The 71,258-nt window shown below is 45.2% G+C and overlaps 1 protein-coding gene and 1 long non-coding RNA gene across 4 annotated transcripts; one reads left to right on the top strand and one right to left on the bottom strand.

The window, feature by feature from the left end:
* Positions 1 to 46,838: 46,838 nt before the first annotated feature.
* Positions 46,839 to 49,985, bottom strand: IRX5 (iroquois homeobox 5). The gene is made up of 3 exons (XM_067302909.1): positions 49,677 to 49,985; positions 48,306 to 48,711; positions 46,839 to 48,088 (listed from the first exon to the last, which is right to left on the bottom strand). Exons 1-3 carry the CDS (start codon positions 49,923 to 49,925, stop codon positions 47,334 to 47,336), a joined length of 1,410 nt encoding a protein of 469 aa, XP_067159010.1. The 5' UTR covers positions 49,926 to 49,985; the 3' UTR covers positions 46,839 to 47,333.
* LOC106483362 (uncharacterized) lies at positions 49,108 to 66,133 on the top strand. 3 transcript variants are annotated; one of them, XR_010885329.1, is made up of 6 exons: positions 49,108 to 49,118; positions 52,975 to 53,029; positions 58,169 to 58,335; positions 58,579 to 58,711; positions 60,797 to 60,906; positions 65,766 to 66,133. It is a non-coding gene; the product is annotated as an uncharacterized lncRNA (long non-coding RNA). The 3 variants fall into 3 exon arrangements; XR_010885327.1 differs by lacking the exon at positions 49,108 to 49,118 and adding an exon at positions 51,605 to 51,664 and having other exon boundaries at positions 58,166 to 58,335; XR_010885328.1 differs by lacking the exon at positions 49,108 to 49,118 and adding an exon at positions 52,489 to 52,880.
* Positions 66,134 to 71,258: the final 5,125 nt, after the last annotated feature.

The following is a 71,258-nucleotide window of genomic DNA, read 5'->3' as shown; positions in this document are numbered from 1 at the left end:
ACGTTTTGTTCACTTAAATTTGCTTCTCATCCTCAGGAATGAAATCTGGGTTCTCTCAGGTGGAGAAATGGCTAGTTGGGAGTCTAGATCCACTTCTTCCTTTTCTTTAAACCCTTCTTTCTCCATACTGGTAAGATGATATCGCTTATAAGTGTGCTTTCTGTTTGTTTTTAATGCCATTTCTGTGCTGGGCAAAACCTTGTTAGGCAAAAGTCTAATTGTAGTTGTATCCATGTATAGCTTGCTTAATTAGAAGGATCATCGTATGCTCTGCAGAAAACATATTTTGGGGATTTGAAAATTGCTAGAACCAATTTTGCTGGAACAGTTACAGTAGTGGAGCCTTTTTGATACAGAGCCCGGTCTTGTCCGGACCTAGCAGCTGACCACCAGCCAGGGAAGTGTAGCGCCTCAGTGGGAACAAGCCCTACAGTGCCCTGCCTCTGCCTCTCCGTGGGGCATCGCTCTTGAGTCTGTGGGTTAAAGCTGCTGAGAAGTTTGGAGAAAAGCACCTGGAAGCCCTTTGGAAGTGAAGCTGAAGCTACTCGGAGACGCTCTGCATTTCATTGCCTCTCCCACTCAAGCTCAGTTCTGCCCTCATTCATCATTTAACAAGACCACGTGCTCCACATTTACATCTCTGTGGTCCCCGCCCCCCCCCCGAAACAATGCAAGACTCTTTGACCTACTATTCTTAACCTTTACTGACAAAAAGATTGTAGTATAAATAGGACATTTATAACCAGCATTGGAAATCTCTTCTGTTGTGTGATTATCTACAAAGTGTTATTACCCCCTTTTTGCACAGGAAAATATGCCTAGATTTTCATTGATCCATCTTGAATCAATGCTTTTAAAAATCTTAGACACATTTTACTTAAGAGCAAAAGCATGCATTTTATGTTTTGACATGGTATTATTGATTGGAAAGGAGAGAGCAGTGCTCTCCACCTGACTGTCTCCTCAGTTTCCTAGTCTGGCAGTGTCTGGTAGCACAACGTCATTAATGGCTTTGCTCCTGTTTTCTCTGCTTGTTGCCTCTCCTCTTTATCCTCCCGGCCCTCAGCACGGTGCCTTTCTCAGTTTTTTAAAGTAATCAATATTGCGCTCAAACCTCCTGCTGCTTGCTGTCACTCATATTTGGCACAGCTATAAATTATGCAGGGCTCTTTCTCAGCCCATATAACATTTCTATTGCGTTTGTCAATTGCTAATCGATAGCTCACTTCTCATATCCTCAAAGACACACATGTCCTGAACTTTTAATGCAGACATGTTTTCCCCTTACATGTAGATGAGGACAGCAGTAAGAATTCAGCTAGGAAGTTAGAAGCAGTGAAGGTTTGAATTTAGACCTGGTATAGTATCTGAGAAGACATTGACATAAATACTCTAGCTACAGTGCTTTGGTTTCTGCATTTTGCTGCGTAGCTACTTCCTGCATATGTATCCCAGGCAGTGTTTTATCGTGGCTTTGCTTACCTGTGACCCTTTCAACCTTCGCCGCACAAGATGCTCGCAGTGGTAGACTGTTTGAACTTCCAGAGCTAATGGCATCTGACATTTAAGTCAACCTTAAAGAAATCTCGGCAAACCCCGTCACTTAAACTAATATGGCAGTGTCTCTTTAAGGAGGCATATTGACATTCTTTGTAAAATGTCATGTTAAGTTGATGTCTCAATCAAGTACATAAGTCTCCCCTCCCTCTCCGTGAGTTTTTGCAAGCTTTGAAATCGGGCTGTAAAACCAAAAAAAGGAACAAACAATTCTTTTAAATAAAAGGTGCATTTTAAAAAAAGTTGGATTGCTGACTGCCTGAAATAAGTGATCAAGCCCTGTAGCATCAACTTCTGCAGCAACATCTTTAATACATATACAAGTGCTGTTAGCTGAGGCAAGGAGAAAGTACTGGTGGAGTGAGACTGCTTGAAACCATATTTTGCTTTAGGCAAAACAGTGTGCTAAAAGAGCTGAAAACAAGAGAAGCTGCCGACTGCTATCCCTGCAACATTAAACATCAAAACTCAAGCCATTTGCTACTGAAGGCTGGTGGCTCAAATAAATGCTCAAGATTTGAGAAACCACTGGTCGCAATGGGGAGAAGAGAGAGCTTATTCCTTCAGAAACATGATGCCTCTCATCACTCCGGAAGACCAGCAGATACCTAAGTAAGTGCTCAGCTAGGACCAATGGCTGCAGATCTTGGAGCTCACCGACGGCGGTGTTCAGCAGAGCGCTTCCATGTTGCGCCTGTGTGTCCTGCGCAGCTTTGTGGTCCTGAGTCCAACAGTGTTTGGCCTTCAGGGCATGCTGCAAAGGCCTCTTCGCTTTGGACCAGATGAGGCCACTTTTACTCATACTGGGTATGGGTACTGGCCACTTTTACTTGCCTGGAGAATGGGGAGATGTGAGCCAGATGTGTACAGCGATGAAAGACTGTTAAACAATAAAAAGCTTGTGCAAAGGAGATGAAAGGATGGGGCACCTGGCAGCTCATCTGTGCTACAGGGGCTGACACTGCTGATGACAGACTGGCAATTTAAATGGTAAAGAGACAGTACAGTATTATTAATGGAACAATAAATAGTAATTTCCTAGAAAGTGATTTCCTAGCATGGGTTAAACCTCTTCCTCTGGCCTGGGTTAACCCTCTTTCTCTGCGACAGTTTGAAGTTTTGGCAGGGACAGTTTGGGGTGCTCAAAAAGAGCAGTCGGGCTGACTGGACAGTGAATCAGCTACTCGTAGAGACCTAGAGAGTCTCCACTGGTTTCAGCTGTTGCAGAATTACACCTGAGGATTTCAGCTGTCGCAGGATTACTGAGCGTGTTATGGGGCACGTGGCTTCAGCCTGCCCGGAGGCCCTGCTGTGTTGGCCCTCTCTGAATGCAGCAAGAGCGAGTCCCTGACCAAAAAGGTACAGCCTGAACAACCAAGACAAAAGTGAGAGGACAGATGGCAGTGAGAAGAAGAGAAGGGACTTGTCCAGTGTTGTAAGATGTGGTAGTGGCAGAACCAGGTGCCAGGATCACCTTTGCTGCCTTCGTTTTGACGCTAACTGTCCATCAAGAATGCACCATTAAGGACCTCATAGATTCATTTGGGAAGGGCTCACTGCCCCCTGCGCTGTGCTGCGAATCGGTGCTACTTCCAGATCAGCAGCACATTTCTGTACACAGAAGCCCTGTGTCTGGGTGCTTCTCATCCTCACTTCTGGTGCAGTTTTAATCAGTCAGTTCTAGTGAAATATATTAGGTTTCTGGACTGACCTTACAGAAAGAAGAGAAAACATGGGGAAAAGATGAATTCTGAGGTTAAATGAAGCTTCTCTGCAATGAGAGAAACAGGTTGTGTATGTACCTCATAGCAAACACTCAGTTGCGAGTCACTGCTTGTCTTCAGCAGCATCTTCTCTGCCAGAGGCTGAGCTACGCATCAAGTCAGGCAGTTTAGGAAGACTACGGGCCTTCATTTCATAGTCATAGCAGAGTCTTTCAGTACATGAACCCTATGGGATAATGGCAATTAGCTAAGAATCTAGAAATGTTTTTTAATCTTATGACTTTTAACTCATCTTCTGATTCTGGAGGCCTGGTTATTTTTGAATGTGTGGTGCTGGACTGTAAGGGATGTTGGCCAGCAGCCCGCTCTTCTTTGTCTTCTCTTCTTTCTTAACTTGGCTCTGGCAAATGGGGACAGATTAGCCGAGGTTGAGTGGTGAGGTCACTGCCCTTAGCTAGCTGCATGGGGGTGTCCCCACTGCATGGTCAACTGAGCGCTTTGCGAATTAGCTGCTGAGCCACTGATTCCTACAGCACAGAATTTTAAAGTGGACTGAAATTGTTTATGGTTAACCTGCATGTTAGTTCAGAAGCTGAACCACAATGCCTACGTGGTTCAGATGCTTCAGGAGCATGGGTGGGACAGACAGTACGGGGCAGTAAGTTGTCCGTATCTATCAGAGCTGATGCTAGCTGGCTTTTTATTTGTGCAGTCTGAAGCAATGATTAAGGCCTTTGTATCATGTTGTAGTTTGTATTTGTCCCTACACAACTTATGTTCTTTCCCTCTCTGAGAGCTCTTGTAGCCATTTCATTTGGAGCATCCCTGGGATGCTTCTTTGTAAATATTGCTGCCATATAATTATTTTTAAAGACATTTGACAGATTGAAGACAGGTTATTTTCTCTGACTCACTGGTCAGCTTAGTGTCTGTCCACAGGCAGTATTCAGGGTGTGCTGTTTTGATGGACTTAACTGCCAATTGGATGTAGAACTGACAGGTACATCTTTCAGCCTTTATTGCTTACTTTTATAGGGCACCATTCGTTTGTTGAAGTGGAGAAGAAGGAAGAGCTAATCCACTACAAAATACATCACTCAGTGCAGCATTGCATAATTTACTTTTCTGGTTTGTGGTTTACCTAATGTCAAACACCTCCATTTTAGAGCAGATGATTAGGAAAGCTCGCAGGGAAAGCACGCTGCTATCAAATCCTCGTCCTGCTGAGGCCCACAGAATTGCCTGTTCGGACTCCCTTTCCCTGAGGTCTGTGCTAGCCGGGCCGCCCTCTCATGGTGTTGCAGAGGACAGAGCTCAGCGTCCAGCAACACGATTCCCAGGTAAACCCGACTGCAGCCTGTTGAGTGCTGCAAAACCTTTCCGGGAGTGGAAAGCCTCCACAGTCCTTCCAAGCCCTGCTGTGCCGCAGAGCAAGAGCCGAAGTCCTGTTTGCTTCCTAAGGGCCCTAATTCTCACAGCAGCAGTGGGAGACACTCATCCCTCTCTGGGGAGAGGATGGGGAAGAGGAGGCCAAGTTCCCTGCCAGAGTCGGCAGCCGTAATTCAGGGCAGGTGCTGCATTTGCAGCCATTGTAAATCCTTTGGAGCAAGAGCGCTATGTTAGTTGATCCCAGATGAGGATCAGATCACCTGCCTTGCAGGCCAGACCATCTCCCCATGACCACTGCACTGGCTCAGCTCCTCTTGGCTCTAATTCCACCCCTTGCTCTATTTTGGTACAGTAGGCTTTTTAATTAGTAATTCTGTTGAATTTATAACACATTGCAACTGCACATCCCCTAAGCATAAATAGTCAGAGCACAGAGAAGAAAAGAGGCAGTGATTTAAAGCCAGATCATTGTGGGCCCAATTCATAAAACTGTTATACTTTTTACGTAGGAAAAGGAGCATCCATGTAGTGTATTTGGAATTCATTGAATCTTCTTTCTTATGCATAAAAGTTGCCAACTGCTCATTACTCACCGAAGGGATTCATAACTCAAAAGAGGGCAGAGGCAGAAGAAAAATGAGCATGCCCTACTTAACGTGTAAAATTCAAATATTAAAAAAAAAAGAAAGAAAATCTGGCAAGGATACAGGGTAAGTAAATCATACCTCTAAAAAAGAAACCTCTTATAATTACCTAAGTACAAGATTCATGACTGATAACTAGTCACAGCAAAGATATGCGCATAGCCTTACTTTGGCTTTTAAACAGCACTCGTGATTATTGTTTTAAACAATGGCAAGTCTGTTTTCCTAACAAACTGTACACTTCAAACAGAACTTTAATATATTTATTGGAGGAACTAGATGCAGGAAATCAATTATTATGGGAGAAGATGTTCTTCCATTTACAGTGCTCCTAGAACAGAGAATACAGAGAAAACACATTAAGAATCACTTCACATTTTTCCTTTGCTGTAACCCAAGCCAGTCTTGCGCCCAGAAGAGACGGCCTCCTTTGATCATTCCAGATCCATATTGACATGTCCCATGCCATCCTTCACTCTCTAATCTCTCAACACTGAGCACATTGAACACATTGCCATATACACATTCATTAACTTACTGAACAAGAAACTACGCATACTGTACCAGAAACCACAACTAGACAAAAGTCATTGGTCAAAGATCATTTACATTCCTTTTTTGTTGCTCCTGCTTCCTCCAGAGAGACTCTGATTTGTCAGGAGATTTGAGTTGCAGTTCCTTGGCTGTGCTGGGCTTCCTTACGCTTGGGTGGGGACAGGAGAGCCAAGGCAAGAAGGAGCAGCTTTATTTTGTTGGATTTTTCTCTTTTCAATTGCCTGACTTGCTGGCTCTCTCTTTCTCACAGAGGATGAGAAATTTCTGCTGGCTCTTATCACCTGCCTTGGCACCCATCTTGGATGACAGAGACAGCGGAGGAGGCAGAGTGGCATAGAGCACATGTTGTAACTCAAAATGCCCTTAAAACAGACAGAGATCCAGTGATGTGTTAGGAAATGCAAAGCTGTTGTGTATCGAGTGACAAAGCAGTACAGGCTCAGTGCGGTGTAGTTCCACAACAAGGTGTGGTTTAGAAATTTGAACCCTTAGATGGGGAATAGTGCTGATTTCAAATGGTAGGTAAAAAATTAAAGGATGCTGAGAGTTTGTTTTAAAAGCACTAAGAATGTTAGGCAATGACTAACACCTCAGCGCGAGTCCTTTTTGTAAGGCAACATTTCAGCGTGAGACCAGCAGCTCTGTCACAGCTGCACCAGTTCCTCGTTCATGATGGTTAACCTGGTACCAGGCCCCTGTAACTGTTGTGAGCTTAATTGGTCTTGTAACTTCTTGCTCCTCTCCTAGGAGAGTGAGTGAACATGCACCTCGCCTTGTCATCTCCCATTTACTGGTAGCACCTTGGGGCACTCGGTGAAGCTCCATCTACTCTTGCAGACACCTCAACTCCCCCAAAATACATTAAGAAATCTGGTGAAACTGGCAGATAGAGCAATAGCTGAGCATCTTTTGACTCTCACATCTAACTAGTACATAGACATCCCGTGGAAAACTGTAGAAATGGTTGCCATCAGTTTCAGTGGGAGTAAAATATAGCCTTTAATGAGGTCAGCTACAAGGGCATGGGTTTGACATCAGAAGCAATTCCTGATGTGCTTGTTATCAGCTCCCAGAGGAACCTTGGCTTGCTTTCACAGCCTGCAACGTACCAAATCCAACAGCTTATTCTAGAGTCCTCTTTCTTTGTTTTTTTCCTAACAGGCAAGATTCTTGGGCCAGACTGAAAGACCTAATTACTGGAGACAGAGCCTAAGATATGACTCTGCACTTATTACATACTGGAGGTCTTAGGAGAACTACATGCAACTCTACCTGTATCTCAGATTTTTGCAGAAGACAACACTTTCACTTGGCAAAAGGCACTGAGTTCCAATTCCTTGTTACATGATGCATTTAGAAAGAATATAGCTATCAGATCCAGTACCCCATCCTAGTTCAAAGAGGGACGATTGCTTTCTCACCACCAATATTTCCTCCTGAATTTTCAAATGGATTTAGCATTCTCTTTCCCTGCTGTTGCCAGTTAATGTGTAGAGTTTCTACAACTGTTGAAGAGCTGCTGAGTAGCATCATAGAAATGACTGCATTTTAATAGTGCCCCAAGCAATTCCTGTCTATGTAAAGTTCATTAAGAAAAAATTGCCTAGGATAAGAAGAGCTGTGTGAACATAAGATACTTTATTTTATTGGGCATCTGATTTGTGTCTCACTTACGCAATTTTTTCACTGAATTGACCTCATTGCCCTCGTTGAAGTTTACTAACAATTTACACAGATCTGAATCAGTCCGTATAATTATGTGTCACAGTTATCAGCTGCTATAAATTGGTGTTGGTCCACTGAAGTCTAATTACACCACCTAAGGAGCTGACTCTTTTGTTATGACTCTGTTATACAATAGACTGAAACTAGTTATGCTGTATGTATATATATGCGTGTTGGCGTGTGTTTTCCGCCTCTCTTTATCCTCTTTCATTCCCCATTGCTTCTCCAGTGTTTCCAATTATATTAGTTATTTTGCTCCCCATGTTTCGGAGAGACACTTTGGGGAGCCTGGAATTAACCAGCATTCTGGAGGCTTAATTTTGTGGCTTCGTATTTGCTGTGATCTAGAGGTGTCAAATTGCCTACATTTTTACAAATCTAACCTTTCAACACATGTCAGAGTCAAATTTATAGCTGGATATGTGCTTGGAGTTGGTTCATTCTAGCATCCCAAGTAGAGATTTTTGATGATCCTGTGCTCCGAAACACCCAGAAATCAGTATTTTTTGTTAGAGCTGATGCAACAGTGAGAAGTGGAATCATTAGATAATGCTCTTCTCGAGAAAGGCAGGGTGAGGACTGACCATAGATCATAGCTATTAGTTTCTGTCATTCTTTGAATTAAAAAAAATCCTGCACATATAGTTTGTGCGTTCCCTTTCCGGAGCAAGCAGTGCTGTGCAGCACTTCAGCAGGATCTGGGAGAAAGGCCTACAGGCACAGCTCATCCCACAACATGTTTCAGACAGCTCTGAGACATGTTTTGCTACAGTGCCATATGATCCTAACTAACTTGTCTGATGACTGGTAGCAAGTTTCAACTGTTACTAAATCAACTGAGGAGGGCTACTAGAGATGATGTGTTGGGTATATGAGCTGCAAGTGTCCAGATAAAAAGAGCATGCGATAGGTATATCTAATGCTATCAGGAATTTCCAGGAAACAGCTGCCATGGGACATGTTGGAATTTCCAGAGGCTGAGAAATTTAAACATAGCATTTTTAAATATAAATAGCATTTTCCTTTGACTCAAAAGTTCTGCGATCAGATTGCCATTTTCTTTAACTTGTTCTGCATGTTAGCATATGCAGTCATTTTACTCACTGATTTGTTCTGTATTAATTGTAATGATGTGGCTTGCTGACTAACAGGGACGTGACCGTTCCAGTACTCTCATTGCTGTAGGGGTAATGCTGACCCGATAGGTTAGCAGAAATTGCACTGTTTAGCTTCTGCCTCCTCGCTGGGTGCTGCACCACTGTTTCTGCAACACAGGCTCATGCATGCTGCAACATTTTGCTCGCGTATTTGTGGAAAAGTTTGCTTTTCCATGGGTGGTGGCTGCTGAGTGTGGTGGTAGGACTGGATTGCAGGAATGATGGTGGTGAGTGGAGATGGAGCAGTGGCGTGACATCTCAGAGGGATGTATGAGCAGTGCCCAGGGAAGGCAGGGCAGCCAGATGGGAGCGGAGGTGGTTTGCTGGCCGCAGGGTTGGGGACAGCGCGGCTGGTGCAAGCACGATGAAATACATTAATGCAATGGATGCATAAACAGCGTTAAAAAGTAATCTTGTGTTTAAGTGAGCTCTGAGTGCAACGCTGCAGCGTGCTGTGTTTTTACTTAGCATCGGTGGTGAACCCTGTGTCTGTTGTGGTCACCTTTTCTGTCCTAGCAATCCAGGCAAATGTCACACAACATTGATTATGGTCTAGAGAGGTAAGGGACAGGAACACTAACTTTAATCAAACTTACTGCATCGTAATAGCTGTAGAACACAAGAGTGCTTTCACAACTACTTCCACATTTTCTCCTGCGTATGGTGTTACCTCTCAAAGGCAAAGACCAGAAGAAAGAAACGCTCTCATCTCATGCCATAGCTGCTCCTCTCATCCGTTTTCCATAAACTTGGTGAAAAGCCCAGGAAGGTGAAAAACATCAAACTCCCCGAAAGAAAGATTAACTTTGCAACTTTGGTTTTTCTTGGTCTGTGTAACATCTTTCAGGTAGATCACCTCTCTGCTCAGGATTAGAACATCTCCGTTTCTTCCAGAAAAGTTGCCTTTGTGACTTTGTAGTGTGCAAGCTCTAGGTTCATGTTGTGTAATTATAGTATGAAAAAGAGGGATCTTCTGTCAGGTACTTCCACTTAGGTGAGCAACTGATAAACAGATTAAAGTTGAAACTGTGGAGATAAGTAGACTAGCAATTAAGCCATCAAAGCAAACCTACAGCAGATTTTATTAAAGGCCAAATCGCACAGTTTTTACTTGGGTTAAACCTAATCACTTTAACAAAGTCAATGAGGCTGTACTTTTGGCAGTGTGACAACTGCAAGAAGTGACCCTCTGTGCAGGTCTCCATCTTCAGTTCTTTTCTAGTTTTGTCTGCTTTTACTCACTGTGTGAATTTATTAGTCGCTTGTAATTTCTTTATTGATTTCTGTTAAACTGTTTCCTGGCTCATAATCTTGGCAACCTATTTCTGTTGTTTAAACAAGCTTGCTTGTCAAGCAGGTTTTCCCAATGTCACAGTTCTAGTATTAACTCTCTTTATTGAGTAATGTTACTTCTTATCCAGGATGAGATCAGACTTCGTAACAAGTGGATCAAAGCCATGAAGTTGAGATCCAAAATCAGAGCTGGATCCAAGCATTCCTGAAATTTGAGGATGTTTGAATTGAGTTCTGTTTTGACCCTGCCATAGAGAAAGATTCAAGCAGTAAAGTTCAGGGCTGGATTCATATTATCTCATTAATAAAAGGAGTTTCTAATCCAGTGTTTGATGTTGGGTCCATCTCTGATAACTAATGATCAAACATGATGAGTGCCTAAACTGCCCAACGAAGAGGTGTAACACTTGTTGCGATGTGCCATAAGATTTCCCCGCAGACGCTCTTGTTTTTAAAGAACATATCCTATAACCAGTGCTGGCAGCTGCAGAAACCTGGTCAGTTAATAGGCAGAAACCTGAGAAGCACCAAAGGACCAAACTTTCTATCAGAGTACTTTGATTCATATTAAATACTACACATTTCTAAAAACACTGCTCAGGTTTCTACTCAAATACCAATGGACTGTTACAGTAGTATCCATAACAAAGCCAGAACTACAGAAACCTCGTGTGAGAAATGCTGTCCTGAAGATTGCCAGTTGAGTTTGGCAAATGAAGTAGTGTTGGTTTGTTCAGATATGGCCCAAATGTTTGTATGAATTTTGTGGGGTGTACACTCAAACATCTGAGCCACTGCAAAGGGTTTGACCCATTGCCCTCACCGACACCTAAAACAACACATTATGGCATGCAATGAAGTATGCCATATTGCATTTCCCAGAAGCTTTTAACTCTACGATATAATGAAGAAACATCTTGGTGCATAAGTTTCAAATCCAGAAACGAATATACATCATCTCTATGCTACTATTTCCAAAGAAACTCCTCAAAATGCATTTTAATAATGTAGATACATCATCTTATACTTTAGTTATAGGTAAGGAATTGTGTTATGAATGATTAGTTTCATAATTTTTAGTAACAGGAGTAACTGTTTTCCTGTATAAACACACTTTTACACTGACGAATATGCAATGTGTTTCAGCCAAAAAGAAACACAAGTGTAATAACTGTGTAACTAGAGTCATTCTGGAAAGAGCCATGAATTGTGTAATTGTGGCTTGGTAGTTTATATAATCTAGGAAAACTGATGTAAACCATTGAAACTCTCTGAAGTTTATTTCATGCCAGAGTTTCAATGAACTCTCTGTTCCTGCTCTCCATGTTTTAATCTCCAATGAAAAAGGATGTATCAGTAGACTCTTCATGAAGTATTTTTAAGTATTTATCTAACATGAAGGTTTTTGAATTACAGACTCTTTGCAAACTAGTCAACTTGTTTCCATCTGCTAATTGCATTAAAAGAGCCTATATTCCTCTTTTTCTCCCCTAATACAGAATCATGGCAGGGAATCATCATCCTATATGGATTCACACTACGATGGCCTCATGAACACATCACTTCCTATTTGTAGCTGTTCTTTATTACAATAGATTTCATGCTGAAAAGCTTTGATAACACTGACATAAATCAAAAGGTTTTTAGGAAGTAAATATGATTTTCTAATAATGCAGCCAATATTGTTATAGGTTCCCAGCTTTCACAGTTACACACGCTGTGACCATAGTTTGAGTTTTATATGAGGGGACAGGACCAGAAGAAGTAGAGGGTCTATCCTTATATGTGTACCAGCTGTCTTTGTAACCATAAATTAGAGGGGAACTGCTTCTAGCATGTGCATTGGATTGCCTCTCGTGTGCACCTTGTTCAAGTCACTTTTCCTCCTCTGTAACTGGATTTAGTGACACTTATCTATTGCAGAGAGATACCATGAAGATCCATTTCATGTTGTAAAGATGCTCCATTGAAAGGTAATTTCCAGGGCTCAATACCATCGATACCTCTTATTGATTTCAATGGGGTTTGCAGTGAAAGTAACACTATATCCAATAATAATGTGAGGAGCAAACATCAAGTTTAGCAGAAATATTCCTGTCTTCCTATCTCTGTTGGTTTCCTTCCTCCTTTATCAGTTAGCCTGTAAAGATGAGTTATTCAGTTTTGTTCACAGTGAGCTATGGCAAGCACATCTGAGAGGAGAGGAAGGAGTAGAAAGTTTCCACTCTTTCCTATTTTCCTGGGTGTTTTTTTTTTTTTTAATTATTTTCATGTGTTCAGCTTGGCTATTGCCAGTTAAAATCAAAGGAGGAAAAAAGTTTAACGTGTAGTGTTTAGCTAATTGCCAATCTCTGAGCAGTGCTGTAAATTCCAGCAACTGCACATAAAGGTAATTTGGGCTCTGTCCCTATTTTTGCTGGTGAGGTCAGTGCAAAAGTATTAGATGCAAATGTGAATGCAGTAAAATGGATACTTTTATTTTACAGTGTCTCTGAAAAAAATGTGGATTAACAGAGACCCCCTTATTCTGAGAGGGTAAACCTTGTGCTTACAAGAGCGTTTATGACCTGAACATTTATATGTAGCATTCTCTAGATCCCTGTGCTTTCATGTAACATTTGTGTCTGAGAGGGATGAGTGGATATAACAGACTCTGCTGGAGATGTTGTCCTGGAAGCCCCATACAAAATACCTGACATATTTCCATGCTAAAGGGAGTACCTGTCTCTGCTTTCCCAGCATGTTGTAACACCTTTCATTTCTGTCTAGTTGCATTTAGACCACATTGCCTTGCTAACTGCAGTAGAAGGTTTTAAACAGAGTCCTAAACTGTGTGTTTATAGAGAGTGCCAGATTTCAAGCGCAGGAGAGAATCCCGGTGCCAATTTATTACTAATTGTCCCTTCTGGCTGTGTCTGTTAGACTTCTTGGAACAGCCAACCCTACAGATCACCGTAAATACTAATCTTCTTATACTTAAGGTATCAGGTTTTCTTTGATGTTACCAAACATGTTGACTCTTATCGTGGTTGAAGTCACAATCCAGACACAGTTATCCTTAATAATATTGTGTCTGCATCTTCACGATGGAGACACTAACAAGACGCTTCCTTTCAAAACTATAACTTTTCTGCACTTGAGTAATGATCAAGCCTGATTTGCCCCCTACATACTCTTCAGAATGACACATTTGAATCTAGAAGGAAAACTAAGGCCCTGATCCTGATAATCCATGTGCATGTGCTTCTCTTCCCATGGACGAGCCTCTCCAGCCAGGTAGTGTACCTGGGCGGGTGCGTGTGGGACTGAGCCCCAGTGCTCCCCTGGCTTGTGCTGCTGTCTCAAGGCGAGGGTTTTCTGGTGCATGTAGTCAGCTCTCAGCTCGCAAAGGGCCTGAGCCTGTTAGCTTTGACCAACACGGGCAGGTCCATTCCGTTTGAGAGCTCTGTTCATGTGGTATTATGCCAAGTCATTAGCTTAAGTAGAACAGTTCTTTCAAGTAAAGATTTTCAGGTGAAAAATCTCCAAAGAGTTTAAAAAATTATGATGTGTACCAAATTTCATTACATAAGTCATTCAGTATATTCCACAGTCTTGTAAGCATAAGGCCTGATCCTCACCTGAAGTAAATTGGCATAGAGCTATTGACGTTGCTGGTGCCACAGCCATTAATAGCAACTGGGCAGAAGTCCATTTTCTATACAGTGACATTTTAGTCTCATCATGACTCATTAACTTGACCACATACTTGCCGTGAACCTGATCTAAAACCTGTATCTCAATTATTTGATCATCCTAAAGAATTGCTAATTAACAACTGCATGTTAAAAAAAAAAATAAAGGAAAGAAAGGAGAAGAGATACATTTTGATGTTTTCCATTTGGCAGAGTATTATGTTATGAATAATATAATATGCATTTCAAAATCTTGTTAATTTTGATGTGATAATGAATGGGAATTCCTAGTGGAATTTTTTGTCCAGAAATATGAATGGTATTAGCTCAACAGTTATATGATTAAGCAATAAGACCTGCTGAGGCAGGCACTACTGGGGGATGATTGACTACTTTAATTGATTGACATCCAGAGGTAAAGCCAAGGGCACCAATTTACAGATCAGGTCAATTATCTCCTGGTAATGCCCACTTGGTATGTCTTATTACTATGCTAATATTAACTGTTATTGAAACATTTTAATGAGTTTTTAATTTAAAAGTGGTAAATTTAAAAAGGGCGAACATTAAATTATTCAACTTGAAATAATGGGAACTGAAATATTCTGCTTTGCTAATGGTGATGTAAAAGTTTTGTTTTGCATACCAATACTTCTAGAGATCATTTTAGTTCATCTCTAGGGGAAGGCGAATTCTGTTTGGCATTTAATAAGGACTCATGGTAATGCAGCGTGAAATACCCAGGAATCACCTGAGCACCTGCCAGCCCCTGGCAAATAACCAGGTACTGCCACATCCCAATGTCAGGTGGAAAAGCCACCCCAGGGAGAGGGTATTTCCTGTAACGATGTTAAAGGTCTGCTTAAGGAGGCCACGAAGGGTGCTACAGTACAGCTCTGAACAGGAAACAGGGCTGAGCTGAGGACTGGGCGAGTTTCTCATAGCTCTTCAAACCAAAGCGGGCTGCACGGCCCCCGAAGCCTGCTCCCGGCAAGGCTGCGTGGTAGGGAGGGTGCACACACCACGTCCTCTCCGGCCACGGGAGTGCACGCTGATACCCAGCTTTCAGCAAGTGCTACTGGAGCGTGGGCGCAGAAGAAGGGCCTGGGAACCCAGCTTTGTTTGTTGTTCTTGACAAGATCTCGCTCCTGTAATTTAACCCAGCCTCTGCCAAGGAAGATTTAATTTCAAAGTGCCCCGTGACTTTTTACAGAGAAAGGGATGCGAGTCCGCTGACTCACTTTCATGGCGTAACCAGCTGCTCAGTGGAGGACCTGAGCGCTGCCTCTGCAGCTGCTGGTTACTGCTCTCCGCGCCGGTTACCCCCAGCAGAGCTGCCAAGGCAGGGGATGCATCTGCCTTGTCTCCAGGGTGCACGTACTTGCTCTGAAGGCCAGGTTGTAGAGGGTGATAGACCTTCTGTTAAAGAAGATGACAAAAGTTCATCCACTATTCACTAGGGAGGAAAAGCTACCAACAGCTAATCCTGAGGCCTAAGGGATTTCATCCTAGTTCCTTAAAGAAACGAGATTGACCACTGGACTCCTGGAAAATGAACATGGCAAGGTTAGAACATGGCAAGTATGCTGTCTGTCTTTAAGAAGAAAAAAGGTGAGGGAATGAAGCCGCAGGAAACTATACTGTAGTCAGTGCAACTTGAACTTCCATATTAATGAATAACTATAGTTATCAAACCAAACATAAGTAGTCAGAAGATAATAAGAAATAAATGACAGTTATCATGAGTCTGTCAAGAACAAATGATGCCAAAGCAGTCTCATGTCCATCCATGACAAGCCTGTGGACAGAAGAAAAAGACTAGACATACAGTGTTTTAGTAAGGCTTTTGACATCATCCCACATACCATTTGCATGTGAAATCTAGGGAATTGTTTGGAAAGCCATACCTAGAGAGTAGTTGCTTTCAAAAGGAAGGGGGATTAAAACCAGTGGGGCTTCATGGGTGTCTGCTGCAGGCCCTGTACTATTCAGTATTTTCATTCGCTACTTGGATCATGTATCTCCAACCCTGGGAGTATTTAAGAAAATGTCAGACAAATATCTGACAGGCATGACACAGAGCAGTTGATCCAGCCTTCAGGCAGGAGCATGAACTAGGTGACCCCCAGGGTCCTTCCAGTCCCATAGTTCTATGCCTTGCACCAAAATATTTAAGCTAATATGCCAGAATATATCCTGGAATGGCTGAGATGCAGGAAAATATTCTCTTCTGCCAGGTCTATTATGTGGGCTGTAACCTCTAGCTGAAGGGTGGGGGGAGAGAGGGATGCAGTAACATCTTAAATCACCACTGTAAGATTCAACAGAGCTCATCTGTCAGCAAGTCTTGGCAGGAGAGTCCTTCTAAAAACAAAACAGGACTAGCAGGACTGCAGACTGGGGCTTTTTTTTCTTGCTTTTTTTTCCCCTTCTCCCTCCATTTACTCTATCAGCCCTTATTTAAGGGAAGACAAACTCAGTTATGCTTGAGTTCAAGTCAAACTTTCCAACCTACAAAGTTTCATTGAGTACCAAATGATGCCAAGCAAGCTTGCCTGTCCCAGCTGACATAACATTGTGTGACTTCTGTCTCTGGGACCTGCACAAATACCTGTTATCAATCTCGCAAGCAAGGGAAAGTTAAATGAAAGACTGAGGGAAACGTGCATGATGTCAGACTAGCTTTGCTCACCTCCATTTGGTGGTGCAAGTTGCTCAGTTGTAGTAAAGGTGTAACTGTTGCATTAGAGGTAAATAGCTTTTACATTTTTGGGGTCAGTACTTCAGACTCTCTGTAAAAAAGGACTTTGTAGACATGGAGTGGGAGCTGGGAAATTTGGGTTCCTAATCACCTTTCTGCTCTTTAGTTTCCCTAACTGCAGAATGAGGGTAGTGAACATCTCCCGGCCCTTATGAGTGCTCTGAGCTGAATAGATGGAAACAACCATGTGAGAGCTAAGTATTTAATCATGCTAAAAGGGTTAAAAGATGTTACTGGGAGTCTTATCCAAAGCTTGAAATATGTGTTTATACAATGTACAATAAGGATCCAGATTTACAAAAGACCTAATTTATGCTACTAGCTCTATGCTGAGTGTGGGTTGCATAAATAAAAGCTCTAAATAGTTTCAATTCTGTGTGTGCGTTTTCAAAATACCCTTTGTTAATGCTCTTGACTTTGGAATAACTTTTATGGGCAAGGGATCAACGGTGATGTGAGGATGAATTTCACGCCACTCTTAATCCATGCCATGAAGTCGTTCAAAAGTCAGTGAAAGATCAGTTCCAGTTCAAGCCACACTGATGCCCTAATCTGTGTGCTGTCATCAGGCAATAGTGCATTTGGAAAGTGCCATATGGGAGCCTGGCAGATGTTGCACCAACTGCCTTTTCCTTCCTGCTTCCTGGTTTTTCAGCAGTCATATGCTTTTTCACAGCAGGGTACAGGAATGGGATCAAATCAACCCCTCAGCAGGTAACTGGTTTAAGCTTGCCTCATTTTGCCTGTTGCATACGCGTGGGTCTCTGCAACGTGCTGTTATTTTCCAGAATCCAGCCATGTATCAGAACTTATATTGCAGTATTATCCCCGTTGCTTCTGTCTGTAGCCACATGAGTTGTACAATTGCCAGCGGCTTTGTGGACAGATAATTTTCCAGAGTGTGCAAAATCCCAGCTAATGCTGCTGTTTCCGTTGGTGGGTGGTTACAATAGGATCCATCAAATCATACGACATTTTGTCTTTTTTTGACTGTCCATTAATTGGGGAATGTCATGGCATGTCATGGCAGTGTCTGCAGGAAGGTACAAGTTTGACTGCCCACAGTCCAAGCCAGCCAGATGCCATCCAGCATTGTGCAGAAAGCCATGATCAGCATAAACCTGAGCCTGAGCTAATAATCCCTGCTGAGACTATTTTGCATTAATATGACTACCTGGCTTTTGTATTAGAAGAGGTGACATGAGGATGAGCAGAACAGATACACATCTACATGTAGAGGAGCATGAAGCCAAACCTTCAACGAAATCACTGTCTTTTGCTCCTTGCTTCTATAGTTGTCAATAGCACACTGTTTCCTGGTGGTGGAGCACTTCTTTCCTAAGTGAATATTTTACCCACTAGAGTTACAGGTTTAGTTCTCTGTTTCATCTTCTGAATGGAAATAGACTTTCCATTTCAGCGTGTCTCTAAAATAGGATGTCATCCTCGTTGTTGCCTTTTGTTCATATACAAATGGGCTCCAAATAACCATGTTTACAAATACAACTACTTTGCAAGGCTGCTTCCAAATGCGCACTACTGCTCTGGTCTGTAACTGAGGCTCCCAAAATACAGAACATTGTGAGAACCAGGAGAGAGCTGACAGATTATTTGAAGAGACACATCACTTGCTAATCACCACCTTCAATTTTGCAAATAGCTGAGAAATTAGTAGATGCAAATCTGTACTGAAGTGCATAAATATTATAGATCTTGGCTTGGGCATCTTCTTTTTAGAGTTGAAAAAATAAGATTAAACACTGCTTTCAATAAACCCTGTAAGGTTCTCAAACTCAGGTATTTTTAACTGTTTTGGGCCTTGAGCCTGCTGGGAGGTCCAAAAAAGTTGCTTCCGTTAGGTCAGGTGAAAGTCTGTCTGTATGAAGTTCGTTAGAGTATCAGCTGCTTGTACAGAACATATCATGGTCTATTGCAGAGGCAAACATTACTGGGCAGTGTTGCAGGCCATTGTAAAGTATTTATTTCCAGATGTGAGTAAATGCAGAAAAGCATCAATCTTTGATGCGCACGTAAGAAATGGAATAGTATAATGCAATGCCCTCATGTAGTGTATATATATCTCAAAGTGTATGTCAATCAGAAGAAAGGGAGGTAATGGCACTTGCTTTTAAAGGGTGGAAGGACGGTGTGTCCTACAAATAAGCAAGCATAACTGGGTTGTGCCAAATGTTATACCACTGTAACTGACTGATTTATTTCATTTAACTTGATCGCTGACAAGTCTACCTCTCAAATCGTTGGAGTTGTAGGAAAAAGGGGAAAAGTGCACATTATGCATGTATAGACAATTTGTGCCAAACTATTCAAAAGCAATATGGGTTGTCAGCAAACAGGGCTATTTGCTGTGTACTGGTATCTGCTGTGTGTCGCATATTATCCGTAACAACTCTGCAATTCGTTCTTTAGCTCTTGTTCTCTGTCTTTCATCACATTAGATTATGTAGAGTCACTTCAAGGTAAATTTTTAAAACTGTGTGGGAGATGCATGTTGGAGAAAAGCTAAGAAGCAAATATCTTGAATGTTTTTTAGCACAGCTCCATCTGTCACCTATTTTGACAACTTACCTGTTCATGTCACCCCTGTCTCACACTGCTATGTTAAGTCATGTTGTGTTATCTCAGAATAACATATTTGGGAGCCAGGGCTGCCTTAAAAATGCCGCATACTTAGTAATTACAAGGTAGGCTTCTCCACTTAAAGGATATATGGTTTATTGCTGTTCAACCACCTCCATGGCCCTCCTGTCTGAGGAGCACTGTAGTCTAATGAGTCCGCTCAGTGCCACCGCACACTTGTGGGAAGCTCAAGGTCAAGGGACGCATTTGCATCAGGAGTGCAACACCTCTCGCTGAAGCATTATTCCCCAGTCCCAGTCCCCCCGCCGATATTTCGTATTGCCAAACTGCTCCTTCCAGATTGTGCACGATAACTAGTCAGCTAAGAGTGCTCAGAGATGACAGTGGTATAAAATATTAATACGGCCTTATCGAAAACAATCTATGGGCTCTTACGGCAGCTGTGATTGTGTTTTGTAGTTTACTATATTAAAAGAGCCCATCCAGCTTGCAATTGAGTACGTTTCCAGAGAGCGTTACCTGTAGCATTCCCATGCTGAAGCTGTCGTCGCATCTCCCTGATAGTTTTTGTTTTGCAATCACAAATTAATATTTCTTTAAGCCTTTTCCATCTTTTCTGTCACCCTGTATGGGGGGAAGGGGAGAGAGAAGCACCAGAAGCAAAGAGAAACTAGGCTGAAAATAAACAGGGAAGCTGTCAGCTACGCAAAATAAACCAACAGGAGGAAATAAAAGGAAATCCTCCCTCCCAAACCTCTTTTCCTTAATGGCTGCTACTTGGTGTTTCAGTTTACACATTGAGGTGCACGTCTCATGGAAAAACCTGAGGCAGAGTGCGGCCCGTTAGCGAGCCGGAGCAGCAGGGCCAGCCCGCGGGGCCCGGGAGGGCTCGGGCTGTTCTGGGGTGGGGGGCTTTGGGGTGGCAGAGCGCAGGGGTGACGGTGGCAGCAGTAATTCCCTAAGGTAAGACCCACAGTGGCATTTTCCAGGCTTGATAATTAGTCTCTGGGGGCACATGAAAATGAATTTTAATACAAATGGGGGGGATCGTTGTAAAGACTGCATTAAGCGCGCAAGGTCTGATTCTACAACTTGTTGCAAGCAGCAAAGGGAGCCTCGTTGCCGCTGTTCAGCTGTGGCTCGGGCCATACCCGCATCCACATGCCGGAGCTGTCTGGCCAACTTGCCCGCTCACATTCTTGAGGGAAGTGTGATACGGGAAAGTCCGCTGGAATTTGGAGCCTAGATGCTTGTGAAGTATCACAGCGCTGCTCCCGCTGCGCGCTGCCGGCAGCTTCGCCGTGCCCGGCATCTCACCTCACAGTGTTTGGAAGCTGCTTGGAGAGAAACTGCAGATCCTGGGAAATGTCTGAATGGGAAAAGCTTTGGGATTTTGATTGGCGGTCATCCCTGTCTTAAAATGCATCAATCCCCTAAATACTACTCCCAGAGAGGATAAAATTGCTCTAACCAGCTCCATAGCCTAGGCGGACAGGGCGAGAGGAGGGTTCAAAGGCTTAGCTTTTGGGAATTTCCCCTCCTCTCACCTTTGCTAATGGAAGTCACCTCAAATGCAGCTGGAAGAGGCCTGATGGACCTGGGAACCGGCGGCCTGGTCCAAAGGCATTGCGTCGTAACGTGCGTGCTCCTCCCACCAGCCAGCAGCCGTGGAGGGAGGCTGTAAGGCGAGAAGGAGAGTGCTCACCACCCTGGCACCCTTCGAGACATGAGCTGGTGTCAGCACAGTCCTTTGGCAAAACAAAATACGAGTGTCAGATCACAGTTACGCTGCCTCGAATGCCTGTGGCCAACCCGTACTGTGCAGCCGCACGGAGCTCGCCCAAGCGGGATTCACGCTGCTAATAGGTTTGGGGACACCAAGTGGTAATGGAAATGCATTGACTTACTACGCATTCATGAGCTCTGCAGAGACTAAGCTTGTTTGTTTTAAACCAGCTCTATACTCTGAAAGATTGTTTTGGAAGTCCAATGTATACCTGTTACTGCTGTGGTTTCTACTGTGTCACTTTAAAGCAGATTTTCCTGGACTAGGTCTCACCTAATGCTACGGGAAATGGAACATGCTAAGAGGCAGCTCCTGAGCTGACGAGCACCAAGCATGGGATGTAACATACAGGCCCTTGAGTAATAAGCTAAGGAGTTGATCATCTGGCGTGAATGGTACATCTGATTGCACGCAGCAGATTCCTTCACTTGGCAGTGGGAACCGAAGTCCCAATGCAGGAGTCACAAAAGCAATTCAACGTGTGGCTTCTATCCAGTTTCCCCAGCACTTCCCTCTCTCTGTGGAAGACAGTAGCGGCAGCCTGTTGCATGTGTGGAAATGCAGCTGGTTATAAGAAGTTCACCAGGCTGAGTAGCTGGTGTAGCACTCATGTAGCTTAGTAGTGGATCACTGGCCCAGGAGGCTGGAGAGGCAGCTCCAGTCCTGCCAGTGGCTTTCCCATGTAAGGCTCCTGTATTTATTACTGCCTATTTCTGTTTACTCTAAGAAGTATATAATGGCTTGTAGTTGGGCTTTGGATGGTGAGGAGGGATAAGACAAGCTGCCATTCATAAAGAGCAGGGCTCCTGTCAAGCGTTTCCTCTCCAAATATCAGTGTAGCTCAGTACCCTTGGGGCAGGGACAGGACGGCCTTGAAGCTTTGCGTTCTCCCAGAGGCTTTCTGTCCTTTCTGACACACTCAAAGTCCTTGTTTCCATGCCTGAGCCTGGTGGACTGTGTAAAATGAGGTGTGTAAAGTGGAATCCCATAAAATATGACAACCTCAGGTAAGAATGAAATGCTGCGTTTCCTTCCTGGGGTTTAGATGATGCCGAGTCACCCACCACAGAAATGCACAGCTGCACTGTGGAGCAGTGGCAACTGGGTCCTTGTGGGCCTAAAACAGCATGGTCCTGTGGGCTCTGGCCAGCGCAGCCCAGCAGAAGCCCATGTAGCTGGAGGAGGTTTAGCACTGGGAAGGTGGTGGATTCAGGACAGTCGTCCTTGCCCAAGACCTAGACTGCAGTCGTCCTCCTCCTCCTCCTCCTCCTCCTCCCTGAGTGGCACCATGACCACCTGGCACCCCCACCTGAGGGGACCTCTGATCTCCACTTATCTTCTGCTGGCAGCACTGAGACTTCAGCAATGGATGCTGCCAAAAGTTTATCTTGGGATCAAACATCAGGTGTTATAAAGGTCATTAATGTTTTCCAAGTAACGTTCTGTTTGCTTCTCAAAGCCTCTGCCAAGTTTCTCTGAGGTGTGTTCATAAAATGCTCTGAATGCCTTGTACGGTAAAAGAGGTAGCAGGTTTCTAAACCAATTTGTGATACATGGGAAACATCTCAGAGAGGGTGTTTTTATTACCTGGAGTTGTTCAGGTTGGCTGTTTCACCAACTGAACTCTTACACTTGGAATAAAAAAATCTATGTTGTTTATATTTTAGTAGTTTTGCAGATTTAGGAGTGTTAGATTAACTAAAATGTGCCCCAGCTGTTAATTTAGGTTTCACAGTCTATCCCGACAAAATGTTATTTTTACGATATAGTGATCTTGGGATATATATTACTCTTGGCTGATATTCCTCTGGCAATCAATTCAACCAGTTTAGAAATTCAGAGGAGGATGAAGGACTACTTGCAGAATGGATGCATCGAAAGACACGTTCCAGTAATGGTCAACTATGATTAAAACAGGTCAGTTGGGGATGGTGATGATACGGTTTTGTTAAATTTTAAAATATTCACTCAGACTTGATACATTTTCCAAATCAATCTATATAAACAACTTTATGTAATATTTGTCACCTGCTGCTTATTGTCTCCCACCCTGACTGCTTTCAGCTGGAGCCAGGTAGGTTGCTTCAGCAGTGGCAACACCAAGTCCTTATTAATGTGGTTCGTTGTGGCTGAAGGGACTTAAGGAACAATTATATGAGCAGCTGAACGAGCAGATCAGAGGAAATAACTGCTTCCAGCAGAGGAAAGTGGCAAGTGGATGGAGGATGGGCAGAGGCACCTCTTTGGCTACCATAGCTGCAACCAGGCAGGATTTATAAATGCAGTCTTAATTGTTACCTACTTCCTATCAACCAAGGACAGGGTGTCCAGGTATTCATGGCATGCCATTTTTTATCCACATGTGAGATTTTTGGAAGTTCACTCCAATGTAGTTAATTTTGTCATTACTGCAATTGAATCTGCTTATTGGGAAATATTTATGTATATGTATTCAGCCTAGTTATTTATGCTATTCTGTTCTGAGCTGTTTCAACATTGCTCATGCCTTTCTAGTATTGAGATATCAGATTCAAGTACTGTGTTCTTTAGGAATGGTCCTACCAGGGAAACGTACAAGGAGGACTTTGACTTACTTGGCTACTAACATGATTTTCTTCATTAAGCTCCAGCTTGCATTAGGCTTCCAAGATCCTAGATTTGGTGCAAACCAGTCTAATTCATGAGCCACTTCCATGTTATCAGAAATATATTCTTCATACTGATTTTCAAATGCATATTACCTCTTTCTTCATATCTTGTAAAGCCAAAGACATGGGCAGTGTTCTATAACAGCATTCTTGGGGACCATATTTGTCCATGTCAATCAACTCTGCAAAATGTATTTTTGAATCGGGGATCTGTCTTCAGAGCAAAGTAGCAAGAATACTAGGATCCAAGCATAAATAATTAAGGCCAGAGCCTTAGCTAGTGTGAACAGGAATACCTAAATCAAGGGTTATATAGTGGATGTTACCAGCTCAACATGAGCTTTTATATTACAGCTGTGATAAAACACTGACCTTATATTAATGAGTAACAATTAGACTTTGCATATTGTAGCTACTTTTTTTTTCCCCCTACTGTTGAGATATTTTATTAGAGTTCAAAATCTGGACAAGTCAGGCATTCCTGATAAACCTGTGTTACCAGCACAGCATTTAGTCATAAAACGTCAGGAAAAAAAGGGAATGAAAAGCGTATTTCACAATATTTATTTCCTGCAGATCTTGGAAGAGACCAATATCCTTCCTAAACTTCTTTGCAAGTATTCAGGTATAATTTGCATGAGTTAAGTATAGAGATGAGAGGCCATTTTTCAACTACATGAAAGAGGTTTATATTGTCATTTCAGAACGGAAAATAGAGTATACATAAAAATATGTCTTGCAATTTAAAGAGCAATGTTAAAGACTGTGTATCGGTTAAAAGCATCCTATTGCTGGACTGCTCAAAATATTGGCTGGCATAGAGTATGAAGAAGGTGGCTCCTGCAAATGCAAAGTCTGTCTCACATGATGTTTAAAATGAAATATAATAGGTACCTTTCAGTACATAATAAGTCTCTCAGGTTAAATTCCTGCTCAGTTTCCATTTAGCCTTTCAACCCAAACAAGGGAAAAGGTAAGGTTTAAATAGCAAAGGTGCCTTTGCCTTGAGTGAGCAGTTTTATCCTGCGGTTGGGAGACTGAGTTTAGAGCAGTGCTGGAGAGGTAAGTGGAGAGCCCGGAGCACGCTTGTGGGGACGTGACTCTTAGGATGCCTCCAAAGCTGCTTCCGCAGTGTCCACTTGCCCATAGCTGCAAAGGGCCTTGCAAAGAAAGCTGGAGGATGAGAAATCCTGCCCAGGAACATCCCTGCTCTCCAGTCAGAAATGCCTGATGGGCAGAGACTCTGTGTCAGGAGATGCTTTGGGTGCAGGGAGAAAGGGGAAGGGCAGACAAAACATAGGTCAGAGGAAGAACCAGCCGGAGTGAATGAGACAAGACTGAGCTGGAGCAGTCAAAGAGCAGAGCCCCTTTTTCTGACATAGGAATGAATGGTTAAACTTTACGATTGAACTCTGCAATTGGCTTGAGCTCAGTAAGAAAAATAGATCTGGTAAAAGTTCAAGAGGAATAGAGCCAGTGTAGGCTCAGAAGAAATGCATCAAGTTTTTGATGCAAGGCCTATTTAGCCTTTAATGCCTGCTGCACAGAGGTGAGTCCCACCTTAATGTGTGGTGGCACTGCTTAAACAGTTTAGCTGCTCAGCAGGAGTAATGCTACGAGGGAAAACCAACAACGTCCATTGAGTGCAAGTCACTGCTTTTGGCTTTAGCTAGCTCTAGGAGTTGATCTAAAGGTAAGGATGATAGAGTAGCATTTTTATGCTGTGGATGTGCTTAGTGTACCAGGATCACTGCCATGGGCAATCAATATTAGATTATAAGCAGATAGTTTGTGACTGGCTGCTGCAAGAGATCTCTGGGATGGCAGGACGCTGCCTGTGCGTTTTGAGTATGAGATCCGAGCTCTTTGCATGGTCTTTCTGTGACACGACTTGTGGTACAGCTACACCAAATATGCAGTGCTCATTCTGAAGCAAGCCTAGACACAGTAGCTCCTCTGACACTGTCACCCAATCGTATTTGCAGTGACTATGGGCTGAATTGCACAGCGCTCTAACCAGCCTTATTCCACCAAAACCAATACAGTCAGGAGAGAGAGAGTGCCATTGCAGGACGCCTGGTTTCCCGTATGGATCCGCGACTGGTTTCGTTTGCGCTTGTGTAGACCTACCATTCTGGCATGCGTGTGTGTGTGTGTGCAATTAGATTGTAGTGTTAATTGTATCAAACAAATTGTGTCCGTTTCCTATCTGCTGCAGAGGGAGACTAGGATGAGTTGCCTAATATAATCAGTTATGCAGGTTCTCTGAAATCCTGCCCTTAGTGTGCTACATACGGGCTTTGGAAGTTACATTAAGGGTAATTTCCTTGATGCATACTTAAAAATCAGTTGCTTTTTTTAGCCTGTCTTCATCTGTGTAAATCTGACTTGGCACAGTTAGTCACAAGAGCTACAAAATACTTGCAACAGCTTTCTTTTATTTCTTTTTTTTTTTTTTCGCCTATCCCATCAGTTAAGGATTCCTCCCTGTTGGAATCTATAGGAGGCCTCATGTCCCTTCTGCTCTTCAGGACTTGGTCTGCAGTTACCAGTAACTGGGAGCTTAAAATGTATTGCTACCTGCTCATCTGCTTCCTGAATGCTAGCAAATAAGTAAAAGCTGCAAAGATAATAATAAATCTTCACTTGGTAAACAGCAAAGGAAAAGATTAATGAGATTCATTATCTGGCTGGAAATGGAGTTTCACCTAATCTTCCTGACCTAAAGATGGCATCCATAAGATGGAGGGAACCGGAAGCTTTTGGGAAATAGAGAGCATTTGGTGCAGAACCACCAGCTTCCAGGAGGACCCTGAAGCATTTATACTTCGGAAAGGAACGAAGCTGGTCAAGCAACGCTGTCAATCCAGGCCATATGGTGTGCTCTTGGCCGCGCTCCGGCGCTGTCTCCAAAGCATAGACCTTTATGGAAGTTAAAGGTGTGGGGGAGATGTCTCTGGTCCTTCAGCCCAAGTAGCAGCCAGTTGTCTTCCTCTGCGCACCGAGAGGTGCAGGCATCCTGGGTTAAATCAGCATGCTGCACGGGATAACGGGGCCTCTGGAGCCGCAGTCCTCCCTCAGGGCACGCAGGGAGTCTCCCAGTTGTTCTTTCCACCTGGTAGAAATATGTTAGTGTGGGAGGCTGGGATCAGCTTGCCAGATGACCCCTGGCAAAATTGTCAGGTTCTGAAAGAGAGGAGGGGGGGAAAAAAAAGTTCACAAAGCAATGCCGCGTCATAGCCCGTGTAACCCCGTAATAATGATCCTGATAGGTCTTATTTTGCAGTAGCATCCTAGCAACCGTGCCAAATAGAATACAAAATACAAGAACAAAGAGTGCATGTTAGAACAACCCTGAAGCATGTCTGAATTAATTATGCCTCTTAATTTTTTGGATAAAAATCAGATGCTTATTTCATTATTTATAATGCAAAATCACATTACTCTTTTATTTATGATGATGCTGATTCTGCCCAGGTTGTGTTGGTTTTCATGCTCTGAACAGCAGTTCTGAAAAATTTGACATCTTTTCCATATTTTTGGAGAACCAGGAAGGAAATGGCTTTTCCCTGAACTGGTACAGTAGTTTAACAATTAAAAGAAGAAGGAAAATCACAGTTTGTTTTATTAGGGGGGAAAAGATTGTTTCAGACTTTCAGCAAATTTGTGAAATAAGTTGTAATAACTATGAACACTGTACACATCAAAGCAGTACAAATTATTAACCAATTAATCTTAAACACTTCTGTGAGGCAGATAAGTTAACTACTAAGCTAACCAAGTTACAGGAAAGTTAGATTTATCAAAATGAGTGCTAGCCCTGCAACCAAAGAAGGAGATATCATTTAAACTCTATGGGATGATAAATAAAAGTTTAGAAAACATGATTTGCCAGCCAAGTATTACCTGAAGGATTAAATTTAGTATATAAAGGTAATATATTCTCCAAGTATTTCACCAGGAGCCTGTGCACATTGTTAACTTAAAAATAGCTTATTTATTTTCATAGTTCAGTTCTCTTTAGCAAATGAAATGCAGTTGAGCAAACTGTGCATAACATAAAGCATGTCTGTAATCTGTATGTAACATACAACCAACAAACTCTAAAAATGAAAAGTTCGGCCCATCGTTATGTCCCTCGGGCTTTTCTGTCTGCAGAACTGTCCCGCAGTCAAAGCTGTGCTGCTGTGAACAGTGACACGTGAATCGGGTCCGTGTTTTAGGGCAGTGACACCAGCCAACCAAAAGCGCAAGCAGATGCTCCTTTCCAAAGCTGACTTAGTGTTTCACAACCTCCTCCTGTTTAATCAGGATGTTTGAATTTAGTATTATTTTCTCCTACCCCTCAGTTCTCTTAGTATTGATCCTTGCCTCCACACTAGCACAAGAGGTAGGAACAGTATCAGTGATGCTGCAGAGTAATTGCATTTATAACTGTAAATACAATTGATTGCAGTTTCATCATATGAGCATGAACTTACACATATAGGATCTATGACATTGTGGAGTAATGTTTTAAGTGAATCCCAGTGTCAGTTAAATTGATAGTTAAAGGTATGAAATTCAGCACTGATAAATGGAAATGCTTTTTTATACAACACATGATTTAACTGTGGGCCTGTCTGCCAAAGCAAATTTTTCAGACCAAGATTTGGAACAATTCAGAAAGAGTTAGATGCTTATATGGAAATCAGGAAACTAATATAATTAATGCAACAAATAGCGAAAAGAATATTGAACCTCACGTTCTAGGGTTTGAATAAGTCTCTAATACTAGAAAGCAGGATAGGAAAACAGATTGTTTACATCTGCCTACTAACGTGCTTTTGTATCTTCTTCTGAAATACATAGCACAAATCTGCATCAGACAACAGATACGCAACAGGACTTTGGTTCTGACACAGTTGTTGCAGTACTGTTAGACTGCTTGACTCTTTAATACTGCTGTAGGTACTTGTACCCTTCCTACAAGGAAGGTGTTGCTCATACTGTGATAGCACCCAAATTCTTTAGTCCCAGTTCAGAACGGCAAGGCAGAAAGGTCTGCAAACATGCAGAATTGCATGACTCTTCCCCAAAGACCCTGTTTAACTTGCATGGCTAATGGGCTGTATTCACATTCAGTCTGATTACTTCTTTTGCAAATTTAAGATTAGCAGCTGGTTCACAAGTCATGTTTACATCCTTCTGTTTTACCTAGGCATGGAGTCATAGGCCAGCATTTTTCAGGGAGGTAGTAGCTTTTGCGATAAAACTTTCGTCCTAATATGGTGTAATGCCTACTGAGAACAGACCTTTAATATATGTATCTTATGATAGGTTTTGCAGAAAGAGTGTATAATTAGCACATTACTTGGGGTCAGGAGTGCACCACTGAGGCAAATTCATGATTACTGCCGCTTGTTACTCTTTGGTTCACGTCATGGAGTGCTCTGAGAGCACACAAACTGTACTCCTTTGGTATAACCTAGATGAAAAGATGCTCTCCAGGAGTATATACTCCTTCAGGTCATGGGACCAGACTAGAGCTAGTCTGCAGTAAATCCCCTGAAATAAGCACACCGTGGACATAAGTTTTGCAGATCTGCTGCTGCTGCTGCTGGGTGTCCTTGTCCCCAGTAAAGACCTAGCCTGCATAGGTTGCCTTTGTGCGAAACGGTTATTGCTGCTCCAGTGTAAGTTGCACATAGCAGCTTTCCTCTTCCTCCCATGTCTTTTAGCATCTCACTTTTTTCAAATGTTTTGCCACCCCCTGCAAAGCTATGCAAGAAATTTTACAGGTCTCTGGCTATATCAACTAGCCTGGTGTTGAAATAGATAACTTACATGGACTATAAATTCATAGCTTACAAGCAATGTTAGGTAGTAGAGCTGGGAAGAAACTGGAATTTCTCTTCCAGAAAAAAATACCTACTTTTGAAATAACTAGAAACCTGATTGTCTTGATGATCCTCCACTTACCATTATCCAAGCACTCTGTAAGACATTAAGCTGTGGCCCTCGATGGCCCCCCCCCCATGTGTTGGGGAGGTGTTGCCTTTTTTACTGTTTTGTGTAAGCCGCATAGCAAATAATGACAGCTACATATCTTGTTCTGCTAAGGAAGAGTTGTGACCATCCCATGGGAGGTGGATCAGGGCCAGGTCGGCATTGACCCCAGTGGTTGCAGCAGTCTTTGCCCATATGCTGCTGAGAACATGAATATCGCTAGTGGGGAGCTGACTATCCTTGTTCTCTTGCTGTCTCTGTTGAAGGGGAGAGGGCTGCCCTGATCCAGCAGGCAAGCGGCAGGGCTGCACGTTAAAGCTTTACAGCCCCAGTGCTGTCAAAGCCACTGCTGTTGCCACATTGCAGCACCTTTGGGTGCGCGGTGCTGAAGTTCACAGGAGATGGGTAGCCTGGCTTGCTGCTAAAGTTGGAAGAAGCTATGCAAAGCAAAAAAAAAACCACTGGAAAGGGATGATGCAATGATTTACAAAGCATTAGCAGCACAGCACTATCCTGCAGTAGAGGGATAGAGGCTGGACACTCAGAAAACCCAGCTATATCCTATAATAACAAATACAGAGCTAAAGTAAAAAGAGAAAGAGCAATATGGTTAGTATCTGATAATATATCTACCCTCTAGCCACTGCTGAAAGACATTCTAGCCCACACTAGATTTAAGATGGATGAGAAGTTTGCTGTCAAACAGGCAAGGCTTAAAAGAGTGGAGGAACTGAAGGTTTGATCTTTAACACCAGATGGAAAAGAGAAAGATGAAAGAAAAGTTAATCAGAGACTTTTCTTAAGCTCTACTGATTACTGGAAAGCTTTTGACATGGTCTGTAGTATGCAGAAGTGAGTGGTGAGCCTTGATATTAACCAGCTCACCTAACAGGGTTCCCCCCCGCCAGAGTTTAACAACTCAGTCAATAGCTTGCTGGTGAGTTACTACATTTTCCATTGCAAAACTGACAGGGTATTTTTTTTTCTTTGTGACCGTCCCAAATAGCACTAGTGAGCGTTTCCTTTAAAAGTCAATCTCGCCCCCAGTAATACCAACAATGAATGGGAGAAGGTTGGGAAAAGAAGTGGTTGTCTTCCCCTGAGATGCAGAAAGTGCTCTGTGAGCAGGTGCTTTAGGTCAGTGTTTGAAGGGTGACTGCATGGTCAGAAAGGACTCACATTGTCCAACTATGGCTTCAGCAGTCAGAGTACAAATCTGTGTGAAGGTTTAGTGGTATTGGTTGATTCTGAAGAACTCTAGTTCCGCCCCAGTTTCTTCAGGCCACATGGGACACTGTTGTGATTTCCTGGACCGGAAGGGAGGAGAGGGCTCGAGGGCTTTGTTGAATCCTGAAATACTGAGCACCCTCAGATATGGATCGGTCCTTTCCTAGGAGTTTCCACCTAGCCAGAAGAAGCTTATAAACACTGTTGTCAAACATTTCTGGAGAAGCTGTCAGCAAAGAGAATCAGTTCGTTGTGTAGGAGGGTTTCTTGGGCACCTTCTGAACTAGAATTATCCAGAAGACTACTGGCAATGAGTGTTTGCACCCAACCAGATCAGTAGCATTTGTCGCAGTCTTTCTGAGATTTAAACTGGTAACCCAACAGATCATCTCCCTTACTTGCCATATGACTTACAGTATCATGAAGCTGCTATTCATCTTCACAACTTCCTGCTCAGCAGAAGATGAGAACAATATTATCCATAGTTTGCATATGGGCAACGGATGCGCAGAAGACTATGGGATTTGCTCCAAGGTCACATTGTCTGTGGCTCAGATCTGAACCCCTTAAACACCCCTTAAACACAAGACCCTTCTCCCTCATTCTTATATCTAATGTCTATGAATATATTTTTCCCTTATGGTTTAAGCTGGTCTCTTGGTTCCCAACTTTGAAGCAGTTTCCTGCTCTTCCACGGCATGAATTTTTAAGTCGTCCATTGAAAGCATATGGGCTTTTCTTAGCAAGCAAGTGAATCTACAAGCTTGGAAAGGCATGTGAACCAGAGTTTGAAACTCTGCCAAACAATTTGTTCTGGCTTTAATCAAGATGTCGTCTTTTAACTTCAAATATCTTTTTTTTTTTTTTAATCCCATATCAAAACTTCTAGTGTGACACTATGAAATCAATAAATGCTACCAGTCATTCAACTCAGAAATACTTCAAAGCAGCCTGAGTGATAGCTATTATTTTATTTTTAAAATTACTCATCAAAGTGATGCAGTTAATAAGATGGCAAAACAATATTAATAGCAACAAAGAAATGTGCTGGTTACGTTTTGAACTTGTAAAATCCCATAAATTCTGCTACTGGTTTTCCATGTAAAGTTTCCCTTTTCCTATTCCTGTATGGACACCTTTAACACTTTCTTTTTTGTTGTTTTTTTGTTTGTTTGTTTGTTTTCATCCTACCTAGTAACTTAGTCTTGGAAATGCTACTTTTAATGTACTCATCTGATGAATCAAAATTGTGATGTTACATTGCACCCTTGAGGAAATAGTTACTTTGGTGGACCAGATTCTCATGCCTACGGCCCCATTTCAAGAACCTGTCCTGATTCAACAGCACACTTGAATTGTGTGTTGAAGTCTCATTAATTTCAGTGCCTCTGCACCTAAAGCTAAGTATGTGATTATGTGTATTCCTGAGTAAGGGTCGTAGAGTTTTATCTTATTCCATAAATATTTCAATGGAAGCCAGTGGACGTGCTCATAAGTAACGTTCCAAGGTAAATAAGAGTTTTGAAATCTTGTCCATTTATTGCAACAATGACCTTCCAGTTTTATTGTGTACTGTGACTGTACTTAAATTTATGTAGTAGAGGTATTCGGACTGTAAAGATTTTCCCAAGTGATGATTTCTAAATACTCTGTAACACCATTTTTAGAATCAGTAAAGAGAATTGAAGCCATATGTATTTTACAGTGGATAGATCTGTTTCTTGTTAGAATCAGATTATTAAAGTTTATTTTATAATTCTAAAGATGGGTAACTAGCAGGGAGGGGCCCACCTGTAGCTTTGGGTGAATTCATCTCACCTCGCTTTAGACGTCTCCAACGCAGACACCTGATTTAGTCTCCCTGGGGTCTCTTTCTAGTCAGTAGAGCAAAACGAGCACGTTCAAGGTGTCAATGCTCTGATCTGTTTTAGGCATTGATTTTAGGATGAAATGAATCATGTTGTAAAGTGCCTTTTCTTGCTATTAGAAAAGGGTTTAGGGCTGAGATTCAGTTGCCCACACATAAGGCATTTTCTCTTATTTGGGATGCCCTGTGGTACCTACCTGGCCTCCAGCTGCCACCCCGAATGTGCAAAAGGTCTGTGTCCCATGCGCGTAGCGTAGATACCCCAGGGGGTCTCACATGTCGCTAGAGGCCCTTTTTAGGCAGCTGAATCCCTGCCAGGTGCCTCCCCAGATACAGGTGCTACCTTAGGGTCTGATAAATCCTACGTCCTGTGAGAACATGGAGCGTATTTAGAGCCTGGAAGGTCTAGGCTGACCGAAAACTGGTAGTGTGTTCTCCAGAAAAAGGATTGTCATAGAGAAAACGGTGGCAGCGGCTCTTAGTGTTTATATTGAACAGGGGACAGCTTGGCGTCAGATCTCGGCAGCCTCAGTGTTTAGGCAAAGAATGGCAAATTCAATGGATTGATTCCCAGTATCAGTTCAAGGTCAGAACTTCCACTGCATAGTGTATAAAAAAACAGACAAAACAGTAATAATAAATCTGGGAGAGAACTGTGGTACTGAGGAAGGTGAGCCACTGGTGTTCAGTTTGCCAGTGGAGAAAGGTCAGAAAAGGCAGAGCGGGACAAACCAGCAAGCTTTCTCCTCCTGTCTCCCCACGCAGGGCCGTACCATAAACTTGACCCCTCTTGCCTTTTGGTTATTGCCCCTGTTCTGCTGCACCCTGCTGCGTTCTCCACCGCTGCGGATGGCCTGGCAGAGAGCGAGGCCTCCCTCGGCGCACCGGTGGAGACCGGCGTCCTTCTCTTTCTCGTGTGCACTGATATGCCAGCAGCCAGCCAGCAGGTTGGGACAGATTTATACATTTATACACAGATTTACCTATTACACAATAGTGTCATAAGCTGCTTTGTGGGTTCTTTCCCCTTTTCTCTGCTAAATAATTGAGTAATTCCTGTTCTGTGGGAAATTCCAGCAGTCTGAGGAAAACAAAATTGAATTTAGAAATGTGAAAAACAGTATCTGAGATCCCTAATGGTGCAGAGGTGCTCCCTACCACCATTTCACATGCATCTGGTTATTGCTGGTCACTGGAAGACAGATCTTCCTTGCAGGGCCCTTTACGAAGCCAGCTGATGTGGTACCATTTAGATACCTGGAAGCAATCTGTGGGGAAGCAGGGCCTTTTCTAGGATACCTCAGGAGCTGCATTTTAGGTACCACCACATCCTTGAGAGAGAAATTCTTTATGCTTTCCAGTTACCTTGAAATCATGCTTAGCTCAAGCCAGATCAAAACAAATGCACACACAAGTATTTATTTATAACATCCAAAAGAGGTGGTACCATTACAAATATTTATAAAAGACTTGGGTGGAAAAAAATGAAAGAAAACCACATGGTTAATCTGCTTACACGGATGTTAAATCTGAAAGGTCCTTTCTCCTCTCCCTGTATTGACCAGATCTGCCATAGATGCTTGTTGACCTCGACAGCCGAGGAGCCTCTCTTCCCGCAGGCATCGCGTCCGCAGCAGCATTCATCGGAGAGGCCCTTTCTTGGTGTGGCCCATGGGCTTCCAGCTCCCCCCAAAAACTCCCCCAGCTTTTCCGGAAGTGGTCTAGACACTTCTCCCCTTATATTTATGAACTGCCTAATTTTTTTGAAGATGCAAACACACTGGGAGGCCAGGTGTGAACTCCTGGTACAACAGGCCTGTTAACAACTCTTTGATTCAGTAAGGCATAAAGTTTCCCTCACGTGGTGATTCAACATGTGTGAAATGTTTTTATGCAACAAATCTCATAATGTGTATCAGTCTATACATAGACAAACATCTATAAACGGCCCTAATGAGGTGGTGAATCTCAGCTGTCATAGGATGCCTTAGCATAATAACACATTAGGATAACCAGTCCCCCAAAAATCTTTGAAGGAGGCCACAGCAAAAGTTCTGGCATGCACAAATGGTGAATGGGTTGAAAAGTGCTGTTCTGGTGGCACCCAGATTTGAAGACTGATCACAGACTGAAGATCTGCTGCACCTACTGTGTGCTCACACTGGAGCCATAGGCCAATGGAAACTTCATTTTTTTCCAAAATGAAATTTAATCAGATGACTCATTCCTACAGAAAAATACTCACTGATTTTTTTTCAACCAGTTCAGACTGACTTTTAACTATTTGCCAGTTACAGGAAGTTACTTGGACAATTTTCCCACTTACTCTTCTCTTTCACTGTATTATGCACAACTTCTAATGTACGTTCTTGCAGAGGACTAAAAATATGTTATTGACTCGACTCCGAAAGTCCCTGCCATGCTAGCTGGAAGGGCTCTGCGCTTGCTGGCTTCCCTTGAAACCTCCTGGCTGCTGGACCTGCCCTGGTAGCAACTCTTATTCTTTCTCTCTCCGGGAGTGCTCCAGTCCCGAAACACTTGTTTGTGGTTGAAGCGCAGAGCGCTCGAGCAATCACCACCTACGTTTCCAGCCTACTGGGGATTCTGGCCAGATGGCAGGAGCCAGAGCAGTGCGTCTTGGCGTGCAGGAGCATTTGTGGCTGATAAGTTTCTTTAATAATGTCTCATGAGGGGCTTTGTCAAAGAAGTTTGGAAGTCGTGTCAACCACTTCTCCTTTACCTATGACTGAATCGACATGTTCTAGGAATTCCAGTAGGCTGGAGAAAGGATTTTCCTTTGCAGAAGTCATTGTGCTTGGTCACTTTCACATCGCTTTATGTGAACATTTCAAGTTTTTATTTTGAATGATCAGTTAAAGCAATTATCCTGGTATGCCAGTTATCCTGCAGCGACCCTTACTCCCACTTTTGCTTCTTCTGGGAAAGAATATGTGTGAGTGTGAAAGGAAGTGCAACACTTGTTATCTTCCTGTCCTTCGGATTAGTAGCTGATTTTACTGAGCAAGCATGTTTTTGTAAGCAGTTCAAACACTTCATTCTTTCAAGGGCTCCCGGATGATTACTGCAGGTTTTGATGGCTAAAATTGTTCAAAGTTTGTATTTGGGGTGAGTAGCACAAACAGCATAGCCAGGGACCACGCAGTTCGTGTGTCTTACAACTTGTTATGCAGTGTAGTACATAAGTGCTGCTGTTATTATGGTGTTATGACTATAGCTCCAGTAATAATGTCTTGATAGCAAAAGGATCTCTTACTTTATGCAGTCCAAGATCTGATACTGTTTTGACACGGAATGTAGCAGTTTTGCATTTGAAAATGTATTTAACAGGTGAAGAAGATTCTCACATGCATTGGTGATATCATACACAGTTTCCGTGACTTTTTCCAAGAGAGAAGCTAGTTGGCCTTCTTTAAAATGCAGGACAGGGAGGTTTGTTTGGTTTTCAAATACGAAAATCAGAGTTTAGGAAATAGCAGTAATCACTATAAGTTTGTTTGTGCTGCAGTATTTTGCACATGCAGTTACAGTAGTCTGAAACATGTAGCAGCGTTATCGCTCAGGACTCTGTTAGGAAAGTTGTCTCGCCCTCACACCCTGCCTCGTAGAAAGATACAGGAGCCTCCTCAAGGCAGGATATTTCTCTCTTATGTGGACATAAATCATTGCATTGAATAATGTTTTGTATATAGTCCCACATGTATTCCACCTTTTGAAACCTGGTTATAAATCACCTTTATAAAAGTTTATTATATCACAACAGATCTATCTTCCCGAAATAACTAATGACAGGCAATATCAATTTTGAATCTTTCATGATATTGATACCCAAAAGCACTGTGATGTTACCAATTTTTGTGATGTTATTAAGTCTTTTTGAGAAGGAGTCAGTGAGATTTTAAAGATCTGTGCGTGGGGATGGAGTTTCTGTCTGACTGCTCAGACCCTGGTGTGCCTGGTCTTGCTCAAAGACATGGGGACATTCCTCAGGCACTTCAGCCCATCGCCAGCCCTGTGATACAAGAAGGCCTTCCAGGTGCTGGATCATCTCCATCGCACGCTGCCTTTACGGGTCCTCTCCTGCTTCCAGCCCCTGCGGGGACGCAGATTTCCCCCAGCTGATCCTGATCTCCCAGGCTGGCTGCTCTGCTCTGCGCCAGCAGCTTGCTGGGGAAGGGGGAGATCACCATGGCCAGCGCTATGCAGCACAGCCCCGGAGCAGGGCGCAAAGTCACAGTGCCATTGGCACCTATTAATTTTGATCTCCATTCGGTGCTGTGTGCATTTAGGATTGCAATTCTGGCATGGAGGAGGTGTCTCAGCCAAACTGAGTCACTGTTCATCTGCGAACATGGTTTCATGGGCACTGTGTTTTTCTTTTCATACCTGCTAATGTGATATAGCAAGGGCTATTCTGTACCGTGTGTGCAAATCAAAATGAAACCTGGCACGCAGCTGGGGAGCCCTGCCACGCGTCTCAGCTGCTCTCAGCGTTTGCAGACTGCTCCGTTTCCCCAACTTTGCTCCCGCGCATTTTTCTCCCGGCAGCTTGGAAATAAGAGTCTTGTGGTCAAGAGCTTCCTGATGATTTGGCCTAGAGGTGTAAACAGATAAAGTTCATTCAAGAAGGTTTCTTGTAAAGAAGAATCGAGTTTGCAGTTCCTTTTTTTTTTTTTTTCCTCCCCTCTGTTATTTCAAAGACAAAAGTGTCAAACTCCTCCCTCCACAGGTGGAGTCAGCAAATTGGCAGGGACATTAGAGACTTACTTTCAGGAAAAAGGGGGAAAAAGGGTTTTTTTTTTCTTTTTCTTTTTTTTTTTTAAACTCTGAGCACCATTACCCCTCACCTCTGAACCAAGAAAGACTTTACGTGGTGTCATAATTTAGCAAATTACTTCCTCAAAGGAAGGTCAAACATTTTACCATTCGATCAATAGGAAGCGACTTACAAATCATGTGTATTGATCATTGTAATCATTCAGAGGAATGTAGGGCAGACACTAAAATCACATGCACTTAGTCTTAATTGCCCACATTAAAGCAATTATGCCCCAAAACTGTCATTGTCTAATGCTGTGCACGCTACCCAGTGTGGTAACTTTTAGCCATACATATTTAATCATAAATCAGCCTCTTAGGTCTGTTGCACTAAAGACCTACAATATTGCTGTAATTATGCAAATATGTCTTTTTTTCATCAGCATGTAAGATCATGTTGCTTTTTGGAGCCAAGAGGAGGAAAATAAGCCACTGTATTAATGCAGTTGGTATTTAATACATGTATTTTACAGCTGTGCTATGTGCTCATGACACAAGTACTCGAAGTGACCTGAAATTGCTAATGAACAGAGAGCCTTTGTAAAAGCAGTCACAGGTCAAGGACTTGCAGATAAAACTTGTTGAGCAGTAGGTTGATGGTAGGTTTCTGTCAGGAGAGTGCTATTTATTTGAGGATGTTTATAAACATTGTTTTCCAGAAGATCATTTCAGCTAAAAATGTCTCGGACAAATACCAATTTAGTAGAGCTAAAGTAAATGTTTTCTGATCTTCTAAACATAAAGTGGGTGCCTAGTTCCTTATGTCAGGAAAGCCAATGTATAGTTTCAGGAAGGTTTTGTTTTGATTTATTCCCACAGCCTCCAGTCCGAAAAGATTGGTCAGGGATTTTTGCCTTGCACCATTACATAAATGATTTCTAAACAGATCTGAAAAAATGATTCTTGATATGTTAAGTACCTTATATTTTGCAAACAAGAGTGATTGAAATTACAATATTACCTAGCAAAGGACAGATAGATGTGCCCTTCACAGAGAATATGATCTAAAGTCCCTTAAATTAGATGAGAGCTTTTCTCTTAGCTTCCAGGGCTCAGGTGTAGGCCTCAAAATAGGTACAACGGCCTTAAAAAGCAGCACATGTGTCTGATGGGTCAGCATTAGGTTCTGGCCAGCTTCATGTACGTGGTGCTCAAGCAGCTGGGTGGTTCACCGCAGAATGGGTCACGGAAAGGAAAAAAAGCATGAGACGGGATATTAAGACGGATGGGTAGCAAAAGGAATGAGTTTCCCGCTGCTTCATCCAGAGCCTGCTTTGAGTTCATGACTCCCCTTCAAGGCCCGCGTCGCAGGCCATGCTCTCTGGCTTGCATGCAGAGGGCACGAAGGGAGGGCAAAGCGGGAGCGTCAGCGCAGCAATAGGGCAGACAGGCCGCCGTGACTCCTGAGCACCTCTCCAGTACTGTTTCCTGCTCCTCTGAGCTTTACTGGAGCCCAAAATACCACATCATTTCAGTAAGTGTTCATCACTACCTCAGCAGTTCTGCAAAATGTTCTCATTGCACCTTCTCAGTCTTCAGCCTGGTGGCCTGCCGACACGCACGGCCTGAGATGCTGCTGTGAAGTCCCAAAAGGTAATGAGAGAAGCTGGCTTTCTGTCGGTCAGCTCCAGCTAACCATATAGGCATGTGCACCTTCGCTGGAAGATGTGCGAGCTGCAGCTCCCTCAACAAGCTAAACCCACTGCCCTGGAGCTGCCGGGGACAGGACGTGGAAGCGAAGAGCTAACTTGATTCAGTCCTGGGAAGATGCTGGCTTCAAATCTCAGGCAAATTTATTTAAACAACTTCGAGAGGATGTCAGCAATGTTTCTGATCTTCTGGGGTCCCAAGCTATTGAAAGCATATATATTGCATATATCGAAAGCAATGCATAGAGCATAAGATAGTCTGTTGGTCACATCTGTACGCAGGTGAGCACTGAATCACGAGTAATTTAGGTCATTTAAAGGGGGGGAGGTATGTCATTTCTCTTAGAAATCCCTACCCCCAAAACAGTGATTCAAACATTAAACAGTACTCGGAAAAGAAAACCCCAAGCTGTTTCAGTAGAGGGAAAAGGTATAGGCTCAAAACAGTTGCATCAAATCCAACCAGAGCACTGACTGGGTTACAGGGCAGCGTCGGACATGGTCATGTTGGGGGGACGTTGCCCGTGTCTCCATGCGTGGCCACATGGTGAGGGGGTGCCCATGTACGATTGCTCGGGAATGCCAGCAGTTCCCTTTACTCATTCTTTCTTTCAAGCAGCAATAAAGCTGTTTGGCTGGATCCTTTATGAAAGTTAAAATTGGTTTGTCATTTTCTTCTCGCTTCTCACACCTTATCTAGTTTCTACATTCTTCCCACTTCAGTAGTCAAAGTGATTGAAAGCCGAAAACTGAGCAGATCTGTCCCTGCAGCAACTTTCCTCACATTTCTCATTTACCGTTTTATCAAACAGGCTCTTTGTCTCTGCCGTCCCCTGATGTTGCCTCTGTTACATGGAGATATTCTTCAGGTCATGGGGGTTAAAAGGGGGCTAAAAAGGAGATCATATTGGACTTGCTTTACACAGACATGTAGCATTAGACCCAACGCCCAATAGAGGAAAGATATACTACTCCTATTTGATGAGCAGCAGGCCAATAAATTCATTAATCATCATTTTATGCCTCATCAAACACTTCCCAAGTTCCTCCATGGGAGTTATACAAATTAGCCACTGAAAAGGCAGTAATTTTAGTTTAGCTAGGTAAGTGCTTTTTGATTGCCTTCCTGAACAATGCTTCCCTTGACAAGCTAATAAATCAGCCCTTTCTGAATCAGAAGTGCAGCAAGTGCGAACAATAACTCCACATAGTTTCTCCGCTGATTTCAGCTGGAAGGCCTAAGAGGATGATCTGGGATCAAAGTCTCTTACTTTATTGCAGAGCAAAAGCTTTCTTTATGAAGAAGAGCTACAGAGAAATGAGGGAAGGGGGGATTTTTTTAATCAATTAATGAGCAGAAAAAGTCTTGAAACAAAAAGGGGGACTAAGGCTGGGGTGCGGGGATGGCGGGGCCATGCGGGGCGGTGGGCAGTGGGGCGGCAGGTGAGGCCGCGGGCTGCACCGAGGGGCTGCGGCTGCCGGCAGCGGCAGATTACCGGGGCACGCCGTAATAGAGACTGCATTTCATCTGCGACCAATTGATTCCTTGAGTGTTTCAGGTATTTTGTAGTGTAGGTTTAGATTTGTTGGGTGGCTTTACAGTGGAAAGCCTTGAGGCTGTGCTGTCTTATCTTTTTTTCAAATTGCTGCCTTTGACAGTATCATTTTTTTTTAACTTGGCCGTAAATCATTTCACTAATCAGCTGTCACCAGCCAACATGCATACATTGGCATTCAGCCGGAGAATTTGTTTTGGAAGGCCTTTAGCAACAAAAACTCTGTTTGTATCAATAACCGTCTGTTAATGCCTCATGCATACGGATGTAGAACACAGGGAAGAACAAGGGGAGGCAGCAATAAAGGAGAACAATTTGGTGGAGGGAAGGGGGAAAGAGCATTAATTGCCTCGCGCAGCGCATCCTCCCCCCGTCCCCGCCACCCCCTTCCAGGCGGAGGCAAAGCCATTACCTGGGGCACCGGCTCTGCGCGGCCGCGGCCCCGCCGAGCCGGCTGCGCGGGGCTGCGCGCAGGGCCGGGCGCTGCCGGCACCCCGGGGCCGCCCGAGCCCCGCCGCGCCGCTCCGCGCCGGCGGCGTCCGAGGCTCCCCGCTCTCCTAGTCTAGACCCGAGGTATTTTAAGTACAGTGTCTCTTCTCCTCTTCATTAACTTTCCTTCCACACATCGCTGCATGCCTCTGAAAATAACTTGGCAAACTGGGAGCCGTTTATCTCTTTTATCTTGGGACCTGATCCAATTAAATAAGTGCACATTTACATTTGCATCCATCAGGCCTCAGCGCGGAGAGGTCTGTGGTTTGCTTTAAGCGAATAAAAGTCGATTTCGCTGGAAAAGAGGTGTCTGGGCGAAATACGCCCCGTTTCGGAAACGTGGCCGCGCTCGGCCCGGCGGCCGGAGGGGCGTCAGGGCCGCGCCGCTCCGCGGGCAGGATGCGGCCCCGCGCTGCGCCCCTCGCCGGGCGGGCGCGGAGCGGTCCCGCGCAGCGCAGCGCAGCGCAGCGCAGGGGGCTCCTTGCAGAGCTGCCTGCTGCAGCCCGAGCCGCGCTGCCGCCGCGCTGCGAGTTCGCACACGCGCTAATTATAGCGGATGAGTAACGGCGTGCGGAGGCCGCTCATTTTCTGGTGTTTTGGGGGCGCAGAGCTTTCTGGCCGAGGAGGCCGGCAGCGTCCGCGGCCCGGGCGAGGCGGCGCGGGCTCCCCCGCGGCGGGCGGCTCCCCCTGCGCCGACGGCGGCCCTCAAAGCCGCGCAGGTTGCTCCCGTTTAATTCAGGATGTTGCCCAAACGCGGCCGCCCCCACGGGCAGGGGCACCGACGCGAGCTGGGCCGCAGGGCGCGGGGCTGCCGTCGGCGGGGCGGCCCGGGCTGGGGCAGGCGGCGCCCCCCCGCGCCCCTGTGACCCCCCGGCCGGCGGCGGCGCCCGGAGCGCAGCGCGGCCCTCCGGGGGACCTTGCGCCTCCGGCCGCGCAGGAAGCGCGCAGGGAGACGCCGCTGCCCTCGCAGGGGAAACGCGCGCCCATGCGGAGGGGAAGCCGGGGCTGCGCTGGGCGGAGGCAGCGCTGCGCCGGGCGTCGAGGGCCGGCGGCCGCGGGGGTCCCGTCGAGCTGCGGCGGGGTCGGCAGCAGGGGCCGGGGCAGACGCTGCGGCGGCGATGCGGCCGCCCCGCAGAGCGCCATTAGACCGTGAAACGCGGCGCCCGCGCACAGGGGCCGCCGGCCGCAACGCGAGGGCTCCGCACCCGCGCAGCAGCCACCTCTCCCGGCCGCGCCGTCGGGCTGGGCCAGCGCCTCCGCGGGGCGCGCCCCGGCCGCGGGCGAGCCCTTTGGGCGGCAGAGAGGGGCGCGGAGGCAGGGCCCGGCCGCTTGCGCGCCCGCGGAGTGCGGCGCAGGAATGCGGGACAATGCGCCATCTGCCACCGCGCCCGCGCCGCGGCCGGCAGCGCCGCCGAGAGCGCTGATTTATGCTGAATGCGCCTTAGAAGAGCTCGACGTAGACTTTGTCTTTCTCTGTCAGAGCCAAGTAAAAAGAAACAGCTGGCCTGAATTTTTAGCACCCATAATTAATTAAGAGCTTCATTCCTGGGATTTGATGATTCAATAAAGCAAGACCCTTATTCCCCTATGTGATTCCAGTGAATATCTACTCCACTCCAATCCTTTTGGGTCCCAAGATAGGGCAGATTAACACCCTTTTTCTGTGGGAGAGAGAGGAAAAAAATGCCTCAAGATTGCATCTGAGGCGCACACAAAAGGTAAATTCAAAACTGCCACTTGTTCTCTGCAAAGGCTCCTTATTCTCCGCTATTGATGTATTTGTGCCAGGTTTTAAAGAAACCAGAGGGGGGATGAGGAATTAACATATTGCTCATTTGGAAAAACAGCCGGTTCTGTTTTTGGTAACACTTGTTCCATTGCCAGCCACAGATGTCCTTACTAATAATCTAAGCAGGTCATATAAAGAGGGGAGCGAGGGAGGGGGTGGGGAGCCCCGCGCACTTTCCGTGCCGCAGCCCCGGCGGCGCCGCGCAGGTTTCTCCAGCAGTTTGTTAATGCAAAGCCGAGCGGAGGAAACCTGACTTCTAGAGCCGCGTAATAACAATAATTAACAGCCCGGCGTTGTTTGTCAACAGAGCCGAGCCGTGGGATTGAATAGCCGCGCTGGCCGCAGTCAGCTGGCGGGGCTGCGCGTTGGGTGTCTGGGTGCTGCTCGCAGGGTCTCGCCGGGCGACGCGCTCCCGCCGCGACCCGTGCGCGCTTTCGGTTCGCCCGCTCGCTGCCGTCGGGCTCGGGCGGGTGTTTTTCGTTATTTTTTTGCTTGCTTGTTTTTTAACTTCACGTACATTTCCCCCCTCCCGAGTTTGATAGGCGAAAGGGTTCAGGTTTAAGCTCCTATACTTTATCGCAATTGAAAAACTCGGCAATTTTTTTTCCCCAGTCGCCTCCTTTAAACTTGTTGACCGTGTGATTTCCCTTGTCCTCCTAGCGGAGGGGCTTTCAAGTAGGTTCTAGGCACGACAAGAAAAGGTGCTGCTTAGATCCTCTTACCAGAGTGCGTGGAGGGGGAGAAACCCTATAAGCCAATTACATCCCCGTGTGCTTTTCCTAGAGGCTCGCTGCCCGCCGAAGAGGCCACGTCGCTGCCGCTTCCCTCTGCGAGATGCCAGGGAGCGGAATAGGTTAATGGGGACAATTGAAAAAGCGACAATTGCAGGGGAAGCAGCGGGGTAGCTGTAAACACGGGCCGGGGCGCTGAGGGGCTAAACTGGGATTTGTTTTGTTTTTAAGCGTGGCAGAGGAGCCAGCAGGCTGCGGGCTGCCCTGCGAGCTGGGCTTTGGTGCCCGAGCGGTGGGGCCGGAGGTGCGAAGGGCCCGGTCCCGCGTGGGAGCTCCGGGCCCTGCGCACCCCCGGCTCCGCGGTGTTCTCGCCGGACGGGGCGGCTTCCGCGCAGCGGCCGCTGGCTGCGGGGCCCCCCGGGAGGCTGTGGGGCGACGGGCGCCCTGGGCCGCTGCCCTCGCGGGGGCTCCGGGACGGCCCGGGAAGCCGCTTCGCTCCGCGGGGGCGCAGGCGGCTGCGCGGCCGGGCGCGGAGGGGGGATGCCCGGTCAGGCCGGTCCTCCTCGGCGCGGCCAGCCGCAGCTTTCCGCAGGCCCCCTCGACGGGTTGGTTTTTTTTTTTTTCGGGGGGGGGGGGATAGTTGGGCCCATCGTTTGCTGGAGAGCGCGGCCCGTGCGCCCCCCGCCGCCACCTGCCCCGGGAGGCCGGGGGATGGCGACGTCCCTCCCGCGGGCGCGGAGCGGCGCCGCGCAGGCCGGGCCGCCCCGCCGGGAGACACCTGCCGCCGCCCCGCGTCCCCCCCGGCCCCTCCGCAGGCTCAGCCCGGGCAAGCTTCACTTGGCAGCAGGCGTTATCTTTATTTTAAGATGATCTTGATTTTTTTTTTCCCCCAGCAACAAATTAACGTGCCAGAGGCAAAAAGGGCGGGCGCTGCCCCCCCCCATCTTTTATAAGAAGAAAGCAAGAAAATCATGCTTATTTTAATGTAAAGGCAGGCTGTATGGTACGTCTCCCGTTGCGGAGAGAAACGTTGAAGAATAAAATCGGTGTATGAAATCGATGGGGCTACAATAATAGTTAAGGTTTTAAATAGGTGACAGGCTGCAATCTAAAGGAAATGGCTAATTCCCTTAGGAATTTATACATCAAACGAAAACGGTATTGAGATCGCTGATAGATCTATTCAAAATAGCCCTTATTATAAGGAATAGGGCTTTTGAACGAGCGAAGCTCCTAAGCTTCTTTGCAAAGTAGGTTTTTTTATAGATAGGAAGATCAGCTGGGGAAAGGTAGAGCGACAATTAAAAAAAAATCCGTAGCTAGATGAATAATTAAAACCTATTTATTTTGACATAGCCGTTTAACTGCGAGACCTGTTGTCTCTGGAGCACTGTGGGGGTGGTGGTGGTGGATATTGTCTCCCTATTGCAAAAAGGGGGCTCGGAAGTTTTACCCGCGTTCAGGCAAATAGAAAAGTCCGCCTTGACTAAAGGTGCCCGGGGAGGGCGAGGGCTTTCGATAACACGCAGCGATTTACTTCGAAACCAGGGCAGCAGCGGAGTTTCCGTACTGACATTAGCCCCGCACCTTCACCCCCCAGCGCTAGGCAAACTTTCTTCCATTTTAAATACGGCAGGTGAGTTCAACAAAGCTAACTTCCCTGCGAAAAATACGGCTTCCTACAGGTCTCCCGACTGTAAAGAAAAGATCCAACGGAGGAATCCGAGTGTTTTTTAAAAAGTCATTTATAATTTATAAAGTGACAAAATAACATACTATTATCCCAGGAATATTTGATTTCTTTACACATTGTAAAGCTTGAAACAATTTTGATTTTTAAACCAGATTATCTACAAAGATCGTATAACCAAGTGAACATTGACTGCATCTTTAAAACATAAAATACAAACTACTATTTAAAATCCCGTAAAATGTAAATATGCATGAATAAACCTGTTACAGCTAATAAACGGCTCTGACAAAGTTGAAGAGATTACAAAATAATTAGCTGGCTTGTTAAAAAAAAAAAAAAAAAGAACCACAAACAAAGCCGAGGGGTGACTTAGTACCAGTTCCGACGGTACCAGCCCTGTTCCCGTCGAACTGAAGCGGCCGGCGATATGCTCGCGTACCGTCGCCACCCGCAAAACCCGATCCGAGCAGCAGGAACCGCTCCCGGCGCTGCGCGGCGAGCGCGGTCCGAGCGCTAGCAAACCTGCGCGGGGGCGAGGCGGGCTACTTGCGCGGGCGCGCAGCGACTCTGGGGACGCGGCTGCGCGTCGGGGCTCGGCACCGCCGCTCTCCGCGCCCGGGGCGGTGCGAACGGGGGTTGCGGTGGCGGAGACCCCGCGGCGCTGCGCGCTTTGCTGCGCGGCGGCGGCCAAAGCCGGGCCGAGTGTGACACCTACCTGCGAGCGCGGGGAAGCGCCGCGGGCCCCCGCCGCCCCGCTCCGCGCCCCGCTCCGCGCCCCGCTCCGCGCCGCCCCCAGCGCGAGGGCAGCGGGGCAGCGCGCCGGGGCAGGGGGCGGCTCGGCTCCCCCCGCGGCCGCGCCGGCCCCGGCTCCCGCCTCCATAACGCGGCAGCACCTTTGAAATTGCAATAAGGGCTAAATCTGGCATAAAATCGAACTCATTAGCAAAGTTCACCAGCTGATTGCTTTGCATAAAACACGACACTGATTGGAAGTAATTAGGTTAAAAGATGGGGGCCGCACTTCGGTTTGGTGTTTCTAACAAGTGCTTTTGTGCACGTCCCGATTTAAGCCCTCACCTACAAAACCACCGTTTCTTGACGTCCGCTGCTAGCGCGGCCGCTCGCTGCGGGCTCGCGGTTCCCCGCGGAGCTCTGAACCGCCCCGCGCCGCTGCGAGCTCCTGGGAGCCGTTCCCAGCGGCTCAGAAATCGTCAGTCACTTTGAAAAACGCTTCAGGTATTATTACAAGGGCTTAAATTGAGCTCCACTTTTCCCTTAAAATATGTATTGTCCCCCCCACAACCTATGCACGTATTTGCCCGTTGCAGAAAGAGAGTGGTTTGGATTCTGTTAAAAATCTCTTTTAATTAAATATTTGCATTTTACAAAGGCGACTGCAGTTTTTGTATCTAATAAGTATAACCTATTTCCTTTTTTTTTTTTTTTTGCATTAAACTTTAGCTCACACCCAAGGAAAAAAACCAATAGGCATAAAAAATTAAATTAAACTTGTATATATATATTTTTAAAACTATGAAACAATTCGGAAAAAGACACAGAAATGTATATATTTATATTACGAAAACAACATTAATGCCTGTACAGGTGTCTTGATTTCATAATTTACTTCAAAGATACTGTATTATCAATTTAAATACAAAAAGCTACATTAAATATACAGAATAAGATTTAATACAAATCTTTCTTCTTTGTGTGTGTGAGAGAGCGTGTCACTCGTTTGCTTTTCACTCGGTTAAGACATTTCTGAGCAGTTTCCACCCAGCCATTTCCAATAGACTCTAAACTTTTGAGCAGAGTGTTGGGGGCAGGCGGGGGGGGGGGGGGAGCTGGTCTTTTTCTGTTTGTTTTGTTTTTCTTTTGGTAGTGGAAAAATAACTGCCAAAGCAATTTATTATTTCTTTCAATAAATTAAAAAGAAAAAAGAAAAAAGAACCAAACCCCAGTCCCAGGAGGGGCAAGGAGGAGAAGCCGTATTAAATGTTGGACATACCTTTCTTCGGTTCGTAAGGCGAGTCTTTGCAAGGGTCCGCCTGGGACTGGCTCCGGATCATCTTCGCCTCCTTGGCCAGGGCGTCGGCTCTGCCGAGGACAGTCTGGTTTAATCCATTGAAGGGGGCGGCGGGCGCGCCGGCGGCGCCGTGCAGGGCCCCGAAGGAGCCGTAGTTTGTGTAGCCGGGGTAGAAGGGCGCCGTGTAGTAGAGCGGCCGCGGCAGCACCGCGCCGTTGGGGAAGGGGCACTGCGCCGGCGGCGAGCGCGGCCGCGGCGGCGAGCGCGACGGGCCGCCGCCGCCCAGCGCCGCGGGGCCGGGGGCCGCCGCCGCCTCGCCGCCGCCGGGCTCCTTGCCCTTGTCCGCGGAGGTGGCGATCTCGGCCAGCGACCAGAGCTTGGGCTTGGCCAGGGCCGCCTGCTGCGGCGAGTGGATCACGGAGGCGCCGGCGGCGGGCAGCAGCGCGTGCAGGTCGGCGGCGTGCGGCGGCCCGGCGGCGGCCGAGGGCGGGCGGTAGAGCGGCGGCTCCTCGCCGCCGGCCGCCGGCTGCAGCCCCCGCGCCGCCGGGCACGGCCCCAGCGGCGAAGCGCCGGGCGCCTTGGCGGGGGCGGCGGGCCCGTCGAGCCGCTCCTCCGCCGCCTCCTTGCAATCCGAGTCGCTCAGGCCGCCCTCGGCCTCCTTGGGGCTGGGGGTCTCGCGGAGGCGCTCGCAGCCCGCCGCTGCCTTGGGCTCCGCCGCTCCTGGGGGGGCAAAGGAAAGGGGGGTGGGGGGGCCGCCACGGAGCGCTCCGGGGCTCGCCTTGCGCCCCGGCCCGCCCCCCGGCTCGCCGCCGCCGCCGCCAGGCCCGGCTGCGCTCCCCGCCCCGCTCCCGGGGGTCCCGGCCCCGCCGCCCCCGGGGGTCGCCGCGCCGGGGGCAGCCCCGAGGGCGCGGCCGCCTGCACAGGCCCGCTGCGCTACCTGTGTCCGGCGTGCCGGGGTCCCCTTTCTCCTCCGGTTTCTGGGGCTCGTCCTCGTCGTTTTTCTCCAGGTCGATGTTCTCCTCTTCCTCCTCGTCCTCGCTGCGGTTCCGCGGGGTCCAGGTCATTTTATTCTCCTTTTTGAGCCGCCGGCGGGCGTTGGCGAACCAGGTGGAGACCTGGGTGAGGGTCATTTTGGTGATGATGGCCAGCATGATCTTCTCGCCCTTGGTGGGGTAGGGGTTTTTGCGGTGCTCGTTGAGCCAGGCCTTGAGGGTGGCCGTGGCGTCCCGCGTCGCGTTCTTGCGGTACGCGGGGTCGCCGTAGGGGTAGGAGCCCAGCGGCGCCGCGTACGGGTGGTAGCCCAGGGAGCCGGCCATGCCCGGCGCGTGGTCGTAGGGCGAGCCCTGCGGAGAGAGGGGAGCCGCCGGCGTGAGCCGCGGGCCCGGCCGGGGCCTGCCCGCACCGCCCCGGCCCCTCCTGCCGCGGAGAAGGGGCGCAGCGGCCCCGCAGGTCGCCGCGGCCCCAGCAGGCGGCCGGTGGCCGCGGCCGTGCAGCGCCTCGTCCCCGAGGCCGAGCGCGGAGGGGCCGCGGGCGCCGCGGCGAGGGAGCGCGAGGCGGGCGGAGGCCGGGGGAGCCCCGTCCCCGCGTCGGGGACCCGGCGGGCAGCCTGCCGGCCCCGGGCGGCCCCCTGCCCAGGCCGGGGCGGAAGGGCAAGAAGAGAAAGAAGGGAGAAGGAAAAGAGAAGGAAAAGAGAAGGAAAAGAGAAGGAAAAGAGAAGGAAAAGAGAAGGAAAAGAGAAGGAAAGACGGAGGTACGCTCTGCCTGAACCCGCGTTTATTGGCCTTTCGGAGCAGCGCGGGTGCGGGCGGCCGCCAGCGCCGTGCCCGGCCTCCCCTCGCCGGCAGCGCCCGCCGGGCGGCTTGCGGCGATGGGATTAGAGCCCCGCAATATTTAAGAAGCCTAATTATCGCCGCGCGGGGGAAAGTTGCGCGGCTTTAGCGCCCGGATTTCTCCCATCGCCCGCCGCTGTTGGTTCATTTCCTTCTAAATCGGAGCGGTCAAACTGTCGCGGAATTAAGATTGCTCCTTAAAAAACATTTTTTTTTCGGAGCGCGCGGAGTCCGCGCTTGCGGCCGGCGGTGCCCCGCGGCGGTGCCCTCCCCGCAGCCCCGTCTCGCCGCAGCTCCCCGGCCCTGCCCGGCGCTGGGTCTAGCAACAGTGTGTACAAACACACGGGAAACAATGCGGGAAAGTTGCGAGGCGAGGCCGGGAGCCGGGCTGCCTTTTGTCCCCGGGGCCGGCGCGGAGGCCCCGAGCGGCGGGTCCGCCGCGGGATGCCGCCTGCCCGCCTGCCCGGCGCTGCTCTTACCACGTAGGAAGTGAAGGCGGCGGCGGCGGCGGCGGCCGGGTCGGTGCCGTACTGGAGGTGGGAGTTGTAACCCGGGGAAGGGGCAGTAAAGGCGGTAGATCCGGCATAAGGGGAAAAAGCGGAGCCCGAAGAAGATCTCCCAAGTTCATCGGTCCTGGGTCCGGAAATCACGCTGGTGCTGTACGCCGGGCAGGAGTAGAGAGCCAAGGAAGCTGACGGCTGGTACAAGTAACCCTGAGGATACGACATGGCCAGGCGCACACATACACCCGGGAGCCCAAGGCGCCGGGAGGGAGCCGCCGCGCTGCCGGGCTGCGGCCGCTGCGGCCGGGGCTTCGCGGGCGCCTCTCCGCCCTCGCCAGCCGGGCAGCGGCGGCACCTTGCCTCTGCGCCTGGGCGGCTGCTCCTCGCTCGCCTGCAGCCTGGCACCGCTTCCTCTTTTTCCTTCCCCCCTTCCTTTCCCCCCTCTCTCTCTCTCTTTTTTTCCCCTTCCCTCGCTCGCTCGCTCGCGCTCTCTCTCCCCCTTGCACGGGGCGGGGGGGCTTTTATTTTCCCCCTTCCTCCTCGCTCTCGCTTTCCGAAGGGTCCTGCCAAGATGCTAAGTTGGAAATTGCAGCTCCCGACGCCTTGTGCGCGGCCCGGCGAGGCTCCTCCTTCGCGGGGTGTTGTCAGTGGAAGGACGGGCAGGACCCCGCTGCGCTGCCGCGGCCGGGCCCAACCAGCGGGAGGGCTGCGCGCTGCGCGCTGCCCTCCCCGCGCCCGCGCTCCAGTGCGCCGGCTCCCGGCGCGCCGCCACCTCCGAGACGGCTCAGAGCAGCTCCAACTTTCTGCATGTGCTAAATACCGCGCGGAGCCGGGCTGCGCTGGAATGCAAGCCAATCAGTATATGAAAAAAATAGATATTTAATAAGATTTATTAGCCACCCATCTCCCTCCACCCCCCCACCCCCGGCTCCGCAGCCACCCCTCCTCCTGCTCTCTGCCCCCTGCCCCTCCCTCCGCTAAATCACTGGAGCCGCCAGAACGGGGGATATACTGGTGGCGGTGCTGTGTGTGTGGGGGTGTTTGTTGGTTTTTCTTTTTTTAAACTTAAAAAAAAACAACAACGATTTTCAGCGGGGACGCGGTGTGCGCGGGCCGGGCCGGGCCGGGCCGGACCGGACCTGTTGCGGGGCTTGACGAGGATTTGGGTCCGGTTTTTCCAAGGGCTCCTGGAGCCGTGACTGGGAGCGGGCGGGCGGCGTTTTTAGTCTTTCCCAGCGCCGGTCCCGGGGGAAGGGGGCTCCGGGCTGGGGGGCAGAGATGGGTCCGGAGAAATCTTTCAAAATGAGGCTTTACCGGCGGATCTAAATAATAACCCAGGTATATCCCCCTCCCGCACTCATAGAAGGGTAGAAGCGAAAGGAGATTAAAACCATATGAACTCGGATAAATCCCCGCCGATCAGAAGATGTAATCTCCTTTGATTCCCCCAGATATATTTCCCACCGGGAACACATCCCGGTTTATTCCCCCCTCTGGCGCGGTTTCCCTCGCTGCGGAGCCGGGCGCTGCGCGGCCCCCGCTGCCCCAGCGCCGAGCGCCGCCTGCACCCCGGAGCCTCCCGGGAGCGGGACGGGAACGGGACCGGGAGCGGACCGGGACCGGGAGCGGCTCCGCGCGGTGCGCAGCCCGCAGCCGCGCACGGAGGGCCGCTTGCCCCGCTTTGTGTTCTGGAGGTGAATGATCGGCTCGGCCGCGGGCGGCCCGGGGGCTGCCCGGTTTGGGTGGGTTTTCCCCTTCCCCCCCCCTTTCTGGGCGGCGTCGCGCGGGGGGTTTCTGCGCTCCTGCCGCCCCCTCGCCAGCCCGCTCCGCCGCCGCCGCTCCGGCGGGGCCGCCCCCCCCCCCAGGGGCGCCCACGAACACGCGCGGCGGCCCGAAGGCAGCGCACGGACGGGAGCGGCGAAGCGAGGCCGCTGCGCGGCGCAGGCGGCGCCGGCGGAACAAAGGTAGCGCGACCGCGGCGGCGGCGGCCGCTCGGGAGCCGCTCGGCGAGCACACGGCGCGCTCTTTTCTTTTTTCTTTCTTTCTTTTTTAAAGACGAGTGTTGCGGCGGTTGCGGGCTGCCCCGCGCCCCGCTGCGGCCCTCCCGAGGGCGAGAGGCATAAAAATAAACGGGAAAGAGGAAAGACAGGCTCCCGCCGCCACCGGGTTTCCTCGCCTCCCGCCCGGGGGGTGTCTCCCCCCCCGCCTCCGACGGGCGGCGCCTCCCCCGGCCGCGGGGGGCCCGAGGGCGCCGGGGCCGCGCTGCGGGCGGCGGCCCGGGGGGGCGAGCGGGGCCGGCGGCGCCGCACTACACTACCCACGAGCCCCTGGCCCTGGCCCCGCCCCTCCCGGCGCCCCATTGGCTACGCCTTCGGCGGCGGCGGGCCCGCCCCTCCTCCCATTGGCCTCTCGGGCTGTCCCTCAGCGCGGGGGCAGGGCGGGCGTGTAGGGGGGGCGGCGGGCGGCGCCGGTGCCGCCGAGTCCGGAAGCGGCGCGGGCAGGACGGCGCGCGGAGGCGCTGCGGGCCGAGGCGGCGGCGAGCTGGGCGCTGCCAGCCCCGCGAGGCGCGGCGCGGCGAGGCAACGGGGCGGCAGCCTGTCCCGCGGCGGCGGCGCTGCCCCCGGCGCTCGGGCGCCCCCTGGCGGGCGGGCGGGCGCGCGCTGCCGGCCGTTGAGGTGGCGGCGGCCGTTGAGGTGGCGCCGCCCCCGCCGGTCGGTGCCGCCGCGTCCCGGCGGGGCGGTTGGGGGCTGCGAGGGAAGCGCTGCCCGTGCCGCGCTCCCGCACAACTCATGCAATCATTAAAGCGACTTATTGAAACCCTGCTTCGACTACGTGGCTCTGCGGGAGCCTCGGCGGCGCAGCGGCGCGGGCGGGCGGGTCTCTGCGGCGCTCCCCGCCGGTGCAGCGCGGTGCGGTGCAGCGCAGCGCAGCACAGCGCCTCGTCGCCGCGTCTCCCCCGTTTTTATTTTCCTTTTCGTGGCGGCGTGCGTGGTTTCCCCTCTAACGGCCGCGCCGTGTTGCGCGCTCGCTCCGCACAGGTGTGCACTTTGATCAGCTTTGAGCGGCGCCGCCGCCGCCGCAGTTTGTCTGCCGCGGGGTTCATTTCAGCCGAAGCCCTCCATTTTTTCCGCTCAAAAGAGCCCCTGTCACGCTCCTCCGACAGTACCCCTCGTTCAACGAGTAAGGCATCATCTGGTAAAGTTTTGTGTGCTTGACGTTTATTTTGTATGTGTGTAGAACGAGTAACCACTTTTCCTTGCCAATTTATTTGCAGGGAGAAGCAGTAGTTTTAACCGTTTTTCCCGGGCATCCGACTTTCTGAGGAGGAGGTAAGGTTAACGTCATGTAAAATTACCCTCTTAATTTCTGATGTTCTGCGTGCGTGCGTTTTGCAAACCGTGGTGGGTTCATGCGTGCTTCCATGCATTGCAGCGTAATGCCAGAGCTGATTAGTAAGAGGCAGCGGCAGGACTTGGGCACCACCAGGGATGTGAGCGTCCATCAAACCAGCGTTCTCGCTGCATTATTCCACTGTTATATTCTTTGCAGTTTTTAAAAGAACTGTAGATGATTCTTCAAGATATTGAAATATTTAGTTTATAGTTCTACTGCTGTGGTTGTCACCTTCACTTTATGTCAAATTTGAGACTCATTTCTTAAGGATGTCTCTATTTTCTGCTTTATTTGCACATTGATAGCTCTACTGAATGACTAGTCACAGCAACTCTTTCCTCCAATAGAAGCATATTAAAATGCGAAAGCCTAAGACTAATCTGCTTTGCAGGACTTTTCAGTCTCTCTCTTTGATTAAAGGGAAATAAGTTCATTTTAAAAATCTCGTTTCCTTGTTTATGTAATTCTGACAGTTTTATTAACAAATATGGGGCTTTGAGGATACATTTGCTTCTTTTTGTATTTACTGAAGGTAGGAACATCTGAAGGTATGGATATGTTCTTGTTATCAGGAGTCTGCTTTCTAGATGCCAGTGAAATGATGTAACTGCAGGCTGACCTTAAAATCCCACGCCTTATATATTTTCATCATTATTTCTTAGAAGCTAAACTGTTAATACAATGGAAGAAACATTTAACATTCAGCTCTGACTTAACGATGGGAAGGATTTACAGGCTAGCTCTGCAGTTGTCATTTTATTTAAATGAAGGCTTGTGAATTTAAATTCAGCTATATAAATAATTAAAATTCACTATTTTTATAGCCTTCAGTCTGAAGGGCAGATCCTGCAAAGCTTTTTAAAATGGTCTTTGCTTACTTTAGTAGTCTGACTCCAGTAGGATTTCCGACATGAGTGAAACTTGGATTTGAGATGACTGCACAAAATGTGGTGACCCAAAATGTAGCAATACTTGAACTTGCATATTTGTTTTTCTACACTGGTTTCATTTGCATAATTTCATTTAGGATGTGCAAACATATGTGGTACAGCGTAAAATAGCTTAATAAAATAGTGCATGAATGCATAATAGGGATCAGCTGTGAATATTTTCCTTCTGGGAAGGAAAGGGGGGGCAGGGTGATCTTGAAAATGACAGCAAACAATGTGTTTGAAAAGTACAATCATTGATAGTTTCTAACTGCAAGTGGTATGGGTGCAGGTGGCTTGTAGTGGATGGAGTTAAACATAGGCATCTTGAATATGATATTCCTTAATTTAATTACTTTAATAGCTACTTTCTTTTGAAACTTTAAAATCTAACGATCCTACTTTTATTGCAGTCTTTAAAGATCTAATCGTTTTTGTCTGCATCTGAGGTATAAAACTAGTGCAAGGAAAGGCAACAGATTGGTTCCGTCATATGATTTTGTTGTTTTCTTTTTTTTGAGTGTGCTTAAAAGATTATGATGGATAATGCTGTCTTGCCAAAGAATGCCGACACAGGTGTTCATCATTATCTTAATTAAGATCCTGAGAAAATGTCATCTTTCGGCATGAATTATGAAGGGAGATGCATTAGGAGATCATTTCAACATTTTTTTTCTTTTTTTTTTTTTCCAGGGGTAGATGAGAAGGAGGCTGTTTTCTCAGAACACTTTTGATATTTGTTTATCACAATGCTTAACCTTAGACACTTACTGATTAATTCTTTCCCCTCTTCAGTTTGTGAATGTGTTACAGAGAGGTACATATACAATTTCAAGAGTCTTTTTTTTTTTTTAATAATTTCCCTTCTCCCCCCCCGCCATGCCTTCTATTCTTTTTAAAGCTAGCTGCTATAAACAAATACTAAGATATGTTGTAGCAGAAGGTGACTGCTTAGAGGGTTTTTTTGTGGTGTATTTAAAAGTATTAACAATTCACACTAACAGCAGAACAAAACAAATGCATAGGTATTTTATGTATATGAATGCACTTCTTTTTAATTAAGCATAAAGAGAAAATATTTTTCTATCCCCACCATTACAGTAACATCGAAGTAAAACTAATTCGTGCATTTGAGGGGGGGGTGTTCTTGTGTTCTTCCATTTTAAATCAGTATGTTATTAGCTGAACAATAACTAAAATTGTGCCTCAAAAATATTGGCAGGAGCATTAGCAGTAAAACTTTGGGGCACTTACCTACAAATGCTTGCTCATGTATATATTGCTGTTGGCATCTAAGACAAGCTGCTGAGAGTTACAGGGTCAGTATTTGCAGCGGAGGTGCTAGTGTTAGGTGGTCCTTAGAATAAGTGAATGTTTTCACAGAAGAGTTCTGAGAGAAGTTCTTAATTCCTCTGCTCTTTCTACTGCCTGCATTTACTTGGTCTGAGAAATCTTGTTAGCACTGTTGCTGTGCTTGCAGTCTGAGACTTAGGTGTAAACTCATAGACACCCGGCAGAACCTTTGCCTTTTCTGTATCCAGCAATTGGGTATTAGGTAGCCAAGGTAGATTTTGTCTTGTTTTTCTTAGCAAGTCTCTATATGCAAAATCACTTTTTGTATACTGAAAGAAACTTGATTATTAGTCTTGGTTCTTTTTTAATAGATCAAATAACTTGTTTAGCATGTGAAATATTATCATACAGAGAAGTGCAGCTGGCAGCCTTAAGCACGTAGTTACTGTATTGGACGTATAACTCTCTGTATCTTGACAGTATCTTGGGAGAACCTGAAACTGTGTTTAGGCTCCCTTGAAGGTTTCTTTAATTAACTTAACTGTTGCTATTTGCTTGAATTTGTTGGCATGATATGGACTAAGTTAAAAATGTCTTGAGGGTTTATTTTGCTTACAGTTCTATGGGCATATGCAGAAAATAGGTTCTCCTAATGGTTGGCTTTAGTGGGGGAGGAAAAACAACAGTCTCTTTTATGTCTAAGTAAGTTTGTTCACTTAAAACGAGTCACATCTACTGTTAGCTGGTTCCGAGTTTTGAAAGAGGGGCGCCACAGCGAGAAGGGCAGCTGTGGCTCCCTGTGTCGTCTTACGGGACGTGTGTGTCCATAGCTCCCAATGCCAAGGCAAATTCTGTTTGTCCAGTTCAACCGCACATGCTGCTGCTGGGTGGGTGCTGCTGGAGCTAGTATATGACCCACTGTGTGAGTGTTGGGGGGGGGGGTGACTTCTAATAGCAGTGTCTTCTTCAAAAGGGCTTGTATTTTTCTAATTTACGTTCACACTTACCAATCCCGGTATATGTATTTGCAGTCCTAATGACCTGTTTTTGCAATAGCTCAGCATTAACTCTGTAATGAGAAACTCAAGGCCAGGGAGCCTTTCGAGTTTCAAACACAAAGAATTCTCTTTAATGGTTCATAATCCCTTATTTTTATTAATATCAAAGCTTTCTAGTTTCTAGTCCTTAATGTGGGTGATTCAGATATGAACAGTTCTTGAAGCAGTTTCCTGCAGATTAAAGTGAATGCATGCATACAGCCACAGTCTTCATTTGTTGCTCTAATAAATCTTTCTTTCACAAAACATAACTAGTCAGACTATTCAAGGTGGATCCAGATGATCCTAACAGAAATTCCACTATACTAACAAACTTGTGACTGATCATTCTCTCATACTCTCCCCCCAGAAGATGAATCTTCCTGGATTCCCTTTTCCCAACACAGCAAGTTCCAGCCTTTTCTTTTGATAAGCATATCCTTTTCACAGTATTTCCTAAACATTTCTGTCACAAATCAAGAATCCAGAGTTAACTTCTGAAATATTCTCTGCTGGCTTCTACAAAACTTTTCATGCCCTTCATATTTAATTTTATATGGAATAGTGCACGGTGTAATATTCAGGTCTCCTGTTTTCAATTAAGCTGTATTAGGTAACTAAGATCTTCTTTCATATCCCGTAAGAAAGTATCAATATCCAGATGGCAGTGTGCTGGGATAAAACAGCTACAGACTTGGCTGCTACTGTAAAGCCAAGAACTAACATTTTAGCCAGCATGATAAATAAAACTGAGTTGTGACTCTTAGTGTATTGGAGTTGCAGTAAATAATGCTACAGTAGTGTTTATTACTGGTTTCACTGGATAATATGCGGCTGTAAAACCTGTTTGAAGCTTTTATTAAGAATACTCTGTCATTTTAAAAAGATGCCTACAACTGCTTTTTTAATAATAATGTGCAAGAATTACTTTGTTTATGCTGACTTTGTCTGTTATACTGGGAGCCCCTTAGTCTCTCCAAGATTCTGCGTGCTTTAGGTTGCGTGGGCATGTCTTGGGAAGAAGACAGCTCTGCTGAGCCTAGGTTTGAAAAATTACTTTTAAGGTATTTTTGTTTTGCTTGCTTTCTGCTTTTTCTTAAGTTTATTCCAGCACTTAATTTCTTGCTTCAGTTAAACTTGAGCTATTACTCTCTAGGTATAAACTGTGCTATGGTGTCTGCAAGTAAGAGTTATACCAAGCTAACCCAGGTAGTTGTCTGAGAGGAGGTTGCAGAATGGCTGAGAAACTCTTATACTGGCTGAGAAGCATATGAGAAAGATTTCATGGTAGGGAAGGGACACTAGGAGTCTTGAATCCTGAAATTTTTTCCTCATTCCATTTCTGGCATATCATATGACCTAGATTAGTTTGTGTAACCTCTTTGCCTCTGTTTACCTAACTGGAACCCTTTGAATTTCTCAGAAATGTTCAGATTTAAATTGCTGTCCATACTCATAACTTATTAGACTGCTGTTCTTTTGAGCAAAAGCAAATTGTTATAATTTGTATCATATTATTTATTCATTACTAAAATGCTGTTAAATTTCCATATTTCACAGATGTGTGGTTTCCATATGCACTTGTTTATGGTGTACCTCTTAGAAAATACAGAATTGAACAACATCCAGTGGGATGTGATAATAACAGTGTAGGATTTAACAAGTCAGCAAGATAAATAGGTGAAGAAACTGGAGTGTGTATTGCTCAGTCCATAATCCATGTACGTAAGAGAAATTTGCTGTCTCAGTTAGTGACAAATATTATCTTTTCCTTCCATTGCCTCGTTCTCCATATGTCCATTCTTCACCTTAGTAGAATGCAACCAAGAGAAGAAGCAGTGAGCTCCACAATGAGGAAGATGAATCTAGCAGTCCATCCTAGCAAGCACGCCTGAGTACAGGAGGAGACCTCATACGAAGCCAGAATGTGTATTTTAGCTTGCAGTTCTTTTTAACCATGTTAAGTCCTACTCAAAGCTAATGGTAAGTGATTTGTTTTGTGTATGTTGTGATTGATTCATTAAGTAAGGCATTACAGTGGTGGCACTTGCTGTTTTCCTTTGTGGTGCTGGGTTCTGCCTCTTATAAAATGCAGAATTATTATTTCCAAGTACATTAGCTATAGTCTCGTTTGTTTTAAGAGAATCATATGGAGCAGATGGCAAATTTTGTAGTAAGTACGTTCTTTTTTTTTCCTTTTTTTTTTTTTTCTTCTTTCCCCTCCAGATGACCTCAGTGAGTCTGGTCTAAGCAATGCTGAAGAAGGGAAGAACAGAGTTGGAAGGCAGGAGATGTTTCAGAGGTACATTCTTCTTCCTTCCATGAAGTCCAAACATGAAGATTTTGTAAACTTCATTAGGTAGAGTATTGTTAATACAGTAATATTACCAGTAATACTGCATGATGTAACTGTGAGGGCACTGCTTTATTGTTATTGTTCACTGATCATGTGGAGCTGCATTTAATAAATGAACATATACTACTGATTAAAATCAACGTTGTGAGTGAGAGCAGTAAATCAAGAAGGTGGGTACTAAAGGAAATAATACTAGGCTTTTTTTTTTTTTTTTTAAAGACGGTGTCTGTCCTTTTTCAGATCTTTCCATAACACATAGTTCTTCTATGAATTGAGAAAGGCATAATTAAGGAAATACCTTTTCGTTCAAGAAAATGAAGTAATTCTTCTTAGCCAGAATGACTTCTGTTGTGTCCTTCACAGTCCCTTTAGCTATTATAGCATCTTAATGCATTGTCCAGCAGAAAGAAGCACTCGTGGTGCTGACCCATGAAATCTCCATAAACATCTGCGGTGCTGCAGCATATGCTGCTTTTTCTTCTCAGAGCTTCCTTTGCTGGGAAGTATTTGTGTAATGTCCGCCGCGGTGCAGCCCTCCGTGACCTCTTGCTCCCAAAGATGGAATTTGCGTGTCTCTTCCCGTTCGGGATTTGTGGGAGCTCCCTCCTGGGCCAAATAATTCTCAGATATTGCAAGAAAAGATCTGACAGTATTGTCTGGGAGATGTGACTGGGTGACTGACTTAATTAGTATTAACATTTATTAAGTGCCTTACAATGGAGGGGAAGAGTTGTTGTCCTCGTTTTTCACAAGTAGGAGAACAAGCATGCAGGACAAATGGATCTCTTCTATCTTCTGTGATTCTTGACCCATCTAATTGGGTGACTGTCACAAGAAATAACAACCCGTCTCAGGGGAATGGCGCTGGGGAAAGGTGCCGACGTGTTCAGTGTGGCACACTGCTTCTCCCTCCCAGAATGGCTTAATGTGCTAGGCAGGGTCTTCCCCCTGTGAGTGTCAGTTGGCCACTGAAGAGATTTAAAAGGGCTGATCAGCCTGAGGCTGTCCCTCTATCTGATAGCTTTATTCTAGATCTCATCCAGGGAAAAGGAAACATCTTCCACAGTGTGTTGCCATGACTCATTTCTAAGAGCTGCTCTTGGTTTTTAGCTATTCCTTCCCCCCAGCCTCTTTCCCTTTCACATTAGAGTGGCCTTTCCCCAGGATAAGTCAATTCACTTCACAGATGTTTGTTGCTGTTTTCCTGCACTTGGCTAGTCTCTAAGACTGTAGCTGTTTCTTCTGGGTTGAAATTTTGGATTTCTTTTTTAATAGTTTATTTTGCTAAGAAGAGAATCTCTCCAACTGCTCCAAACAACAGCGGTTCTGATATGTATCAGTGAAGGGTTTATCTTGGAGATATGTGGCTTCCATGTAGAAGATAGAGACTGAAAGTCTACTTGAAAGCACCACCATCCTTGGAGGTGCTTACTGAGGTTTAAAATATGCCCTGTTCTTTTATTGTTAAAAACAGTGTTAAGGGAAAGATGTGGTATTCTTTTGCAAGTTGATTCCTTTTTTTTTTTCTCTCAGTTTCGCAGTTGCAAGATAAATTCTCAGAAATAAGAGTTGGTAGGGTTCATGTGATTAAAATGGATATGTGATAATGAGTTCTGCACATTAAAGATTGAGAGCTCAGATCATAGACTCCAAAGTGAAACTCTCCAGAAGCAAGTGGGAATTCTGCTTGTGCGAGGAGTGCCGGCTTAGGCCCACAGTTACACAACAGTTTCACCCTGTCTGCTGCTTTTTTATCTTGACTGACCTGCGCATAGGTGGCTCAAACGCTGCAGCGCTGGGGTGAAGATGGAGTCTGGGGTGAGGCGGGGGGGCAAATGAGTAAATAATTTCAGTCCAAGTGTTAGTGTTACTCTATAAAAATAGATTGGTTTTACACAATGATTCACATTTACAAAGATCTGTTTATAGCATTTTGACTGCACAGTAGTTAATTCTTTATGTGTAAATTAATCCTTTATACAAATTTAATTCCATATACAGCAGTTAATCTCTGTGAGTATGAGCTGAAAATGTATTTTCAGTTAATTTATGTAGGGTATGACTTTTTTTTTTCCTTCTACTCTGCAGTGGTTACCTACACTAAAGTTGAGTCGGTGTGTGCTTAATGAAAATTAGATGTGAAATGTAATATCTAGAGGACAAAGAAGCATTGAAATCTATTGCTCTTAAAGACAAAGGTACTTCAGACAATTTTTCCTTTCTTAATCTCTTGAGAATTTGATGTGTTAATTCTGTTATGAGCAATTTGAAGTGAATGAAATTGAAATATTTTTAGAAATAGTATTAATACCAGGTATTATTGCATACCTTTTCTGAAACCTAGCTTCATTTTAAAATGCGTAGCATTTTGAGAGGCTAGTTTATAGAGAATCTCCTGTTGAGAAATAACAGCTATACTTGCCTCTGCACAAAAGGTTTAAGATGTTGTTCTCTCTGTGAAATTTGCCAGTGCTACAACTATTTAAGTAAAATGTTTGTTTACATAATAGCAGTGGCATTTCTCCTCCTCTTCCTTGTGGTTTTGTCCAACTGGATGTTATGAGTGGCAGTTGCAGTGACTGCTAAGTGTTTAAATGATGACACCATTATGTGAAGTGATTTTGAAATGAGAGATTTCAGCCAAGAATTACATCTGCTCTCATCTCCTTCAAATCATACTCTCTGACTGTGCAGATTATGATTGATTTGTTTGTGACAGATTGCAGGAAACAGTCATTGATTTTTCAATATTTTACCTTAAAATTATTTACAGTTGTAACCAAGGGGAGGTATTTCCATGGGCTGTCAGCCCCTGAAAGACTGGGATAATATTCCCTGCTCCCTGACAAGACAAATTACCCGTAATGAGTGCAGTAGCTGAAGGGTATACTTTTATTTTAAAATATGTCAATAACCCCAGTGACTAAACGAATATTGATTCAGCATAATGAAGCCTGAGTAATGTGAAAATGAGCACTTCAAGGAGCATGGTAAAGACTTTCTTTTTAGCTTGTAGCAAGAAGCTTTTCATTCTTTACTGTTAGGTAGTGAAAATATGCGGTCCTAAACAAGTCATCCTTGAACAGTAGTAATATGTAGTGTAAGGTAACAAAAGAACTTCCTTTTTTTAATTTATTTTTTTGCAAGTTCTTTTTCTTCTGTGTGGTTTAGCAGATCCGTTGATTGAAGAGAAAATTGCAAGTTATCCAGGGCAAAGATAGAATTACTATTGGTGTTAATGTCTTTTGCAATAATATTCTTCAGCCAGCCTGATGGCATTTTTCAAGTGGATTCTGCATATACGAGCATGGAAATGTACCTAAATAAACTGTAGATTTAATTTCTTATTATTGACTTCTTGGACATATTGATGTGTGTTCTATATGATCGGTCTAATATTCTTGGCCTTTAACAATTTAGAATAGCTGGTTTATGAGAACTGAGATATACCATGTTATAAAACTTAGTTACTGTAGTGCACATTTTTCTTTCTGGTGCCTTGTAACGCTGCATGTTTCTTACTGAATGAGGATTTTCAAGCAGTAATTCATTTAAATTATAGTAATTTATGCAGTGCCATAGGCGTGGTGTGGCAAAGCATATAATAGATTAATACGGATGTACTTCAATTGTTCAGTGTAGGGATTAGATTAAACGGCATGTTGAGGTACAATTTTTTTAACATTAAAAATATTGAACATAAACTGATCCTTTCAGATTATAATTTTTATTCATTTGTATTTGAACACATTGTGTGATGTTTGGAAAGCTCTGTAAAAGCACTGGGTATAAATAGCTATATAATTCAGACATGTACAAAGATATTTTGTTGGGTGTTCGTGTGTAATGTATCAATGATGAAACAGTATCATAGCCAGAATATTTAGTGAACATGTTTAATGGGGCACAAAGATGACTTTCCTTATTTTCTGAGGACCAACTTCAATTGCATTAAAGTAGCTTGTGAAAATGTTCAGAAAGGTGTTTTTCCTTTTGACTCACAGGTGATCTTTGCAAATATCATTCTTCTAGTATAGCTAAAAAGTATTTCAGGAGGCACTTGAGAACCTGTGGCATTGCAGGTTAAGCTGCAACCCTGGAATGTGTGATCTGCTAGCATTTCTAATTTGTTAATTTGCAGAATAATGTGATGTACGTTTGTTAGTTTGTGAGGGTTTGTGCATAAAACCTGGGATTTGCAAAATACTGGAGAATTGTTAACGGTGAGAGAGTAGTAACCTCAGCTATAGAAACAGCAGTTACAACAGGAGAATGTGGGACTCTTGGAGATTAAGGTTCAACTGGTAACATTACACAGCTCAGTGCTATTTTACACATCCCAAATTCTCTGACTGTTCTTTGTTTCTGCACCTTTGTCTCTTTGGCAAACAGCAGGAGGTGGAAAGGGAAGGGCTCCTCTTGGTAGCTTTCCTACAGTAGCAAGGAGACTGTTCAGGGCAGGGTGCCAGTTCTGATGCAGAATAAAGGGCAAATAAACGTTTGCTTTAACCACATCTCTCTTTCCTGGATAACACTGCATGAGCTCAGTGGTACCAAACTGAACAAAAGCGGATACTGCTGGAGGTACTGTTGAGAATTAAACAGAAGTGGGCTCTGCTTGAAAGCCACTGGCTTGCTTCACTTGCAAGACAAGTAGTGTCTATTGCTCTGCTGCATTTCCCCAAGATGAATTTGCTCATTAAATGGCTGCTTACGTGGCATTCTGATTCAGGCCTGAACTACCTGTTTGGCACTAATGGCAAATGGCGTGTCCTTGACCTCAGGAAAAATTGGCAAATGATTTGCATGCTCTGTGGGTGACGCCAGAACCTTTTGGTGATGTTGACTTGAAAGCTCTAACGTTTACTTCTACGTCTCCTTTTTGCATTACAATTGCTGCAACTTTCTGGTGACTAGCAAGAAATTACCCAAAAAATCACTAATCAGTTAAAAGTTCTTGTGGCATTTGGGATCTTCAAGGAGCAGAACATCGAACTGAATTGCAACTCAGTTCGGTAAAACTAAAAGCAGAAGACACTCTGGAATGGAGATTGTGGTAAAGAAAGGAAAGCCTCCTTTGTGGCAGAGAGGGTGTTGATGGTAAATCATAAATGGTTGAAAATAGATTAGGGTTAATATTTATGGGCCATGTGTCCCTAGACACTTGGGGAATTTGAAAATTTTGACCCATTCCAGTTCACTCGAGGCCTGACCTGAAGACAATGTTTTAGTATTTTCTTGTAGAGGGAAGGTGGTGACATGTTAGTGGGGGGTGTGTTTGTGTGTGCAACAGCTGAGATACCTGTATACCTATTTGATTGTAGGATTCCGCTGCTGGTAAAGGGGCAGCCAAAGCCAACCGTTAATCGCTGCTGTGCCCTCTGTTCTGCAGGTGAACTGTGAGCTTGTTCAGGGGGTGGGGGAACACGTGGTATGTACACACGTGTTCTAGGAAGCACCATATTTACATACTAAAAGCTCTTACTAATTTGAGTGGTGATTATATTGCAGAGTGTTTGGTATGGTGGCCTGTTGTCTATGCTGAACTGCTTAGAGGGAGATAGCCCTAAAAGAGTGTGTAGAGGGTCCAAGATGTTTCAGAGAGTCTAGCCTAACTAGAGTGGTTAAAAGTACATGGCTGACTATATGCAAGAATGTTGTAATACGTGTTTAGAATTATGGAAACAAATAGAGAAACAAAAGCTGAATTGATTGATAATTATTTTTGCTTTCTAAATGCTGGAGAAATGCATTATGCTTTTCCCTTCCTTTAAAGGGAGGTCCACTGTGTCCTTTTTTCATTTGTTTGTTTTTTAACTTGTCTTTTAATATAAAGTGTCATTCCCAAAATGAAGTAATGTCCTTGGGCCAGTGGCAACAGCTGGAGTTGCAGAATTCATAAATAATTCAGAGAGGGATAAAGAGTAGGGTTTTTTTTTGTCATTTGAATCTTTATTATGTGCACACATTTCATTTTAGATATGGCATCGTTTGAATTCATTCGATCTGATGATTGCACTGACCTGTCATATTTATTTTGATGTCCCTTCGAAGGACCATATGCTCCATCCTTACAATACTTGGCATGAAAAAGGATGCAAGTTGCTAACTAAAAAGACAGCTTACATTCTGCATAGGTGAAGATCCTTACTTCCTGTTGTCACATCAGTAGATGTACTGCTGCAGTGCAGAAGAAAGTATAGTTCTTAAGTCAATGCAGTGACTAAGCGGCTTCATAGTGTAGTAGAAGGTGGAAGAAATCAATGCAAAAATTATTTGTGTTGAAGTGTTATCTGGTATTTAAAAGCTCAGCTGTCACTAAAGCCCGCTTGGTGTGAGGAACCTGGCATGTGGAAGAGGGAAAATATTGAAGCCAACTAGAAATCTGCCATGATGGAGGTGTGCCATGATAGCTCTGATGTGGGAATACAGTTAATCACTCTGTACTTCGAAGTGGGATTGTCAGGCACAGAGTCTTCCAGGGATACCCTAGAGTTAGTCTGGTTATGCCAGGTTCAGGTCTTTGACAATCCAAGTGCTCCTTTCCTCTCAGAGAAATTGCTTGCTCAGTCAGACAAAATTTCAGTTAATACTTTCAGGAAAACATGCTGTGGTAGTTTTCCTTTTCTCTAGTTCTGTCATAACTGTTGCATCTGTTCCTGCACTCATTTCTGTAGACAAAGAGTATAATTTCTAGAAGTTAGAGAAATGTAACAGTTTCAAGTTCAACCATGTACACTAAGTAATTAACTCCATGATAATGAGTAATGTCTAATTCCTGCTGGCTAATGCACTAGCAATTCATAGTTGGTAGATAACAGGACCGTGTTAATGTTACCGTTGTATGCACTGTTAATGTGGCAGGATGCAACTGCTACAATATTTTCATGGTATAAAGTGTAATTGCAGCAGTGAGTGGTGATTTGTATGAAGCAGATTGTCCATTGTGCTCATGTCAGTGGCAGAAGGAAGCTAATTAAGTGCAAGTTAGTGAAATACAATAACTAGAAGCTGTGAATGGGAATGATAACTGTATGCAAAATTGTTTCTTTTCTAGATCCTGCCATCAATGACTGAGCCTCCCTGAAATCTTCTTATCAGTTACTGCTGAGATGAGAAGGATAACAGGAAGGAGGAGTGCTTAAGTGGTTTTAATGACAGCTAATTTCATCTATTTATCAAATGACAGGTTGTTGGGTGTTTTTTTTTTTCCTCAAAACTCAATTGTCATGACAAGATGCTTTTGGAAGTTGTCTTTGTAAAATAAAACTGACAATTTTAGGCTACAAAGACTTATTGTAATCTTTCTGTACAATGTTGTCACTATGGTAAACCGCTGGAAAGTCTGTATTTTTTGAAGTAATTTAACTTGCATACTTTACTCATTTGTTTGAATGTCTGTTGAATGCCATGTGAGAAGTTTCTTCCCGGGGTTATTTTATTCAATAGAACAGTTATTCTTACAACACTCAATTTATTATTGTCTAAATTACTGTTGCCTTAGCCTCCCGCAAAAATGTTTCTTTTCAGTAATTCTTAAACAAATAAGGAATGAATGGGTTTTTGTCCTCTTCCTGTTTTGATCGGCATATTTTTTCTTTTAGTGAAAGCTGCTTCAGTCTTCAGAATGACACTATTACAAAGAAAGGTGCTTTACTTTTTTTGCCTTTTCCAATGGAAAGTGTCTTTTGGTGCAGTGGTTTTTGAATATGTACATTGCCAAGACACAATTACTGGAGGGAGAGACAAACTGTTGGGAGCATCGTGCCATGCCAAACTAAGAATTATTAGCTCTTACTCTGTGCAGTCTCTTCAACTAGAATTGGACCTATTGCGTCTGGCTTATACTTTGACTCTAGTGGAACTAATGTGTCCTTGGAGTTGTGTTTTAGAGTAACTTCAGATTTATGTTTTCTTCACAAGTCTGCTTTAAACTGCTGGGATTGACTTCAGAGAAGGCAAGAGATACAGCCTTCTTTGTCAGCAGCTGTGCTGGTTAAAGAAGGGGGCTTCATGTAGTCTCCCTCCTGGAGATTCTTGCCCCTGCTAGGTAAGCAGGCTGAACTGTTTCCATGAGCACACCCAGACTTACTTCAGGCAGTGATAATCATATTATCAAATATTAGTTAACTGGTAGCTTGTTTTGACAAAAGGGCAGGGAGTATGCAGACCAGCTGCCCAGATGGCATATCTGGGGGGAGGTGTGTTGACAGGGCGGGTGTTGAGGAGCTGATGGTGGCATAGTCTTTTCATCAGGTGCAGTTACATCTCTTAAGAGGATGTGGCCAAAGTTCGATGTGTTAGAAAGTTGTACAGTTCTGTTGATTATAATTTTCATGCTTCAGAGACATACTGGATAATATAAAATACACCTATGCTCCTTTACTTAGTCCTTGTGCTTGACAACATGAGTGGAGAGAGTTGGTGTGGGTGTGTATAGGTGACAGAGGACACAGACACATATTTCAGGAAAGTTTGTATTTGTGGTCAAGATGAGTGAATGGTACAAGTGTTTCCGTACCTAGAGAACAGTCTGTTGTGCTTTACTCATCAAAGTTTTGACACACAATGCCCTGAGCTGCCTTTAGGGGAGAAAAAAACAAAACAAAACCCAACCCACATCAGAACACCCCCGCTCCCTTGTGGTCTATACTGCTGCTCCTCTTGTCTGGTGCTGTTGCTGGCATCTGGTGAGACATACAAGCTTAAAGGCCCTGCTCTTGATGTTTCCTACATCAAAATTGGAACAGGATGGATGATCTCTAGAACTGGAAGGTGCACTGGATGAAAACAGTACGCTAAACAGCTCCTTCAAAAATGACTCTTCTCACAAGAAGGCTGTCAAATATAGGTGCTGTCCCACAAGCAGTGCTTGAGAATACAAAGAGCAAGAGGCTTGCCTGGTCCATCAGAAACCTGAGAGCAGCAACTCTGCTCATGCCTTGTCTTGTGGGACTGCTAGATGAAAGAAATCAGTTCATTCACCTCCAGCTCAGCAGTATTGAATTGATTTCCTTTAGGGGGTCCTAAGCTAAAGGAGGAGGAAATGCGTACTAGCCTCTATGTCACCTACCATAAGTAAACTGAATTAGGGAGGGAAATAACGTACTACATCTGGAAAGGAACTGGTGTGAAAGGGATAGCCCCAAAGTGCTGATTTGCAGGAAAAGAACAGTTTCCCCTGGCCGCTTTGTCCTCAGCCACACTACCCTACCATACTGCCTTCAGAGCAGAGCCCACGCCTGCTCTCCCCTAAACGCCTGTGGGCCTCAAGAGTTGTGGGATGAAGAGATGGGGCATGGGGATTCTTAAGACTGAGGCTTACGCAGAAATTTGGAGATGCACGCAAACTTTCAAGTCACTACTATGTTAAAATTATATATAAGAAGAAGTAGAGATGATGTGGCAGTTCACGCAAACGTATTGTTTTCCTGCCAAATTTTGAGTTAACTTGATTTTGTACTGCTATGTACTAAGAAAATGTTGGACTTCTCAGATTCTTTTACTAGCCTAAACTTGCAGCGTAATGCTCAGTGTGTGCATAGTTCAAGGAGGCAGAATGCCAGCCACATAGTTTCCAAAATCCTCAACTTGCCACTGGTTCAATCCGTGCAAGTTTAAGGTGAAACGGGGTGCGGTTCCTGGTTTGAGAGCTGCGCTCTGTAGTGGCATCCTGCGGTCAAGCCACTGCTGAGCTCCCGGCAGCATTGCTGAGTTCAGGGTACTGACCATGTGGAAGTGAAGTACCTCATCCAAAGGGCTACTTTAACATCTCCAGTGACCATTAATTCAGAGAAGTTGAGCATCCTCAGCTCTTTGAGGCAGCCCGTAATTCATATAATACTATTATCTTAGTACAGACTGTTGTAGAACCCATGTTAAAATAGTTACTGAGATGCTTGTGATTTCCTAGTAAACTTTTTTGCCTGCTCAAGTGCCTATATATAATAATACCATGTAGCTATATATATAAAAAATACCATATATGTATAATACCATATGGCTATCTATAATTAAACCAGTATTGCAAAATAACTCCTCTCTTATATAGGACCCTGTCATAGCTATGTTACGCCAATGACTAAAACTTTACTTCTCAGCACTTAAAATGATCAAGTACTATACTTAAGACTGTCATACTGTTTATGTAGCACTAAAGAGAAAACAAAATACAGTTTTGGAGCAGACTTTTTTTTTTTCTTCTTATAAATATTCCAAATAATATGTTGGTTTCAACTAGACTTCCTGGCTCTACGCTGATTGCTGCATTCTCTATGAATATAGCAAGATCCCAAGGATTTCATAATGTACTACTTATTTTAAGCACATGATTTTTATGTATTTTCTCCATAAATATGTTGGACAAAACATAATTTACTTTCTTAATTGGTACTGTGTATTTACTTTCTAGCTCCTTTAACTTTAATTCAAACTTGGTTGAATAAAATATAGCTCATTCTTTAAAATAATCTTTACATCTATAATATGACAATTGATTTCATATGACTGTTTTCATACTTCAGACATAGCAAAACATTTCTGAGGCTTTATGCGTTGACAACATACAGAGATAGAAATCAGCTAATGATAAACTCTATGGTGCAAACTTTTAATAAGAGTAATGAATCATTAAAAATGACTAGAAAGGGAATAGTAGATTTTCTATCATTTGAGATCTTTGAATGAAGACAGAATGCTTTTATAGAGGTGTATGCTTGAGCAAATGGCTGGTTGGGGTACAGGAATTCCTACCTGGGTCTGTGGCTTTCGTTACCCCTAGGGTCAGCCTAGATTATCCTGGAGGTCCTTCTGGCCTAGAAGAGAGGAAGGCATCCGTACTCTAGGTTTAACAAATAGCTTTACAGAAGAGCAGCTTCCACTGAAAAGCTATGAAAAGTTACTTACACTTCTCTTAAAAAAAAAACAAAAAAAAAACAGCTCGGGGTGGGGTCACTTAACTACTAATCTGTCAAGTTTCCTGCCTTCTAACATCACGTCTTTTCAAAGATCCTTATTCACCCGGTTGCTTTGTTTGGAACATTGTAATGTTTTGTTGGCTCTAGGTGGGTTTCGTTCGTTCATCCATGCGTCCTTTCTTCAACTGCCTGTCTTACACCACCTGCTTTCAACAAGAGCCTGAGGTCTATTGGGTAATTCAGATGTTTTGCACTGAAGGGCTTTTGAAAAATTTCTGATGCTTTTGCTTTGTTTTGTAGAAGTACAGTCTAAGCACCCAAACTCTGTGAAAGTCATGTAAAATATATATTTCTGTAGAATGTCAATTTACTCTTCTCCATTCCTCCTGAATTAATCAACCAGCACATGAAACTTTTTTCAGAGCAAATGTCTCTTGTATATTTCTACAAAGTGTAATGTTGTCTTGTCGCTAGAAATAATTATTTGGTTTAAAATAATCTGACAGCAACCCGCTGTGCATAAATTAGGTTTGTTCTCCACTAAGATTAGTTTGCTGGCATCCATTCACAGGCGCATCACCAAAAAAAAGAAGATCGCAAGTTGATCGCATCCAGTTATTCTTCCTTTTTTCTTTTTAATGGGCTTTTTGTTGCTGTGCTGTCACCAAGGTTGAAATAAATGTGTGCAAATCATGTATGTTTCTAAGTTCTCTATAGCCTGGGGAGATGATATTGGCTCTTCTGTATCATGAAAAGACTTGGGGGCATAAGCATTTGGAGAAAGGGAGGGGTTGTTTGCACTTAGATTTCTGAATCTTGTGCACCTTTCTTTTTGGCTAGCTTGGATATTATGTATTCTACTGGAAACGATATGTTATCAGTGGAGTCCAAAATGCCAGGTATAATTAGCTTGTATGTTTAAAGAGATATATATATTTTTAATTGTATGTACTAGCCTGTTTTCATTGCAGAAGTGTGTATTTTATATGGGGAAAATGCTGTGTGAATCAGAAGAAGCAGAAAAGTGATTTAAAGTTGTGCACTAGTGTTTTAGATATGAAAAATAACTGTGACTTTTCTTTGTTTATGATTTATTAGGATTAGAGTTTTAAAAGCTTAATGCAGACTGTAAGTGCTTTATGGTCAGTCACTGAGACTTATGGCCTCAGTGTGATTCATGTTTTTATTCTTCAGTATATCCATTATTGTTAGATGCTGAGTAGTTATTGCACATAGATGACTGATTTTTTGGTATTTTACATTTTTACAAGTTCAGAAAAATACTTCATTAAAGCAGCTCCTGGGTGAATGAGGTAATTAAAGAACTGTACCACTTTTATTGAAGTTGACACATACCGCATGTTCTTTAAAACTCTGTATGTGAACAGAATGTATCCAGGATTTATTGCAGTCAGACACCTAGAGATACTGGGAGAGCTTTTAATAGTAGTAAAGATAACTTCAATTTTTACACTGTTAAATAAATCTGTCTTTAGGAAGAGGGGTATTATTGCAATATATTGCTCATGTCCTTCGTATTTTCTGTGTGTATATGTTACATATACACAAACCTATACACAAATGCTTAAGACCTGAACACTTTTATTTGTCAGTAATTGTATATTCTATTTAGT

The sequence above is a fragment of the Apteryx mantelli genome, chromosome 10 (genome assembly GCF_036417845.1).
Source record: "Apteryx mantelli isolate bAptMan1 chromosome 10, bAptMan1.hap1, whole genome shotgun sequence".
Taxonomy (NCBI): Eukaryota; Metazoa; Chordata; class Aves; order Apterygiformes; family Apterygidae; genus Apteryx; species Apteryx mantelli.
The sequence above is the reverse complement of the archived record's forward strand: the minus strand, read 5'-3'. Positions and strand labels throughout refer to the sequence as shown.

Coding starts and splice junctions, on each gene's coding strand:
- IRX5 (XM_067302909.1), bottom strand. CDS start 49,925: ATGTCGTATCCTCAGGGTTACTTGTACCAGCCGTCAGCTTCCTTGGCT. Junction 48,712..49,676: donor CCGCCTTCACTTCCTACGTG/GTAAGAGCAGCG, acceptor CTCTCTCCGCAG/GGCTCGCCCTACGACCACGC. Junction 48,089..48,305: donor CCCCGGCACGCCGGACACAG/GTAGCGCAGCGG, acceptor TTGCCCCCCCAG/GAGCGGCGGAGCCCAAGGCA.